This window comes from Mytilus trossulus, chromosome 5, assembly GCF_036588685.1.
Source record: "Mytilus trossulus isolate FHL-02 chromosome 5, PNRI_Mtr1.1.1.hap1, whole genome shotgun sequence".
Classification (NCBI taxonomy): domain Eukaryota; kingdom Metazoa; phylum Mollusca; class Bivalvia; order Mytilida; family Mytilidae; genus Mytilus; species Mytilus trossulus.
In genome coordinates this window covers 74,098,718-74,165,694 of record NC_086377.1, presented here as the reverse complement: position 1 = coordinate 74,165,694, position 66,977 = coordinate 74,098,718, and the positions used below count along the sequence as shown (strand labels likewise).

Here is a 66,977-nt window from a genome sequence, read left to right as displayed (position 1 = left end):
ATGGCATTGCGCGATTACTGTTATTACTCAAGATTAAAATAAAAACGTGTTCAAATTATCAGCCTCCCCCATCCGTAATTTAGTCAATATATACTACACTCAAAATTAAAAGCATTGAATAATACAATGAATAAGGTCGAACCAAGCTGATGTAGAGAAAATTATGTTTCCACTTGTAACCTACGGAAGATGTCAAGTACAAATCGTTAATAATCACACCCTTCATCTTCCTGTTATGATGATTCAGCATTCAACTTATACTTTGACCACGTAGTATTTGTCTTGTTTATACATATTTTCAAGGTCGAACTAAATGAACAACAATAACAGAAATGTACAGTCTGACTTATCACATATATTTCCCGAGTTTGGTCTTTTTATTTGGGAAACTGGTCGTGTTTAATTGGTAAACATTACTTGTATTCGTCTGTGATTTAAAATCTTTTTTTTTTGCTGGTGTCTGATGCATTCTGTTGAACTCTTATTTATACAATTCAGTTAAATACAAAAATTCGCTATCATTACATGATCATGATAATTAGAGGCCAAACCATTTTATTAAGACAGCCACATTTCTACTTGTATCTGAAGATGTCAAGTAAAATGGTTTATATTTACAATCTATATCTTCCTGTTTTGATGAGTCAACATTCAAGTCATACTTGTTATCACGGTGAACATGTAGTACTTATATAAAAATATGTTTTCTAAATTTTAATTTCTAGAGTAAAATGTAGAGTTGGCCGATCGTTTTTAATCAGAATTTCTTATATTCTTCAATGGTTTTTTTTTCTGGTCAGATATATCGCTACATATTACTGCATGTTGATGCACCCTGTTGAGATGTTTAATACGCAACTCGATCAAATTAATAAATTCGATAGTATTGTCCACATTATTATACTTAATTATTTTAAAAAAAGTTAACTTTCAATGATTTATTTTTACGTTTTACTATTTCAAGACTATGCCAGGTTAGATAGATGGTTGATGTCTTTTAACACGATTCACCCTGCCACATTGTTGGTGAGCCCGTCCTTAGTCAGAAGCATGTAGTTCAGTGATTGTTCATGTCTGTTACAATTGCTTTTCGTAAAAATTGTTTTGTTATAGATCTTCTTTGTTTTAGTATTTAGGCTCTCTTCAATGTTATTCACTGAGTGCATATTTAGCACATTTAGAGCAGCAAGGATGATATACCCTTGTGTCACAAAACGCAGGAAGTCCCGACAACTATTTACAGCATCTTTTACCTGCAATACAATAATGGTACATATGAAAATCAAGGAAATGCGATGTATAAGATACAAATCCTGCTTGTCAACTTGGGTCAAAGTTAGAAATGTATATATAATTTTGAGATTAAGAACCGCAATAAAAGTGTTCTGGGCTGTACATGTGCTGATTTTGTATCACGGATGGATTCCCTTGACCTTTATTTCAAGTATACATGTACAAATGTACATGAATTTAAATTCTTAAAAAATTTCATATATCATATTTGTTCTCACAAAAGTTATTTATTTCTGTGCAAAAACAGTATAATTATGTTTGGTGATCCCAACTCTTGTAAAATGTGGCTTCTAACTTCAGAACGATCAAAAGTGAACTCTAGTTTGATACTTTTAATTGTCAAATTTTAAGTTAAAGTGCTTATGACATGTCTGTGATATCGATGTATCGATATAAAAATACTAATGCATACCTCAGACTTAACACCTCTGTCATGTCTGTGTTCAAAAAGGTTTCGTAACTGAAATAATGTTCCCTTTCCTGGTGAGGAAGTTCCTTTAAACAGCTGATTGAATGTGTCCTACAGATAAAAATGTGAACAGTTAGTGGGATAAAAAGTATCTTTGAAAAGATGTATAACAATATAACTTTAATTAAATCAGAATGATGGAGGGTCTGGCATTTTTTTAATTTTTTTTTGTACCATTTATAAATTAATTTTCCAATGTATTAGTCAGGTGATATCAAATGCTATTAAACAAGTTAAACAAAGAAATGTACAAAACTGTACAGGTACTCAGATGGTTAAAGTTTATATGGAGAAAAAAATGTTTATTTATACTTGTTGTCTCTTTGGCAGTCATTTACAACATGGCAATATTTATCTATATATTGAAAAAAAATAGTTTTTTTATTTGAACCATGAAATACTTTGAATTGGATTGTTAAAATAAGTGCAATTTGCTATAAGTTTAAATGCTATTATAAAAATAAAACCTCAATACTAATTCTCACCTGCAATGATATTACATGGGCATGCCAGTCTTCGCTTTTCCAAATAAAACCTTCTAGGCGATCTTCTTGTGAAATCCCATCAGCTCTGGCTCTCTAGCTCCTTCCCCTCTTTCAACCGAGAGTTCATCCCCTCCCATCAAAAGTGGCATCATCTTATCGTGTGCTTTAGGTGTATACTGTTGTAGATGTTCTATAATTTCTATCATTTCCTCTGTTTTATTTTCATCTTTCTCCAAAATGCCAAGTGGTATCTGAAAAATATTATTATCATTGATTTTCAACAATGCACTATAAAAGTACACATAATAACAGCATGTGTTGAACATTTTTTAATGTTTGTCCTGTTTAAAGACATGTGTTTAAATTAAATTTGAATTGATTGTAAACCTGTCTTGAACAGCTAATTCATGGACAAGATTATGCATTTTGTTAAACGCGTCTTCTGTTTTGTGTCTAGCTTTTGCCATCATGTTTAAGTTGTCCATAACGATTTGGAAGGAAGGTATTTCATCTGTTTCTGTCGCCATAACGGTGGTGTAAGGAGACTCTGTAAAGACTTCTGCTGATGTACGATCAGGTGTATCTAGATCTGTTGAAATCAAAATGTAAACAAATACATAACTTTAATTTCATATCTAGTCTCTTGGTTGAAACAATAAAATGAGATGACCTTTCAGTTTTACTTTGTTGTTAAGTTTGATAAATAAAAAAATAATAATTTACCATAATTTATGACAACCAATTCATGCTCTTACCATACATACATGTGCGGGTAAGGAAAAAATATTCATTAAGCATATACATGTACCTATATATCACAAATAACTTATAAATTGTTTGCCAGACACAAAACCATAATAAAATCAACATACAATTAGATGAGTGTGAAGTCCTAGGTGTCTCTGCTAGGGGTGAAACTGGTACTGCTGTATACATGTATGTAGGTGATTCACTTTCAGGAGTTGAACATTCAAATGGTGACTCACAGAATAATTTGACTGGATTGGTACCTAAAAAATAAATATGAACCATATATATATATGTATTTATATGATCTTATATGTACTGCTGTAAAATATATTGAAACATTTAAGTAGAATGAATAGTTTATTACAAAGTATCACAGCTCTCAGTGGAAGGTATCTGTACTGATAATTAATTTCAAAGCTTGCAAATTAATAGCTTAATGTCAATATATAGCACTTTTACACTTTTTTCTGTTTATTCATATTACTGTACATGTGCCACCATGGATTTAGAATTGTCAAGAAATTCTAAACAGCAAAGTACAATAAACATTATATTCAATCTGTTTGTTAACATGTATACATGTACCGGTACATGTATTAATTACTTAGTATTCAATCATGAAATATACATTTAATATATAGTGAAATTACCTGTATGTCCTTTTGTTGGTGTTTCCAACACTGGCAATGTAGTACTACATGAAGTGAGTTCTTCCACTGGTGACAATGCATAGTTATGTTCATCTGCAGAAAATAAAAATAAGTTGTTCATCTTAAGTCTTAAGTATGAATCCATCAACATGCATAATTCAGAAATTCTCAAGATGTTTTTATTATTGTGAAATTTATAAGAGGGTTATTATCACAATAATTCAAAGTTTAAAACCCTCATTTTGGAATTAAATAGGATTTAAATTTTATCAATATCGCTAAATATTATAAATTTACTCAATTGCAATAATAAATGCATGTAATATATTCTGATTTGAAAGTACTAAAAATAAGTTTAAGTTATCATTGAATATTAATATCAGAGTGCTGCTCTGTGCCATGTTGTCTCTAGTGATGAGTTAAAATGTACATCTCATTGGCAATCATAACACATCTACTTTTTTTTTATATACCTAAATGAATTTCTATTAAATATATAGTGCATTTAAACTAATTATATATAGAGGTCAAGAATTTAAAGAAATTTTAATTACCTAAATGTGCAGTTTCTTTCATTTTCTTGGTGTAATGACTGGCTACTCTACTATAGCCCAATTCCGAACAGGCTGGTCAAAGTTTTGGCATATCTGGTCTACATGTCTGATGGATGACTTGTATGAGCTGCTCAAACCTGCACGGTTAAATGTAGTGTAAACCTGAAAAACAAAACATATCACACAGTCATTCAAATTGAAACAATTCAACAATATAACAGTACAAATACTGATTGACAGAAACTCATTTTCCTTAACATATATATAATGTATCTACACGTATCTACATGTATATATACAAGTTTCTCTTGTAAAAAACTTTGAATTTTGAATTTGTTTATTGTTGAATCTCATATGGTAACTTACAATGTATATCATGACATATATAGTTTTTAACTCCTATGTCATTTGGTCTTGTGGAGAAGCTGTCTCATTAGCAACCATACCACATCTTTTTAATTTATCAACATGTTCCTTTTGAAATGATTTTTTTGTTTGACAAACCTCAGCCAGATCTGTAACACAAAACTTTTATTGTTCAACACTTTCTACATATTGCAGATTGTACATTTTTTGTACATGCATGACATATGCTACCATGAAAAGATATATTTACCTTGGTGCGAATGTGACCTCTGAACATCAGAATACTATTAATAGCTTGTAGTGCACCCATCTGTGAGTTTCTGTTGAAAAGCAATATGACTATGCTGGAAACAATTCTTGGTATATGTTTATTCTTATTTCCGGCAATCAACGACATAAACTATGTTACCAATGGACATGTTTGTTTCACTTCATTGTAGGCTTTCTTCCAGGAAAATTTCTCTAGATTCTTTGTTCTTAACACACTCTTCTTTGCTTGACAAATTTGTTGCAGCTCCTGGCTCATCTGTTTTTTTGTTATTTGAAAAATGTCCTTCTTTAAATCCTCAATCTGGAGTAAATGGTTAATTGCTGTTTTGTACTGCTTCAGCACAATGGCTCTGCAAGCCAGTTTACTTGAACCTTTCAGGGTCGTTTGTCTTGAACTTGCTTTAAATCCCAGATGTACCTGTGAAGACAATATATACAATGTACCAACATGAGAACGAGGAATGGAGTAATTTGCATGTACATTTGTACCTGCACAGGGATAAATCCAGAAGCTTGATGAATTTGGGGCACCATGAAGTCAAAATCATGTTTCTGTAAATATATATATATATGCGAGTGTTAGTGCTAATAAATAATAAAACTGAAAAGAGATTCAACATTCAAACATTAATTATTTAAAGTTAAAATAAATATTGTTGATTATGAAAAAAAATAAGTTAAATGAAGACACATAAAAGACAATTTCATAAATTAATACAAACAGTCTTGACCCGTAACAATTTATATATATTAATTATATATTCTTCAAAAACAGATTTAAATGGTTATTATTTTACTGGTCAGAAGATTTAACTTTTTATAATTTTTTAATTTTTAGAAATTTAAAAACAATAAAATATTCATACTATTCCTATTAACGTACATTTGTACATGCAGTTTACATTAAAGGATCAAAGAGACATATAACATACATGTAGGTGTCAATATTTAAACACTTACAGATAAGTTGGCAAAATCACACATAAAGAAGATGGGATTAATTAACAATTTATTTAAGAAGACAATTCCAGCTGTGATTAGTTTCATGTCCAGATGACAAATGGATAAGCTGATTCAGTAGCAATAAAATTATGTTAGAAAGTTGTCTCACTATACAAATCCTTGAGTATACATATATGTCTAAATTACATACATATGCAAAATATTTTGACACTGTATTAAACTTTAAAAGTACACATTTTTAAACACATTAACTTTAATACCATGTAGAATTATTATAAATGACTAACCTTCACTTTTGGACCTGGACTGACAGGAGATTTTCTAGTAGATTTAGGGGTCTGACGTGGAGTTTTGTTGAAATTTAATTTCTTCCTTCTTGCTTTCGGAGTTTGGCATGATGCTGGCAATAGCTTCTTTCCATGAGGTGTGTATCCCGACTTCACTGGAGTCAAGCATTTCCTCGATCTTTTCATGGTCGGAGATCGTTTTTCCTCTGCAAGTGAGCATGAATTGATCCATGGCGTAACTACAGTTGTGTTTTCTGGATTCAGCGATAACAAATTTGTAGATGCTACACTTTTCAAAGAGTCTGTCAAAGTAGAAAGTTTCCTCTGACTCCTATATATATACCCTGTATAGCATTATAGCACTTACTGCAAACAAAACAGTCTTGTTCAAAATCACTAAAATCTTGCAGTTCAAAACCACCGTAAACTGACTTCAAAGTTTCTAATATATTGATTTCACCGTGAATTTTATTAATATTCCACCTACATCCCTTTGATAAATTTTTCAGATCAAACACGTGTGTACAATGAAAACACGTACCTTGCTCCATTGCACATGTTTACAAACAATTTTAACTCCTCCTCTATTTCGCGCCATATGTCAAAATATATTGATCCCATGATGCAGTTCGTTTTTAAATTTCCGGTTGACGCATTTTTTATCGTGGATGCATTCAGGCGTTAATGGAGTGATCGAAGTGATTGTAATATAACGACTGGATTATTCGGGTTAATGGAGTGATCGAAGTGCTCGTAATATAACGACTGGATTATTCGGGTTAGCAATATATTAAGATTAACCGAGATTGTGGTCGTAGCAAGGTGCGTTCGAATTAATTAGGAATGCCAGTTTTCCAACCGAAGGTCTGCAGTTCTCTAGTTCTTCAAGGACTCAGACTTCCTCAATCAATGAACACTGGCAATTATAGAGTGCTGAAAGTGGCGTTTAACATTAAGTAAACCTAGTTTATTTAATTTTCAAAAGAAATTTGCAAGGCCTGCACTACAAATTTAAATGGCCGTCAGTTTATCATTTACCAGTGATATAAATCATTGTTTTTTTTTTATTATTTTTAGAATCACTTAACTCGCAAGTCGACTTTTGTAAAACGCAACTCGACATTTGTAACTCGCAACTCGACTTTCTAAACTCACAACTCGACTTTCAAAACTCACAACTCGACTTTCTAAACTCACAACTCGACTTTCTAAACTCACAATTCGACTTTTGTAACTTAAAACTCGATTTTTTAAACTCGCAACTCGACTTTTTGTGACTTGCAATTGCAACTCGACAAGAAGAAATCGTCACCATTTCGAACTGATTTTTACACTTCGTTTTTATATTGGGCTGTTACACCACTGTCTCAATTTAGGAGAGGGTTTCAAAACGATCACAAACATGTTTAACCCCGTCATATTCTTAAAGTGCCTGTTCCAAGTCAGGAGCCTGAAATTCACTAGTTCGTTGGTAAATTGTTGATCATATCTATTATTTTTCTTTTTTCGTTTATTGTTTTGTCAAAAATCGGGCCGTTCATTATCTCGTTTGAATCGTATCACGTTGTGTTGCATTTTGGTTTTTGTAAGCTGACTTATGTCTATACAGAATGGATTTTGCTCATTATAGAAAGCCTCTACATGAATTTAATGTCGACCATGGTGGATAGTTGTCTTAGTTGTTTAAAAAACGACCCCTGTACACTGTGTGTATCTAGGTCAATAATAACGTGTCAGTATTATGCATAATTGTCATGAGAACATGTAAACTAATTATATCTGAAGATTTAACCATGTGTGCATTTTCATCAAAGACTAAGGAGAAAACATTCGGCTGGTTTAAATGTGTATTATATTAGATCAGAATACAGAAAGATAATATTATTATCAAAAGTATTGATTTAATTAATTCATTAGAATTCAAAGCAATATTTACAAAATAGATACTTAAGAAATAATTCTATCCTGCTCTAACTCTAACTCTATGCTCATGTTAACATAGGTAGGCATTATATTTGTTAATATCTTAATACCGAGCGTTGGCGAGGTATTAAATGTTTATAAATATAATGCCTACCCATGTTAAAATGAGCATAGAGCATGGCGGGATAGAATTATTTCGATTCTAGTAGGAATAATTGAACTTTTTCACTTCGAAGAGGACCTATAGTAGACGCTCGGAATGTCGCCATTTTGATTTCATGAACCAAAAACGTTATAGAAAATCAACAGTTTATCAATAAAAAAGAACAGAAACATTTAAACTTACTTTTAGAATGTTTTTATTTAATTTCCTAGCGAGCAACACCAACAAAAATGTCCATTTTGATATCTGGCGTTGTTCAAAATTCACCTGACGTTGCAATTTCAATTGGGACGTCAATCACGTGCAGCCCATGTTCCATTTGAATTAGAACATGGCTTTGTACCCAAAGCTTAAGAAGAACGTCATATTAGAATGTAAATGTATCTATGTTCCTGTTGAAACTAAATATTAAATTGAAGTCAGAATATTTTCGGAGTTGCAATTAAGAAATAATTATTTATATGACAAGATACTCTGATCTACTCTGCTTTACTATTTTTAAATATTCATTTGTAAATGAAACATGCATATTAATTAACTCTAAATAAATCCTTGCATCATACAAAACAAATGTTGATAAACAATAATAATCATATTTCTATGTTAATTATTTCCTATCGTTTTAGTAAGGTTTGATAAGTAATAGTTTTTTCTTTTGTATTGTAATATATCCATAAAACGGAAAGTAAGATACATTAATTAAATATATAAATTTTAAAGCGTCGTGAATAAAAATACTTATGTGTTTTCAATTTACAAAGATTTTAAATCCCTGCAGCTCACAACAAAACGTAACAATAGTATAATAGTCCCAGTAATAATTTACAATAATCACAATTTAATAAAGTATTAACCCGAATAATGTCAGTCGTTATATTCCGTCGATCTCCGTCTTATCTCCGATTGCTATTATTTTGTACTGTTTAAGTATGGATTTATAAGTATTTACTAATATTTTGTATAGTAATCTGTTCTTATAGTGGAATGGTAGAATTTAAAAATAGAATCATTTGATTAATAAAATGTCCGTCCTTAAATACTTGACGCTTGTGTTTATTGATACTACATGTATATCTATTCAAAATTTTTGGAAAAAAATTACTGTCAAGAATGTATGTTTATTATAAATTTCAACCCTATGTTTGTTTGTTTGTTTTGATAGTATTACCTTATAACATCTACATATATATGTGTACTATGGTACAGTTTTGAAAATTGTATTCACTGTGTTGCCCAACTATCCTCCCCGTCTTGATTCATTCACATTACAGATCGCATTTCAAACGCACACTATCGGTTTGCGTTCTCAAAGAAATAAATTATACTAATTTCACTCGTGAATGCGCATTTTCGTTTTTCTTATCTAAATTTAGGACACGGCTGTAAGAGATTGACATGTGACTTGCATGCATGGTCATAATTACTTACTTAATTTATTAGACAAAAAACAGTCTGTTTATAAGATGTCCCAATCAGTTACATGCCACAGGTTTCATTGCACATGTACATTGGACTTTAGATTTATCTATACAAATAACATATCCATTAGTACAGACGACTTCAATAACGAGGTGAGAACATGAACATGATGAAAGTCCATGCAGGAAATAAAATATAAAGATATGATAAAGTAAATGCATGCCGAATTCCAGATTATAATGCAAACTGAGTGCATAAATTTATATTGCGATTGGTTTGTGCAATTTGCATAAGTCATCCGGTTTGTAGAAATTTGGATTTGCAAAAGGGTTATCAACTGGAAAATTATGTACATTTCCAAGTACTTAATAAAATAGTCTAGCTTTAAAATGTATATTCATATAGTAGATGTAAATATTCACTCTCAACTGACTTCTTCTAATCACAGTCAATTATTTCAATTCAAAAGCAAATAAAAATTCAGCAACAATCTTTTGGTGACCCAGCCGTCAGCGGTATTAGGTTCACGTATTGCTTTTTTTTTTTTTTTATTAAAGAGAACAACTTGTTTTACAAAGTAGCTACACGTACATATGTTTGTGACATGGTGCATTCGCAAATTTATGTGACAGGGTTGAGTTATGTATTTCAGTGACGGAGTACATTTAATTAGTTACATATTTCTGTGACCGGGCAAATTTACAGTTTTTTTTACAGAGTAGCTACCTATGTTTGTGACAAGGTGCATTTACAAAATGATGTCAGTGACAGCGGAAAGTTGCATATTTCTGTGACATGGTAAATTTACAGTTTATCTTACCGTGACAGATGTTATATATGTTTTTGACCATGTGTATTTACAAATTTCTGTGTCAGGGTAAAGTTACATATTTCTGTGTCAGGGTAAAGTTACATATATCTGTGTTAGGGTAAAGTTACATATTTCTGTGTCAGGGTAAAGTTACATATTTCTGTGTCAGGGTAAAGTTACATATTTCTGTGACAGGGTAAAGTTACATATTTCTGTGTCAGGGTAAAGTTACATATTTCTGTGACAGGGTAAAGTTACACATTTCTGTGTCAGGGTAAAGTTACACATTTCTGTGTCAGGGTAAAGTTACATATTTCTGTGTCAGGGTAAAGTTACAAATTTCTGTGTCAGGGTAAAGTTACATATTTCTGTGTCAGGGTAAAGTAACATATTTCTGTGTCAGGGTAAAGTTACATATTTCTGTGACAGGGTAAAGTTACATATTTCTGTGTCAGGGTAAAGTTACATATTTCTGTGACAGGGTAAAGTTACACATTTCTGTGTCAGGGTAAAGTTACATATTTCTATGTCAGGGTAAAGTTACATATTTCTGTGTCAGGGTAAAGTTACATATTTCTGTGTCAGGGTAAAGTTACACATTTCTGTGTCAGCTAGGGTAAAGTTACATATTTTTGTGACATGGACAGTTTTCTAGATTTGTGACATTGTTTTTTTTACTGTTTTTATAGAGACCTTATAATGTACTTGCCCGTGCTGAGACCTGGTCAAGTAACTGTGAAGTTTTTGATTTGTTTATCTGTGTCATTATATGACATGTATGAGGGTGTGGATGGGGAGTCCCGGTTCATTTCTGTATTCTATATTTGTTTTCGCTCGTTATTCTTTATCTTTAACAATAATGGCTATTCTGTAATAACTTGATAACTGTATTCTGACGGATAATTGTTCTTTTCTGTAATCAGTATATTTTTACCCAATTCTTGACATTATAAATTTGATGTTGTTCATTATATTTTAGCTCCCCATTATTCTCTATTCTCTATTTTGCCCATTTTACTCTATTCTTTATACCCCATCCACACCCTCTTGTATACCGTCTGTCTAAATGTTGGGTGATCGTGAGGGTGGACGATCTAGTAAACAGAAAATAACTTAAAATTGTCGACTGTTAACAAAACTTTTACCAGGAGATAAATTCTTAGCAAACAGAGGATTTGACATATCAGAAAGTGTTAAGACTTTTGTGTGCGGAAGTGAAAATTCCTGCATTTCCCAAGGGAACACGTCAATTATTTTTTTCTTAAAATAAAGCCAACAAGAAAATTAAGTGCACGTACATGACTGTTTTCGCATACAAGTTGAACTTGTAGAAAACAAATATACTTTTCTACAAAAAACATTGCTAATTAACTTTCTGAATTTACATGTGTCACTGAGTTGAATCAGTTGTTCTACGACATCCTCCTCCCCCCATTCCAGACCCTCACTGAGGTGACAAAGTCTTAAGAACCTGTGGTATGAGTGCCAATGAGCAATGAGCATACATCAAACTATTGAAATTTTGTCAAATAGTTTAAAAAAAAAATGTTTGACGTTTTTTTACTAAACATTTATATATTTTTATGTGAGTTCGTGGTGTTATGAGGGGGGGGGGGTCCTGATCCCGAAATCCCGGGTTTAAAAACATGAAATCCCGAGGTCCCGAATTTAAATAAATTCAAATCCCGACATCCCGAAATTCGAAAAAAGAATTCCCGGATCCCGGAAGGGTCAATCCCGAAATCCCGAGCTTAAAAACACCCGTTCCCGACGTTCGTAAAAAGGTCCTGCCCCCCCCCCCCCTTCTGTTATGGTTAAGACCGATGGCTACAGTGCTGAAGGTCCCGAGTTCGATTCTCACTAGGGGTGCTAAAAATATCAGTACATCAGAAGGCCCACGGTAATTTTCACCCTCTCACACACATCTCTGGTACCCAGACCGGAGTTTAAACTAGAATGGGTACTTTGGGAGATCAATCTTTGGATATCTCTCTGGTTTGTCTGTTTCCACCGAGTGGCCCGGTGGTTTTCTCCGAGTACTTCGGCTTCGGGTACAAGTCAAATCGGCACCTATAGAAAAAGTCAAATCGGCACCAGGTTAAATCGGCATTTAAAATATTGAAAAAAAGATATTAACATATTCAACATGGGTGCCGAAATGACTACATCGGGTGCCGAATTGACAATACCGGGTGCCGATTTGACCAGGTGCCGATTGAACCAGGTGCCGATTTGATTAGAATTCTTCGGCTTCCTCCAGCATAATAACAGACTTCCCGGTGGCCTAGCACTCACGTTGTGTTGGGTGGGTAAAAATAATTGTCGTATAAATTTACTTTTTAACACATTCCATTATTGAGGGGGGTAGGAGGGTCCTGATCCCGAAATCCCGGACTTAAAAACACGAAATCCCGAAATCCCGGGCTTAAAAATACGAAATCCCGAGGTCCCGAAATTCGAAAAAAGAATTCCCGGATCCCGAAAGGGTCAATCCCGAAATCCCGAGCTTAAAAGCACCCGATCCCGGAGTCCCGATAAAGGTCCTATCCCCCCTCATTATTCCCGATAGAGAGTGTACATAGATGCCACTGTACCCTCGCAGCTTTCGAGGGGTGCTTCGGATAACGGATTCATTTACCAGTACATATACATATAGCGTGAACAATTATTTATTATATAGTTTTGGCGATCAAACAGGGGGGTCGTACGTCCTCTACCCCCTTTCTCCCATTGAATCAACCGTTTTAAATGGGTCCAATCATTGTTTCAACCTGTTCCGATTTGTCTTTCAATCTAATCCGAGTTTCTTTAAAAGTGGTCCGAGTATTCTTGGTCCGACTTGTCCCAATCCCGATATTCACAATCGGAACTACTCGGCCTTTCTGGTTGAACGAAGAAATAACCTCGTATGCATTAGGCGGAGGAATCATTGTCCGGAAAATTTTCCGATTTGATTCAAAATTATATTTTTTCGACTGGACTGGTACATTTTTTTTACCACTACTGATTTACCTTGCTCCTGTCCGGAAAATTTTCCGATCCGATTAAATTTTATATTTTTTCGACTGGAATGGTACAATTTTTTTACCATTACTTATTTACTTTGCTCCTTCTTTCGCGCCAAAATATTTGGCAGAGTTAAAGTTCTTGATTACTGTGATATGTAACCAAATTATAGCGCCACCTGGAGGATAGAACTTCTTTGTGTCGCGGATCACTACAATTCCGGCCAACAATTTAAGAAGTATTTCTCCGTAGTGCATACGAGGTTATTGTACTGCATAGCGAGAATGGCCGAGTAGTTACGATTGCGATATTCAGTGTCTCGTTTTGACAAAACTTCCGCGTTGCTGCTATCGACAAACTGCAAACAATTCTTTTTCACCAAGAAGACGTCATTTCGAGGACTTTTAAGGGTAAGTTTTAAATATTTCTGTTATATTTGACTCATGTGAAGAAATGACATACTATTTTAGCTCATTTTAAAAATATTTTTGACATTTTTGACACGGGTCAGCAGGTCGATGGAAATATTTCCGGGTTTCCATATCTCTTCTTCTTCGCATTAAGACGAAATGTTCTGAACAAGTACAGAAGAAATGTTTAATTAATCATTTAACTAAGTGATTTTATTTTTTTCAAGGTAAAATTGTTTATGGAAACAAATTTGTAAGTTAAAAAGTGCATTTGAAAAGTGTAAGAGTTCTTAGACACCAGGCGGCGCTGATGTTTGTCACATTTTTTTGTTGTTTTTAAAAGTTTTCTTTTTTAAAAAGCTTGCCTGAACCTTCATTTATAATGCGTATAGAATCAAAATTGTGGATACAATATATAATCTTTGTATTTGAAAATAAAAAAAAAGTTAATAACTGATTATTAACATCAAGTTAGGTTCCTCAACCACAGGTATGAGACAATATTAATTAAAGTTGTTACATTATTATATACCACAAAAAGAATACATGTAACTTAAAAAAGTTATTTCAGAAAATAACAGGCATACTGTTATTGGGGTAATTCTTATAGAGTTATCTCCTCCTGTCGTGAATTGTGTTGAAATAACCCTTTATTTTACAAAGAAACAATGTATGTATGTAATAACGCCTTTCAGTCATCACAGTGGGTGTCATTGGGGTCTTACTAAGTTAGGGTGATGCAGGATTGGCCGATTTTTGGTAAACTTGACATGCGAAAGTAAAATTATTTTGCGTAAAAACGGGAAACAAAAGTCGAGCGGGACACATGAAATTACTAAAAAAATAGCAGGGAATCCGGGAAAATCCTAATTGTATTATAAGCATGATATAAAAATTTGTTGTCAAAAATAGTGATGACTTGTTCATGTTGTTTGTATGTGTGACATCCCTTTAGTCCGACAACCATTATTCCGACAGCCCATTACTCTGACAGCCCACTATTCCGACAGCCCATTATTCCGACAGCTCTTGATTCCGACAATGCATCTGTCTTAAGTGTATGGGTAAATTTTCTCTAAAAAGACCAACTCCGTTCTCTATAATATTTGTGGTTGTCTGTTTTGATTCCGATTATTCTTCTCAGGCGGGATATTTGTCTCAGTATATTAGGGTTGGTACTTGTGCTTATTGCAACTGTTAAGTCCTTACCCTCGTCCCTCTTTCGTTTTACAGGTCTTGGTATTTTATCTGACTTTATATTTCGGAGTTTGTGTGACCACTGTTATTCTGTTCTTCTAGGTCGCTGTTTTTTTGTTTTTTGTTCTTGATCTATCTCATTTTCACTAGATCTTCGGTTTCTCCCTTTCCCATATCAGGGGAGTGAGGTTTCATCACTATTTACTACTAGTGTTGGATAATCGGTTGAAATTACCAACCGATTATCTATTACAATGGGTTGGCAGCAACCAACCGACTATCGGTTATAATCGGATCATAACACCTTGCCCTCTTTTTTTAAAGGAAATCATGCATTTAGTCTCATTGTACTTGTCTAATGTGTATATATCCATATCATTGCAGAGTTTTTATATTCATATTTGATCTTTTGTTTCCATTTCATATTCTGGAGTACTTACTACTAAATTATAATTCTGGTACCTTTGATAATTATCTATTTAGCAGTTAAAACAACGAATTAACATGATTAATAAGAATCAAGATTCATATTGAACATAATTTATCTCATAATTACAACATTAATAACCAACAGTGACACTAACATTTCTAAATTTCAATGGTGAAACTAGCAAAAAAAATTCAATAACATAGCTGTAAATGCTGTATGAACATTTGAATGCTTCAAATTAGGAAAAGATATATAAAGTTTTTTAACTTTTAGAAATTTAAAATTAAAAGATAAAAAAGAAAACAATGCATTTGCATTTTACAGTAAACATGGGTATTAAGCCAATGTCAGTTAATTCGTGTAGAACGCTTTTATTACTTTTGTAATCATTATTTTCTTTCGTCTGAACTTATAATTGCAAGAATGTGGAATTTTTACATAGTTGAACCGTATCCGATTCGTGATTCTTATATTTATATAAATGGCGGACAAATTTTGGGAAATTTACAAAAGTAAACGATGTTTGGCAAGCAATCTCGAAAGGAATATGATGTTTTTGATGCTACAAATGGATAACACATTAATAAAAGGCAACTTGCAACATGTTTTAATGAAGCAACGGAATTATTTTGTCTAAAATCAGAATTATTTGTACGTTCTCAAGTAACAAGTACCGGTATTGAAAGAAAGTATTTCATACAAAGTTGTTAATCTTAAATACCATTCCATCAATCTGCAAATGCTTTTTGTCACGTTTATAAAGAAGGAAATTACTTATTTCAATAATTAAAGGATGTTTGACATTGTTACTGTCATCGACTGATATTTTTTGTTAATATTGTTTGACTGCGCATATGAAATGCAAACAGTAAACAGACCGGAAGTTGACAAGCTCAAAGTCCGGAAACTTTAACGACAATCATGTGAACAAAATCCCAATCGATTATCGACATGGCCAGTCCCAACCAACTGATTTCTGACTTATTCCGATCATCGGAACAACACTATTTACTACATTAATAATTATATCAGAGTTGGATAACACTACCCGCCCTCTTTGGTCGCTACACCTTCTACCCCTTGTATCACTCATCTGAGTTTTATTTCAATTAATTTTGTCGCGGAAATTAGCGACTAATGCATGTAATGTAGCGTCAGTCAAAATGAGAAAAACAAAGAGACAAGTACAAACCCAGGTCCTTAAAAATAAGATGACAAATAGGTCGAAATATGTGCTCCAAAAAAATGAGCAATTCCAGATTCTACCAAGACACCAACCATGCCAACCCATGCGATTTTATGAATATCATGTTAGGGAATGTGAATCTACGAAATACAGAGACAGTACACAGCACTTCCAATAACGATCGATCAGACAAAGTCTGAGAGATGACACTTAATATATGTGTAGGGGTACCGATTATATATCCTGAGCTTATTTTAAAATCTAGAAAAACATGCCTCTTTTATAATGGTTGGGGGAGAGGCAGGACTGATGAATTACAACAAAACTATTTACAAAAAACAAATAAGACAGACATGAACCAACGACAACTACTAAACTACCAGCTACTGACTTGGGACAGGCACATTACAAATGTGGCGAGCAGGGTTATAAATTAGTTGAAAAGGGCTTAACTCATCAGATCGATACAAAGCAAACAAACTTTTTGTGATTTAGCTGATATTGACAGCTAGCTCAAAGCCTATAACAACTAATAAAAAATCCTATATCTAAGACATGGTGTGACATTCTTGTCCCGCGTGTGTCTTTGTCAAATGATTTCCCTTCTCCTGGACTCTCTCTTGGTTTGTCTACCATTCATTGGTTAAGGCAGGGTTGCCCACCTTATCCTTACAGTGGTGGGTTGGATTTGGCCATTTTGACAATATCCAATACACAGAATAAACTCTGTATTCACATGTAAATTTGTAGGATACTTATACAAGTGAATTTTATTTACCTACATTTGTATATAGAAGACCTGGATCCTTCATACTTCGTACTTTGGATATAGATGCCTTACAGTACAGACAGAGAGGATGTAATCTCATACTCCCTACACTGTGTAAAAACTTGGTGTCACACCAGGAAACTCCAGCAACACTCTCCAAATCTTGGGAGGAAATTGGGAGAAACTTGGAGTAATTCCTCCCTAAAACTCCTTAATTGTTTATTACCTTGGTGTGGTTTCTCCCAATTCCATGATTTTTATTGCTATGTTTACCTTTGAAGTGTGCCAGTAGTTGATGACTACAGTAAACATTTCTTGTGTTTTCCTGTCATTAAATGACAGTTACAAAAATTATGAAAAGTGTGAGATTTGTTAAATTTAATCAGAGATATATTATAATCTGATTTTATTAAAGAATCCTGCACAACTTTATTTATTAAAATTAATATATTCAGCATTTGTTCTGACAGTGATGGTTTTTTATACATACATTTTTTGTGTGTGTAAGAAACATAATTAAAACAAACAAAACATCACCTGTAAGTGGAGTATAATTAATAGAAAATAAAGACATCTATTTTAATTGAATTTATTCAATCTTTTTTTTTATATAAATTTAAAAAATAAATGAAGATTATATAAATCTTATATGTATGAAATTTATCTACATTATTTTATTTTATTCATTTTTTTTGTATCATTAATATTATTTTTAAACCATGTATATATATACTAATATTTCTATGTTTAAACTGACTATAAATACAACTTATTGTAAATACGAAGTTGCCATTCTTAATTATGAGATTATAAGAATGTAAATCATTTTCCAATCTAAAAATACTTTTTGTATATAATTTAAAAAAATCATTTCATTAACCTTTTTTATAGCTTTCAGAAATAAAACTAAATAGGAAATGATTGAAATAGGAAGAAGTGAGAGAATAGTTGACATGTAATTATGTCACTGTCAGACCATGCAGTCATGCTTTGTTGATTTTTATTACTTTTACCTGCAATCAACAGGTCATAAAACCCTCCCAGATGGGAGTAATTACTTGATGTTTTTTGGGAGGGAAATCTGTGTTTCACAGTGTGACACTGTGTAACACCAGAATCAGTGTTGGGAGTATGAGATTACATCTTCTCTGTGTGTACTGTATGTTATGAAGTTTCTGTCTATCATATATCCATTGTCCTTGACCTCATTTTCATGGTTCAGTGACTACTTGAAAAAAAAATTAAAGATTATTATATTAGTATTCTTAATTTCTCTCTTATTATGAGTAATTGGATAACTATATTTGGTACGTGCGTACCTTGCAGGGTCCTAGTGCCCGTCAGACAGTTTTCTATTCATGGATCAGTGAACATGCAAGGTTAAATTTGTATGGGTCAAGTCCATATGCATGTTTTTAACTTCTCTGTAACCTATGTACTTCATGGTTTTATGAGAATAAACTATCTATCACATCTTAAATACTGTAAGCACTAGGTCTACTATATTTATGCCCTTGTCAGTCTGTGTGTCCGTCTGTCCCTACATATGTCATTGTATGTCCATGCGTCCCAAAGTTGGTATCCGTTCTCTAACTTTAGTTTGCCTCAACCAAATGTTATGAAACTTATACACAATGCTTATTTCCACAAAGGACAGAGCAAGTTTGAATTTTGGTGCTTCACTTAAACTGTTCTAGAGTTATGCCCCTTAACAAATGCTGAATTTTTCGTTTCCGTTCTCTGACTTAAGTTAGCCTCAACCAAATTTTGATAGTGACCTTTACCGTTCTTCAGTTATGTCCCTTTATAACTTTATATGATATGCAAGCGGGGGCAACTTCTGTGTCCCATGGAAACATTCCCAATTTATTTGTATATATGGAATCATTATAAGATGTACATGTCCAACTGGCAGCTGTCACCCGACGTTGACCTCATTTTCATGGTTCAGTCAGTCAAGGATATAACTCTATAGAGTTATTACAGAAAAATAACATTCATTTGTTATCTTGGACTAAATAACTGTGATAACATATATGTATGTTACATGTTTCAAAGGAACAATATACAGTCAGGGGACTTATTGAAATAAGTGATTTTTAAATTTGAAGTTTTGTCACAAATTGTGATTTTGTAGTTTTACCAAAATTTTAAACACATATAATATCTTTTCATTAGTAAAATTGAAAAAAAGAACTTTTTGCTTCTTTTAAATAGCAAGGTTTATGCCTTTGATGTAATCAATTAGCTGCAAATTCTATTTTAGTTGAAAAAATGCTATAATAATGGCTTTACATAATGAACTGATACTTTCTTAAAAGATTTTTCACAGCAGTGGGAGTATTTTTCCTGTAAAATTAAAGGTTTCATCTTACAGATTATGTAATGAAATTCTACTGTTCGCGATAAAAATTTCACTGTTCGGGGTTGTTGAAATTAATGGGGGTTATTAAAATAATGATATTAAAATAAGAAGAGATTTTTTGGAAGGAAATTGAGGTATGATACTTAAACAAGTGATTTTAATGTCATTATCCTAGATTCAGTACAAGTTCATCACCTGACATGACCCGGTCATCCTACCTAGATGTTGGTTCTGATAATTTTAGCAACATAATTAGTCCCTGGATCATTAGTATTCAATATTTAAGGCTACAATACAATTAAATCACTTAGTCTAGTGATTAATTTGTACTACTTAAATAAGTGATTATTAAAGAAAGACAACTCTTACTTTCAACCTTTATGGACATAATGTTACTTGAATCAGTGATTTTCTAATCACTCATTTAACATGTGTTTAAGTAAGTCCCTTGACTGATATACATCATTAGTTTTGTTAAAATGTATACAAGTTCTATTGATATTACTATTGTCTTTATGTATACTCAACTATAGAAAGATATAACAGTTCATAGTTTCCAATCATGCATAGATAGTACACCTATGTTATTACAGAAAAAGTACATGTATGTCTGTAATAACTAAAGGGTGTTATTACAGCTTCTCTTCATCACTCCAAAGCATTTGCTCAGAAATATACATGCTTAATTACAATGTATTTTAATTTATTGTAAGAAATATGATCAGAGCATGTAATGAGGTTCTGCGCAAGCTTCCCAGTAATTCCCAAGTTTCTCATATATATAGTAAGTTACATGCCTTAAATAACTAAGCCTTGTTATAACATCTAAGTTTATCCCTTAAAAGCCTCGTCTCATTGATTTACCATGGTTAATAAAAAATTATTAATTTAATTAAAAAAATAGTTTTTTTATTATTAATTTAATTCAAAAATTAGTTATCATGGCTATGCATTTAGTTTCTGCGCACAGTTTCAAGAGTTCCTTCCCTAGAGGCCACTAAAAATTAAAATATTGATGATTAATTTTACAAATAACAAACATATTTGCCTTTACATTATACTTTGCTGAACTAGTAATCATTATTGTTTAGCCTTTAGGGGCCAGATCAAGTGTGCCTCTGGGTGCGGAATTTTCTCGCTGTGTTGATGACCCATTCCTTGTTTCCATTCTCTATTCTGTTTAATCTGTTTACATGTTTTAAATTTTAAAACTTTTTTTCAGATTCTGATTGACTGGTTGTAGAAGGGGTATGAATATAAAGTGGCATTAAGGCCTTGCAGACAGACTTAACAATAACATGCTGAAGTTGCAATAACAGTTTGACGAAGACCCACATATAATCCCATATTGACGGTTGTAGAAATCGTACCAACAGATTTTACTTTGGGTATTTAATTGTATTGTAATAAGTAAGGGACTTTACTTTAACACGTTTCTTTAAAATTACATAATCTTCAGTTTGCATGCTCAGATTGAAAAAGTATTGCTTACGAGCTTCACTGTTCGACTTTCTTTCTTGCCTTGTAAAAGTAGTTAAACAGGTTTTTTTCCATTGTTATGCATTGTACCTGTGCAATAATTTCACTACTTGAAACCGTGAAATTTCGTATGAAATGATTACTGTCAAGTATGAAAATTTTGTAATCTCTTTAAAACATATATAATGTCATTCCAAAAACATTTCTGCCTCGAAAAACACAAAAACTGGCACAGAAACACTTCTATATGTACTGGATGTGTAAACTTTTTATCAGGATCTGAACATCATAATATTCAGTATGCTAAAAATAAGTGTTATTAAAGCTCGGACGGTAAATAGCTTAACATATTTTGTATAGTTTCATCACTCGATGCATTAAATTGAGAATGGAAATTCATTTGAAATTGGGAATGTGTCAAAGAGACAACAACCCGACTATAGAACAGACAACAGCAGAGTCCGTCATAGGTATTTTTATCGTTCGGCTGCTGTCCTGTGCAATATATCCGATTATATAAATCCTCTGGATCATAGTGGGTGCAATATTACCTATTAACATGATTAAGTTAGAAATACGACTATGATGTATGAGTGCCAATTGAGATATCTTTCCATTCAATACACAATCTAGTAAAGTAAGCAATCATAGGTTCGTTGCTGAAAAGTAAGCTATAAAATGACCAAAAATTATTTGTGTAAAATAACATAAAAAAACGGCCTTATTTTATATACAAAAATAGAAATTTTGATATCCAATGCATAAAAGAAATATAGTAGGTTTAGGTGTAACGGTGCAATTTTCACAAAACATATCAAATTTCCCACGTTGTCGAACATAAACATGGATAACATTATTAATGATTTTATTAAGATTGACAAATGTTTGAGTCCGAGTCCGTTAAAAATTTAAAAAAAATCTAATATCTCCATTTGAAAAAAAATCTTAGCAAAGATGAAAACCATATGAAACAACAGTTGTTTTCCACTACCGTCAGAGCAAAGGGAACAGTTTGAAAGTGGCAAATACTGAAATATGTCAAAAATCAATACTTTTGAGCTCCCCTGGCCCAAAGGGCCAAGTGAGCTTTTCTCATCACTTTGCGTCCGGCGTCTGTCGTCGTCCGTCGTCGTCGTCCGTCGTCGTCCTGCGTTAACTTTTACAAAAATCTTCTCCTCTGAAACTACTAGGCCAAATTAAACCAAACTTGGCCACAATCATCATTGGGGTATCTAGTTTAAAAATTGTGTCCGGTGACCCGGTCAACCAACCAAGATGGCCGCCATGGCTAAAAATAGAACATAGGGGTAAAATGCAGTTTTTGGCTTATAACTCAAAAACCAAAGCATTTAGAGCAATTCTGACATGGGGTAAAATTGTTTATCAGGTCAAGATCTATCTGCCCCGAATTTCAGATGAATCGAACAACCTGTTGTTGGGTTGCTACCCCTAAATTGGTAATTTTAAGAAAATTTTGCTGTTTTTGGTTATTATCTTGAAAAATATTATAGATAGAGATAAACTGTAAACAGCAATAATGTTCGGCAAAATAAGATTTACAAATAAGTCAAATGATCGAAAGCATTAAGAGCAAAACTTGCATGGGTTAAATTGTTTATCAGGTCAAGATCTATCTGCCCTGAAAATTTCAGACGAATCGATAGTCAATTTTTAACAATTTTCAAAAAATTTGTAAATTTTTACTAACACTTTCAACTGAAACTACTGGGCCAATCATTATAGATGGGGATATATGTACGCAGCAAGAATGTTCAGTAAAGTTAGATCTACAAACATATCACATCACCAAAACACAATTTTGTCACGAATCCATCTGTGTCCTTTGTTGAATATTCACATATTCAAATGTACCAAGGTGAGCGACACAGGCTCTTTAGAGCCTCTAGTTTGTAAACACTGTCATGTATGTTAATACTTTATAATGGAAACCCGAACTTCTGAGGGATGTTTATATACAAAAATAAGGAAATGGGGTATGATTGCCAAATGGGACAACTATCCACTTAAGCACAAATAAAGTGGATATAAGTAATGATAGGCAACTGTAACGCCTTCAACAATGAGAAAACCCCATACCGTATAGTCGGCTATAAATGGCCACGATTGATAATTATATGCTATTGTCTCTTAAAGACAAATATATAAACACATTTTGTCCTCGATTTAAATTACTTTTTAAACATAAAAGTAGGTGCAATATATATTTTTAAACTCAAAAAGTTTAGTGACCCCATCAGCGTGATCAGATACTTGACAAACTCTTAGTCTTCGTCTTTTGTATGAACACAAAATTCATGGATCACACATTTCTCTTTAACTATCTATACGAAAGTTTCTGCACTCATGAATATTAGCATCGGCTGTAATCGACGGCTAACTTTACACTTGTATGTTTGTCTGATATGTAATTGTGTTTTTCACTGTTGTTTCGTTGCTGTCTGGTGGACAAATACATGAATTCTGCATGTCATCATCAAACACATGAATAGCTATATATCTGGTAAATCAAACACTTTTTCTTCGCATAGAAAGAACTCTTCATTAATCTGAGCATGGACCGAATACTTTATATCACGAACTATAAATGTGGATACAAAAAATGAAAAACTAAGCGAAATTGTTAATCCACATTGCACGACAAAATGTGTTGTATTTAAGTAAGTAGCACATGTTCTTGGTTGATTGTAAACACTGTACATTGATTGGTTAAATATTTCTCAGTGTGTTTGAATTTGTTTGTTAGCCTTTTGGTCATGAATGTTTGTCTCTAATATGTAATTAACTGTGCATTTGTATTCAGATATCGCAGATCAAATTTATTCGTTCATTGTGTAATCATACGTTTTTTGATTGAGTTAAGTCTGCCAATTGATATTTTATCGTATGTTTTTATATGTTGTGATGTTATGCTATTGTTTCAGGAAAAAGGGAGAAGGTTTGGGCCCATTAAAACGTTTAATCCCGCTGCAAATGTTTGCACCTGTCCTAAGTCAGGAATCTGATGTACAGTAGTTGTCGTTTGTTTATGTAATATATACATGTTTCTCGTTTCTCGTTTTGTTTATATAGATTAGACCGTTGGTTTTCCCGTTTGAATGGTTTTACACTAGTAATGTTGGGGCCCTTTATAGCTTGTTGTTCGGTGTGAGCCAAGGCTCCGTGTTGAAGGCCGTACTTTAACCTATAATGGTTTACTTTTTAAATTGTTATTTGGATGGAGAGTTGTCTCATTGGCACTCACACCACATCAATCAGAATCCAAATTCAGAGCTGTTTTAAGCTTAAATGTTGTGTCCATACTTGTTCAACCGTTCAGGGTTCGACCTATGCAGGAAAATCCAGTTTGCTGTCACTTGACAGCCTCTTGTTCTTATTGTTGAAGGCCGTACCGTTGCCTATAATTGCTTACATCCACTTCATTTGAACTTAAGTTCATAGTTGTCTCATTGGTAATCATATCTCCTTATTTTTATAAATATACAATGATTTCATTTTCTTTTACAGGATATAATGGCTAGTTGGGATGAGGTAAGTTTTTCTTCTTAAAAGTCATTGTCATGTGACCTATGTCATGTGTCCCATGTTGTCTATAAACTGTACATAAAGATACAGGCGTGCAGTATTCTCAGTCAGTCAGTGTCATGTGACCTATAAAATGTGACTTATGTTGTCTATAAAATGTACATAAAGATACAGGTGTGTAATATTCTCAGAGTCAGTCAGTGTCATGTGACCTATGTCATGTGACCTATGTTATAAAGATACAGGCGTGCAGTATTCTCAGGGGGAGAACAGGAGAAATCAAAATGACTACAGTGAACAGAATATCAATATACAAAATTCCAGGAGACAAAAAAAAAAGAAACGTAAGATATTGTAGGTCATTCACAAATCTTTAAGTCGAAGAAAATCTGACAACGCCATGGAACAAAATGAAAAACAATCAAAATTCAACAGTCTACATTAGTCATTTCAGTGCCATTTATCAGTCAGAGCTCAGACATAAACAAGTCGATTTTTGTTTTTGACTAAAAAATAAGTCGAAACATGTATTTATTATAAAAATGTAGTTCAATTTTAGACTTATCTAAGTGAGAAAACGACAGACTTGTTAAGGTCTATTTATGTTGGTGAAAAAACTTAATGTTACTTTGTGGCCAAACTACACCACCTATGACAGCAAAAACCTGTATGAGAGTTCACAACGACTTGAGTTATCTATATTAAATTATCTAATTGACCATCCTTACTAAACACAGATGTTTTACCTCATTAAGTGTGATTCCAGGTGGTTGCATTGTAAGGTTAATTAACATTATCTCTGATTTTTTAGACTCGCATTCATATTTTTCTTAAGAAGACAAAGCATTGTCTTTCAATGTTGTCTTTATTTGATTTAGATGCATGACCTTTTTATAAATATGCGTGGGTCTTGAAGTTAACCAATTTTGATAACTTATCGACTTGTAGGAGTCGATATTTGGAACTTTTTGATTCTGGTCAATTATTTCTTGCTTAACAATATTTGACTTATTCAAGTCATATTTTGTCTTACATTAAGGGAGACAAATCATAAAACTTACAAATTTAGACCTCTATGAGTCAAAAGCAGATTCAGACTTATTTATGTCTGAGCTCTGACTGTTTATAGCTGACTATGCCATATGGGCTTTGATCATTGTTGAAGGCTGTACAGTGACCTATAGTTGTTATTTTCTGTGTCATTTTTTCTATTTTGTAGAATTGTCTCATTGGCAATCATACCACGTCTTCTTTTTATATTCAAAACATTACATAGAAAACTAAGGACAGAGCAACACAAACCTCAACAAAAACTTAGGCTGATCTCAAAACTGATGCATAATACAATTGTCTACAGACTTTTCTAAAAAAACAACTCTGAAATTATAGACAACAATTTCACTCCTTCTTGGTAATCACTGTTTTTGGTATAAACTGTTGAAACTGTAAAAATGTAGCTTGTTAAATTCAATTATTACATTTATAATACATTTGTATGTTCTAGAGGAAAATGTAAAAGCTTTGTTTTGCTTACAGAAACTTCTTACAGCTGCAGCGGAGGGGAATATAAAAGAGGTAGAATTATGTGTAAAGAACAGAGCTAACTTGGAATGTAGAGATTCTGTAAGTAAAGTAAAATGTTTAACACATTTACAGATATTTATTATATATAGTACACATAATGTGGATCAGTTAAACACTGCCCTTGTTAGTGTTAGTGATTCAGTGTACAATCTATTTATTGCAAATACTCTTGTCTTCAAAATATTAAGAAACAAAGTATTATGATACACTGTATATTGTGATTAACTTTATTACACTGATGAATATCACTCCAGTTTGTATGTCAAAGAGTTGATGTCTGATACTTCTTAACTGAATACAATTGAAATATTGATTATCTTTATTACACGTAACATAGTATTCTACACAAAAAACATTACTTTGGTTCCAAAAAAATATTGCATGACCATGACTTGAGATATGACACCTGACCATACAACTTTCATTGACCACTCCTGTTCTAAACATGACATGTTACCCCTGATTGTACAACATTCATTAACCACTTCTGTACTGAACATAACATGTGACACCTGATCATAAAACCTGCATTTACCACGCTTGAACTGAACATGACATGTGACCCCTGATCAAACCACATGCATTTACCTCTCCTGTACTGAATATGGCATGTGACACCTGATCATACAACCTGCATTTACCACTCCTGTACTAAACATGGCATGTGCCACCTGATTATACAACTTTCATTTACCACTCTTGTACTGAACATGACATGTGACACCTGATCATACAACATTCATTTACCACTATTGTACTGAACATGACATGTAACACCTGATTATGCAACATTCATTTACCACTCCTGTACTGAACATGACATGTGACACCTGATCATACAACATGTATTTACCACTCCAAAACTGAACATGACATGTGACACCCGATCATACAACATGCATTTAGCACTATTGTACTGAACATGGAAATTAGTATGGCGTTCATTATCACTGAACTAGTATATATTTGTTTAGGGGCCAGCTGAAGGACGCCTCCGGGTGCGGGAATTTCTTGCTACATTGAAGACCTGTTGGTGACCTTCTGCTGTTGTGTTTTTTTTATTTTGGTCGGGTTGTTGTCTCTTTGACACATTCCCCATTTCCATTCTCAATTTTATGACATGTGACACCTGATTATACAACATACATTTACCACTCCAGTACTGAACATGACATGTGACACCTCATTATACAACATGCATTTACCACTCCTGTACAGAATATGACATGTGACACCCGATCATACAACATACATTTACCTCTCCTTTACTAAACATGACATGTGACACCTGATTATACAACATGCATTTACCACTCTTGTACTGAACATGACATGTTGCACCTACATAATGTCACTCTTAAACTCAACACCAACATGTGACATAGCAATGACACTCTTATACTCAACACCAACATGTCACTTAGCAATGACACTCTTATAGTCAAAACTAACATGTGACATCGCAATGACACTCTTATAGACAACACCAACATGTGACATAGCAATGACACTCTTAACCTCAACACCAACATGTGACATGGCAATGACCCTCTTATAGTCAACACCAACATGTGACATAGCAATGACACTCTTTACCTCAACACCAACATGCGACATAGCAATGACACTCTTATACTCAACACGAACATGTGACGTAGCAGTGACACTCTTATACTCAACACCAACATGTGACATAGCAATGATTCTCTTATAGTCAACACCAACATGTGACAAAGCAATGACACTCTTATAGTCAACACCAACATGTGACATAGCAATGACACTCTTTACCTCAACACCAACTTGTGACATATCAATGACACTCTTTACCTCAACACCAACATGTGACATAGCAATGACACTCTTATAGTCAACACCAACATTTGACATAGCAATGACACTCTTATAGTCAATACCAACATGTGACATAGCAATGACATTCATATGATCAACACCAACATGTGACATAGCAATGATACTCTTATAGTCCACACCAACATGTCACTTAGCAAGACACTCTTATAGTCAACACTAACATGTGACATAGCAATGACACTCATATGCTCAACACCAACATGTGACTTAGCAGTGACACTCTTATACTCAACACCAACATGTGACATAGCAATGACACTCTTATAGTCAACACCAACATGTGACATAGCAATGTCACTCTTATAGTCAACACCAACATGTGACATAGCAATGACACTCTTATAGTCAACACTAACATGTGACATAGCAATGACACTCATATACACAACACCAACATGTGACATAGCAATGACATTCATATACACAACACCAACATGTGACATATCAATGACACTTTTATAGTCAACACCAACATGTCATTCTTATAGTAAACACTGACATGTGACATAGCAATGACACTATTATAATCAACACCAACATGTGACATAGCAATGACACTCTTATACTCAACACTAACATGTGACATAGCAATGACACTCATATACACAACACCAACATGTGACATAGCAATGACACTATTATACTCAACACCAACATGTCACTCTTATAGTAAACAATGACATGTGACATAGCAATGACACTCTTATGATCAACACCAACATGTGACATAGCAATGACACTCTTATACTCAACACCAACATGTGACATAGCAATGACACTATTATAGTGAACACCAACATGTGACATAGCAATGACACTCTTATAGTGAACACCAACATGTGACATAGCAATGACACTATACCTCAACACCGACATGTGATATAGCAATGACACTCTTATAGTCAACACCAACATGTGACATAGCAATGACACTCTTATAATCAACACCAACATGTGACATAGCAATGACACTCTTATACTCAACACTAACATGTGACATAGCAATGAAACTCATATACACAACACCAACATGTGACATAGCAATGACACTTTTATAGTCAACACCAACATGTGACATAACAATGATACTATACCTCAACACCGACATGTGACATATCAATGACACTCTTATAGTCAACACCAACATGTGACATAGCAATGACACTCTTATACTCAACAACAACATGTGACATAGCAGCGACACTATTATACTCAACACCAACATGTCACTTTGCAATGACACTCGTATAATCAACACCAACATGACACTCTTATAATCAACACCAACATGTGACATAGCAATCACACTCTTATACTCAAAACCAACATGTGACATAGCAATGACACTCTTATAGTGAACACCAACATGTGCCATAGCAATGACACGTATTGTCAACACCAACATGTGACATAGCAATGACACTATACCTCAACACCGACATGTGACATAGCAATGACACTCTTTTAGTCAACACCAACATGTGACATATCAATGACAGTCTTATAATCAACACCAACATGTCACTTAGCAATGACACTCTTATAATCAACACCAACATGTCTATTAGCAATGACACTCTTAAAGTCAACACCAATATGTGACATAGCAATGACACTCTTATGCTCAACACCAACATCTGACATAGCAAGACACTCATATAGTCAACACTAACATGTGACATAGCAATGACACTCATATGCTCAACACCAACATGTGACATATAGCAGTGACACTCTTATACTCAACACTAACATGTGACATAACAATGACACTCATATGCTCAACACCAACATGTGACATAGCAGTTACACTCTTATACTCAACACCAACATGTGACATAGCAATGACAATCTTATAGTCAACACCAACATATGACATAGCAATGACACTCTTATAGTCAACACCAACATGTGACATAGCAATGACATTCTTATAGTCAACACCAACATGTGACATAGCAGTGACACTCTTATACTCAACACCAACATGTGACGTAGCAGTGACACTCTTATACTCAACACTAACATGTGACAGCAGTGACACTCTTAAACTCAAAACCAACATGTGACATAGCAATGACATTATTACACTCATCACAAACAAGTTACAGATCACACTTATAAGCAATGCAAACTTGAAAAAAACAAACATGGCTTATTGCAGTTCTTTACTTATACTCACCACAAACATACACCATTGCTATATTACCCTTATACTCACCACAAACATACACCATTGCTATATTACCCTTATACTCACCACAAACATACACCATTGCTATATTACCCTTATACTCACCACAAACATACACCATTGCTATATCACCCTTATACTCACCACAAACATACACCATTGCTATATTACCCTTATACTCACCACTAACATACACCATGGCTATATCACCCTTATACTCACTACAAACATTCATCATTGCTATATCACCCTTATACTCACCACACACATACACCATTGCTATATTACCCTTATACTCACCACACACATACACCATTGCTATATTACCCTTATACTCACCACAAACATACACCATTGCTATATTACCCTTATACTCACCACAAACATACACCATTGCTATATTACCCTTATACTCACCACACACATACACCATTGTTATATTACCCTTATACTCACCACACACATACACCATTGCTATATTACCCTTATACTCACCACAAACATACACCATTGCTATATTACCCTTATACTCACCACAAACATACACCATTGCTATATTACCCTTATACTCACCACACACATACACCATTGTTATATTACCCTTATACTCACCACAAACATACACCATTGCTATATTACCCTTATACTCACCACTAACATACACCATTGCTTTATTACCCTTATACTCACCACTAACATACACCATTGCTATATTACCCTTATACACAACAGTTCATATAATATGAAGCAGCTGGTAGACACCCAACATTTTACACGGAAATACCACTAAATATTTTCTAAGCTTTGATCATTATTTTGAAAAGACACAAAATACTGTTAATCAGACAGGGTTAATGGACAACAACTATTTGTTAGAATTATATGAAGTGGGGTCTCATTTTATTCATAACACAGAACTGAATCAGATAGTTAAGGTTTTATTTTGTTTCCTGATGAAAAATTATTTTGTAAACATTTGATTTTAATGAGAAGTTGATGAGAACAAGTTGTGTTAACTTCTTTAGTCAGATAATGTTAATTCTACAGATCTTATGTAAAACATCTTTTAAAAATAAGAAATACTTGACAGAATTATATAAAGTGGGGTCTTATTTTTCTTGTCTCTTCGTACTGAATCAGAAAATATTACTCGTTTTAATGTTTCTTGAATTTTTTTTTTTTTTTTTAAAACTGTTGATCATTCTACGTAATCATTGTTAATCAGACAGATTTAATGGACAACAAATACTTGATAAAATTATATGAAGTGGAGTCTCATTTTAATTGTCTTGTCCAGCTGAGTCCATTGATATGAATATTGTTTATGTTTCTAGAAAAAAGTTTTTTTTAACCCGACAGTTCTAATGGAAGTTCTGACATCTCACAATAAAACATGTTGTTTATTTGTTGTTTATGTAGAATATAAATAAAAGTGTGACTGGTCATTTTATTCAGTTTTGACCACTGATTCATGTGATATATATTTTGTTTATATTTATTACACAACATTGTCCAGTTTATGACACAAGTTTTGATGTCTGTTATATGTTGATATTAAAGGATGGATGGACACCATTAATGTTGGCCGCTGATAAAGGACACCTGGAGGTGGTGACTTACCTGGTCACTCACGGCAGTCAGTTAGAGGCCACATACGGGGTAATGATAGATATAATCACCTTACTCTGACTAAACATCACTTTATACAGAATCTACACCAAATCATGTTGTTAATCAGACAAGTTTAATGGACAACAAATATTTGTTAGAATTATATAAAGTGGGGTCTCATTTTATTCGTAACACAGAGCTGAATCAGATAGTTAAGGTTTTATTTTGTTTCCTGACGAAATTTTTTTTTTTTTAACATTTGATTTTAATGAGAAGTTGATGAGAACAAGTTGTGTTAACATCTTTAGTCAGATAATGTTAATTCTACAGATTTTATGTAAAACATCTTTTAAAAATAACAAATACTTGACAGAATTATATAAAGTGGGGTCTTATTTTTCTTGTCTCTTCACACTGAATCAGAAAATATAACTCGTTTTAATGTTTCTTGAAAAAAAGTTTTTTTTTAACTTTTGTCATTCTTCTTAATCATTGTTAATCAGACAGATTTAATGGACAACAAATATTTGATAGAATTATATAAAGTGGGGTCTCATTTTAATTGTCTTGTCCAGCTGAGTCCATTGATATAAATATTGTTTATGTTTCTAGAAAAAAAAATTTTTTTAACCTGACATTTCTGATGGAAGTTTTGACATCTCACAATAAAACATGTTGTTTATTTGTTGCTTATGTAAAATATAAATAAAAGTGTGACTGGTCATTTTATTCACTTTTGACCACTGATTCATGTGATATATATTTTGTTTATATTTATTACACAACATTGTCCAGTTTATGACACAAGTTTTGATGTCTGTTATATGTTGATATTACAGGATGGATGGACACCATTAATGTGGGCGGCTTGGAGAGGACACCTGGAGGTGGTGACTTACCTGGTCACTCACGGCAGTCAGTTAGACGCTACAGACCTCGTGGTAATGATAGATATAATCATCTTACTCTGACCAAACATCACTTTATACAGAATCTACACAAAATCATGTTGTTAATCAGACATGTTTAATGGACAACAAATATTTGTTAGAATTATATAAAGTGGGGTCTCATTTTATTCGTAACACAGAACTGAATCAGATAGTTGAGGTTTTATTTTGTTTCCTGACGAAAAATTATTTTGTAAACATCTGATTTTAATAAGAAGTTGATGAGAACAAGTTGTGTTAACATCTTCAGTTAGATAATGTTAATTCTACAGATCTAATGTAAAACATCTTTTAAAAATAACAAATACTTGACAGAATTATATAAAGTGGGGTCTTATTTTTCTTGTCTCTTCGCACTGAATCAGAATATATAACTCGTTTTAATGTTTCTTGAAAAAAAGTTTTTTTTTCTCACTTTTGTCATTTTACGTAATCATTGTTTATCAGACAGATTTAATGGACAACAAATATTTGATAGAATTATATAAAGTTTGGTCTCATTTTAATTGTTTTGTCCAGCTGAGTCCATTGATATAAATATTGTTTGTGTTTCTAGAAAAAAGTTTTTTTTTAACCTGACAGTTCTGATGGAAGTTCTGACATCTCACAATAAAACATGTTGTTTATTTGTTGTTTATGTAGAATATAAATAAAAGTGTGACTGGTCATTTTATTCAGTTTTGACCACTGATTCATGTGATATGTATTTTGTTTATATTTATTACACAACATTGTCCAGTTTATGACACAAGTTTTGATGTCTGTTATATGTTGATATTACAGTATGGACGGACACCATTAATGTTGGCGGCTCTGAGAGGACACCTGGAGGTGGTGACTTACCTGGTCACTCACGGTAGTCAGTTAGACGCTACAGACCTGGTAATGATAGATATAATCACCTTACTCTGACCAAACACAACTTTATACAGAATCTACACAAAATCATGTTGTTAATCAGACAGGTTTAATGGACAACAAATGTTTGTTAGAATTATATAAAGTTGGGTCTCATTTTATTCGTAACACAGAACTGAATCAGATAGTTAAGGTTTTATTTTGTTTCCTGACGAAAAATTATTTTGTTAACATCTGATTTTAATGAGAAGTTGATGAGAACGAGTTGAGTTAACATCTTTAGTCAGATAATGTTAATTCTACAGATTTAATGTAAAACATCTTTTAAAAATAACAAATACTTGACAGAATTATATAAAGTGGGGTCTTATTTTTCTTGTCTCTTCGTACTGAATCAGAAAATATCACTCGTTTTAATGTTTCTTGAAAAAAAGTTTTTTTTAACTTTGATCATTCTACTGAATCAACATAAAATCATGTTGTTGATCATACATGTTAAATGGTCAACAAATACTTGTTTGACTTATATTAAGTGAGGGTTGCTATTATTTGACTTGTTACACTTATATAATTAAGAGTTTATTATTTTTTTACCTGTTTTGTTTCACTGAATTTGAAAATATGCATTGAATTTATATATCTTAATCTACCATTTAATAGTTTATACACTAATATAATTGTATATTTTCTTACCCGATGTTATATTTCTTACATTTGGTAAATTGTTTGACTCCTCTCATGATTTTGTTATCACACACCATTAACATGTTTATATTTTTATATTGTTATAGTTGGGACAAACAGCTTTACATCTTGCTGCTCAGTTTGGACAGATTGATGTAACAAAATGTTTAATAGATCAAGGATGCAGTCCTTGGGTGAAATCAAAACAGGTAACATTTAGTTTTATTCTTATTAGATAGATATATATTTTATTCTCTAAAAACTTAATACAAGTCAACAGAGAAAGTACAATTACAGTATAAATACAAATACATGTACAATAGTTGAGGGTAAACAGCTGCAGATAATACATAATAAAGTACAACTTGATGAAATACCTGTATAATAAACAGGTTAAACTAAATATGAAGAAATCAGTCTGTGCTTAACGTTTACATGGAGGGACTAACCTTTTTATTAATACACTTAAAACTGATTGTTTTTTAGCTCACCTGGCTTAAAGGGCCAAGTGAGCTTTTCTCATCACTTGTCGTCCGTAGTCCGTCCTCGTTAACTTTTACAAAAATCTTCTCCTCTGAAACTACTTGGCCAAATTAAACCAAACTTGGCTACAATCATCATTGGGGTATCTAGTTTAAAAAATGTGTGGCGTGACCCGCCAAACCAACCAAGATGGCTGCCATGGCTAAAAATAGAACATAGGGGTAAAATGCAGTTTTTGGCTTATAACTCAAAAACCAAAGCATTTAGAGCAAATCTGACATGGGGTAAAATTGTTAATCAGGTTAAGATCTATCTGCCCTGAAATTTTCAGATAAATCGGACAACCCGTTGTTGGGTTGCTGCCCCTGAATTGGTAATTTTATGGAAATTTTGCTGTTTTTGGTTATTATCTTGAATATTTTTAAAGATAGAGATAAACTGTAAACAGCAATAATTTTCAACAAAGTAAGATTTACAAATAAGTCAACATGACCAAAATGGTCAGTTGACCCCTTTAGGAGTTATTACCCTTTAAAGTCAATTTTTAACCATTTTTCGTAAATTTTATATATCTTTTACAAAAATCTTCTTCTCTGAAACTGCTGGGCCAAATTAATCCAAACTTGGCCACAATCATCTTTAGGGTATCTAGTTTAAAAAATGTGTGGCGTGACCCGCCAAACTAACCAAGATGGCCACCATGGCTAAAAATAGAACATAGGGGTAAAATGCAGTTTTTGGCTTATAACTCAAAAACCAAAGCATTTAGAGCAAATCTGATGTGGGTAAATTTGTTAATCAGGTCAAGATCTATCTGCCCTGAAATTTTCAGATGAATCAGATAACATGTTGTTGGGTTGCTGCCCCTGAATTGGTGATTTTAGGGAAATTTTGCTGTTTTTGGTTATTATCTTGAATATTAATATAGATAGAGATAAACTGTAAACAGCAATAATGTTCAGCAAAGTAAGATTTACAAATAAGTCAACATGACCAAAATGGTCAGTTGACCCCTTTAGGATTTATTGCCCTTTAAAGTCAATGTTTAACCATTTTTCGTAAATTTTAAATATCTTTTACAAAAATCTTCTCCTCTGAAACTGCTGGGCCAAATTAATCCAAACTTGTCCACAATCATCTCTAGGGTATCTAGTTTAAAAAATGTGTGGCGTGACCGCCAAACCAACCAAGATGGCCGCAAAGGCTAAAAATAGAACATAGGGGTGAAATACAGCTTTTGGCTTATAACTCAAAAACCAAAGCATTTAGAGCAAATCTGACACGGGTTAATTTGTTTATCAGGTCAAGATCTATCTGCCCTGAAATTTTCAGATGAATCAGAGAACCGGGTGTTGGGTTGCTGTCCCTGAATTAGTAATTTTAAGGAAATTTTGCTGTTTTTGGTTATTATCTTGAATATTATTATAAATAGAGATAAACTGTAAATACCAATAATGTACATCAAAGTAAGATTTACAAATAAGTCAACATGACCAAAATGGTCAATGGACCCCCTAAGGAGTTATTGTCCTTTATAGTCAATTTTAAACAATTTTCATAAAATTTGTAAATTTTTACTACTGGTAACATTTTCCACAGAAACTACTGGACCAAGTTCATTATAGATAGTGATAATTGTAAGCAGCAATAATGTTCAGTAAAGTTAGATGTACAAACATATCACCATCACCAAAACACAATTTTGTCATGAATCCATCTGCTTCCTTTGTTTAATATTCACATAGACCAAGGTGAGCGACACAGGCTCTTTAGTGCCTCTAGTTTTATTAGGGGACAGCCTAGGCTACTATACTTATATGTCAATAAATGGATACAGTGCTGTAGATTATGATAGTCTCCTGTCCTCAGTGAAATACTTTAAAACTGATGATTTTACTTACTTGTCAGATCATGTACAGATTCAGTTAACTTTAAATTGTAATATAAAACAAATTTTTGACCTTAAAAGTCATATAGAAAAAAAAATGGAAAGATTTGAAAACATATAAATGGACTGAAAATTCACAAAATTTGCTTCTTAAAGCTCTTACATCAGAGCATATTAAACACGATATATTATATTTTGAATTCAATGAGTATGAGGGAAATTAGAAAGGGGTTGATGGTGCAACTGAAAATTTAACTAATATTTTTGAAAATATCTCTAAGATTACTTGTAAAATATCAAAAAAAATTAAAAGTAAGAGAAAAAAATATAAACAGGTATGGTCAGACAATTGTGTCTATGAGACAAAAAAAGAAATAAACTTGGTTGGAAATAAACGTAAAAAATGTCCAAATAATCAACTTAAACAGAAATATTTTGAATTGTTAAAAAGTTCTAAAAAAATGGTAAAATTTTAATAAGCACAATACAGAGAGAAGATATTTAACTAGTTGACAGAAAGTTTTGATAAGCAACCTAAAGATTATTGGGAAATAGTTAAAGGAATGAAAAACAAAAACAATGTTGGTAATGAAGTACCAAAAATTTTAAAAGACGAAGAAAAAAATATGAAGCATATTCAGGACCAAGGAAAACCCACATTTGTAAATATAAAATAGAAAGAGGAAATAGAAAAAACAACTTGTTAATAATGAAAAGAACTTACATTTAATAAAGAAACAGATGCTCCAATAAAATACTCAGAAATAAAAAAACGTCATTAGTAGGCTTAAAAAAAAGACAATCATAGACTACCGACCAACCTCCCACCAATCATATACTACAAACATACCTTCCACCAATCATACACTGCCAACATACCTTCCACCAATAATGCACTACCAACCTACCTTCTACCAAGCATACACTACCAACCTACCTTTCACCAAGCATACACCACCAACATACCTTCAACCAATTATACACCACCAACATACCTTCAACCAATTATACACCACCAACATACCTTCCACCAATCATACACCACCAACATACCTTCCACCAATCATACACTACCAACAAACCTTCCAACAATCATGCACTACCAACATACCTTCCACCAATCATACACCACCAACATACCTTCCACCAATCATACACTACCAACATACCTTTCACCAATCATACACCACCAACATACCTTCCACCAATCATACACTACCAACATACCTTCTACCAATCATACACTACCAAGCAACATACCTTCCCCCAATCATCAACTAACATACCTTCCACCAATCATACACCACCAACATACCTTCCACCAATCATACACCACCAACATACCTTCCACCAATCATACACCACCAACATACCTTCCACCAATCATGCACTACCAACTTACCTTCCAACAATCATACACCACCAACATACCTTCCCCCAATCATACTCTACCAACATACGTTCCACCAACCATACACTACCAACCAACATACCTTTCACCAATCATACACCACCAACATACCTTCCACCAATCATACAACTTCAACATACCTTCTACCAATCATACACTACCAACCTACCTTCCACCAATCATACACTACCAACATACCTTCCACCAATCATACACTGCCAACATACCTTCCACCAATCATACACCACCAACCTACCTTCCACCAATCATACACTACCAACATACCTTCCACCAATCATACACTGCCAACATACCTTCCACCAATCATACACCACCAACATACCTTCCACCAATTATACACCACCAACATACCTTCCACCAATCATGCACTACCAACATACCTTCCACCAATCATACACCACCAACATACCTTCCACCAATCATACACTACCAACATACCTTCCACCTATCATACACTGCAAACATACCTTTCACGAATCATACACTACCAACATACCTTCCACCAATCATACTCTACAAACATACCTACTGCCATTCATAATCTTTCAACAGACTTTCTACCAATCATATACTTCTTACATACTTTCCACCAAGCATACACTACCAACCTACTTTCTACCAATCATACGCTGCCACCATACTATCAACCAATCATACACTACCAACCTACCATTTACCAATCATACACTACTAACATACCTTCTACCAAATTTACAAACATGCCTTCCATCAATCATATACTACTTACACACCTTCAACCAATTATACACAACCAACATACCTTCCACAAATCATACACCACCAACATACCTTCCACCAACACACCCTACACCAATCATACACTACTGACACAACTACCATCTCATCATACATCACCAACACACCTAACACCAATCCTACATTACTGACACAACAAACATCTCATCATACTCTACCAACACACCTAACACCAATCATACACTTCTGTCACAACTACCATCTCATCATACTCCACCAACACACCCTACACCAATCCTACACTACTGACACAACTACCCTCTCATCATACTCTACCAACACACCCTACACCAATCATACACTACTGACACAACTACCATCTCATCATACATCACCAACACATCTAACACCAATCCTACACTACTGACACAACTACCATCTCATACTCCGCCAACACACCCTACACCAATCCTACACTACTGACACAACTACCATCTCATCATACTCCACCAACACACCTAACACCAATCCTACATTACTGACACAACTACCATCTCATCATACTCTACCAACACACCTAACACCAATCCTACACTACTGACACATTTACCATCTCATCAAACTCTACCAACACACTTAACACCAATCCTACACTACTGACACAACAAACATCTCATCATACTCCACCAACACACTTAACACCAATCCTACATTACTGACACAACTACCATCTCATCATACTCTGCCAACACACTTAACACCAATCGTACATTACTGACACAACTACCTTCTTATAATCTACCAACACAACTAACACCAATCATACACTACTGACACAACTACCATCTCATCATACTCCACCAACACACCCTACACCAATCATACACTATTAACACTAATACCATCTCATCATACTCCGCCAACACACCTAACACCAATCCTACACTACTGACACAACAACCATCTCATCATACTCCACCAACACACCCACACCAATCCTACACTACTGACACAACTACCATCTCATCATACTCTACCAACACACCCTACACCAATCATACACTACTGACACAACAACCATCTCATTATAATCACCAACACACCTAACACCAATCCTACATTACTGACACAACTCCAATCTCATTATACTCTACCAACACACCTAACACCAATCCTACATTACTGACACAACTCCAATCTCATTATACTCTACCAACACACCTAACACCAATCCTACACTACTTACACAACTACCATCTCATCATACTCCACCAACACACCTAACACCAATCCTACACTACTGGCACAACTACCATCTCATCATACTCTACCAACACACCCTACACCAATCATACACTACTGACACAACAACCATCTCATTATAATCACCAACACACCTAACACCAATCCTACACTACTGACACAACTACCATCTCATCATACTCCACCAACACACCTAACACCAATCATACACTACTGACACAACTACCATCTCAATCCTACACTACTGGCACAACTACCATCTCGTCATACTCCACCAACACACCTATCACCAATCCTACACTACTGACAAAACTCCAATCTCATTATACTCAACCAACACAGCTAACACCAATCGAACACTACTGACACAACTACCATCTCATCACATTCCATCAACAGATCTTACACCAATCATACACTATTAATAAAACAACCATCTAATTATACTCCAGCAACACATCTTACTACCATCTAATCACATTCCACTAACCCACCTCCCACCAATCATACACTACCAACATACATGCAATTAATCATACACCACCAACATACCTCCTACCAATCATACACTACCAACATACCTGCAACCAATCATACACTACCAACATACTTTCAACCAATCAATGACATTTCACCAATACACCTTACACCAATCATACACTACCATCATAACTACCATCTAATCACATTCCACCAATACACCATACACCAATCATACACTACTGACACAACTACCCTCTCATCATACTCTACCAACACACCCTACACCAATCCTACACTACTGACACAACTACCATCTCATCATACATCACCAACACACCTAACACCAATCCTACACTACTGACACAACTACCATCTCATACTCCGCCAACACACCCTACACCAATCCTACACTACTGACACAACTACCATCTCATCATACTCCACCAACACACCTAACACCAATCCTACATTACTGACACAACTACCATCTCATCATACTCTACCAACACACCTAACACCAATCCTACACTACTGACACATTTACCATCTCATCAAACTCTACCAACACACTTAACACCAATCCTACACTACTGACACAACAAACATCTCATCATACTCCACCAACACACTTAACACCAATCCTACATTACTGACACAACTACCATCTCATCATACTCTGCCAACACACTTAACACCAATTGTACATTACTGACACAACTACCTTCTTATAATCTACCAACACAACTAACACCAATCATACACTACTGACACAACTACCATCTCATCATACTCCACCAACACACCCTACACCAATCATACACTATTAACACTAATACCATCTCATCATACTCCGCCAACACACCTAACACCAATCCTACACTACTGACACAACAACCATCTCATCATACTCCACCAACACACCCACACCAATCCTACACTACTGGCACAACTACCATCTCATCATACTCTACCAACACACCCTACACCAATCATACACTACTGACACAACAACCATCTCATTATAATCACCAACACACCTAACACCAATCCTACATTACTGACACAACTCCAATCTCATTATACTCAACCAACACAGCTAACACCAATCAAACACTACTGGCACAACTACCTTTTCATCATACTCTACCAACACACCCTACACCAATCATACACTACTGACACAACAACCATCTCATTATAATCACCAACACACCTAACACCAATCCTACACTACTGACACAACTACCATCTCATCATACTCCACCAACACACCTAACACCAATCCTACACTACTGGCTCAACTACCATCTCATCATACTCTACCAACACACCCTACACCAATCATACACTACTGACACAACAACCATCTCATTATAATCACCAACATACCTAACACCAATCCTACACTACTGACACAACTACCATCTCATCATACTCCACCAACACACCTAACACCAATCATACACTACTGACACAACTACCATCTCAATCCTACACTACTGGCACAACTACCATCTCGTCATACTCCACCAACACACCTATCACCAATCCTACACTACTGACAAAACTCCAATCTCATTATACTCAACCAACACAGCTAACACCAATCGAACACTACTGACACAACTACCATCTCATCACATTCCATCAACAGATCTTACACCAATCATACACTACTAATAAAACAACCATCTAATTATACTCCAGCAACACATCTTACTACCATCTAATCACATTCCACTAACCCACCTCCCACCAATCATACACTACCAACATACATGCAATTAATCATACACCACCAACATACCTCCCACCAATCATACACTACCAACATACCTGCAACCAATCATACACTACCAACATACTTTCAACCAATCAATGACATTTCACCAATACACCTTACACCAATCATACACTACCATCATAACTACCATCTAATCACATTCCACCAATACACCATACACCAATCATACACTACTAACAAAACTACCATCTAATTATACTCCAGCAACACATCTTACTACCATCTAATCACATTTAACTAACCACCTTACACCTATCATAAACTATTAACAAAACTATCATTTAATGACATTCCACCAATACACCTTACACCAATCATACATTATTAACAAAACTACCATCTAATCATACTCCACAAATACACCCTACACCAATCAAACACTATTAACAAAACTACCATCTAATCACATTCCACCAACACATCTTACATCAATCATACACTATTAACCTAACTACCATTCAATTATACTCCAGCAACACATCTTACTACCATATAATCACATTCCACCAACACATCTTCATACACTATTAACACAACTACCATTTAATTATACTCCAGCAACACATCTTACACTACCATCACAACTACCATCTTATCACATTTCACCAACACACCCTACACCAATCATTCAATAATTTTTTTAACAGCAAAATCTCAAATAGTATTCATTGAGCTCTTTATAATGGCATTTCATATTTGTTTTTGGTTTAGGTTCACTGGTTTTTATTTCAAGTATATATAAATAAGACAACATTCTGCATTGTATAGGTAAAAGTAATGCAACAGTTACCTATTATTTAACGTTTTACAGTTTTTGAAATAAAAGATATATATGTGTATAATTAATGAAAGATTATTTGATTGTATTTCAGGGTAAGACTCCTTATGATCTGGTAAAAATAGGATACTATGATGATGAAGAGGAAAAAAAGAAGAAGGAAGAAGTGATGGACTTCCTTAAGGTAAATAGTCTTGTCTTACTTTAAAAGCTATTCACAGATTATGAGAACCAAAACAGACTTGGAACAAAGAAATTACAATTAAACAGTTGCCTGTAGTTTTCAATGTCATTGTAGTAATTTTTGTAAGTTGACAATTCCAAGCTTGTTGCCTAATACATGAATATACATGTTGGCATATGTGAAAGACTAATGTTTAAAATCTGTGTTCTCATCTGTTGGATGTCTCTTTTTTTTAGCTCACATGGCCCATAGGGCCAAGTGAGCTTTTCCCATCACTTGGCGTCCGGCGTCGTCCGTCGTCGTTAACTTTTACAAAAATCTTCTCCTCTGAAACTAATGGGCCAAATTTAACCAAACTTGGCCACAATCATCATTGGGGTATCTAGTTTAAAAATTGTGTCCGGTAACCCGCCAAACCAACCAAGATGACCGCAATAGCTAAAAATAGAACATAGGGGCAAAATGCAGTTTTTGGCTTATAACTCAAAAAACCAAAGCATTTAGAGCAAATCTGACATGGGGTAAAATTGTTTATCAGGTTAAGATCTATCTGCGCTGAAATTTTCAAATGAATCGGACAACCCGTTGTTGGGTTGCTGCCCCTAAATTGGTAATTTTAAGGAAATCTAACTGTTTTTGGTTGTTATCTTGAATATTATTATAGATAGAGATAAACTGTAAACTGCAATAATGTTCAGCAGAGTAAGATTTACAAATAAGTCAACATGACCAAAATGGTCAGTTGACCCCTTTAGGAGTTATTGCCCTTTATAGTCAATTTTTAACCATTTTTCGTAAATTTTAGTATTCTTTTACAAAAATCTTCTCCTCTGAAACTACTAGGCCAAATTAAACCAAACTTGGCCACAATCATCATTGGGGTATTTTGTTTAAAAATTGTGTCCGGTGACCCGCCAAACCAACCAAGATTACCGCAATGGCTAAAAATAGAACATAGGGGCAAAATGCAGTTTTTGGCTTATGACTCAAAAACCTAAGCATTTAGAGCAAATCTGACATGGGGGTAAAATTGTTTATCAGGTTAAGTTCTATCTGCGCTGAAATTTTCAGATGAATGGGACAACCCGTTGTTGGGTTGCTGCCCCTAAATTGGTAATTTTAAGGAAATTTAACTGTTTTTGGTTGTTATCTTGAATATTATTATAGAAAGAGATAAACTGTAAACTGCAATAATGTTCAGCAGAGTAAGATTTACAAATAAGTCAACATGACCAAAATGGTCAGTTGACCCCTTTAGGAGTTATTGCCCTTTATAGTCAATTTTTAACCATTTTTCTGAAATTTTAGTATTCTTTTACAAAAATCTTCTCCTCTGAAACTATTAGGCTAAATTTAACCAAACTTGGCCACAATCATCATTGGGGTATCCAGTTTAAAAATTGTGTCCCAAACCTACCAAGATGGCCGCCATGGCTAAAAATAGAACAATGGGGTAAAATGCAGTTTTAGGCTTATTACTAAAAAAACCAAAGCATTTAGAGCAAATCTGCTAGGGGTTAAATTGTTTATCAGGTCAAGATCTATCTGCCCTGAAATTTTCAGATGAATCGGACAATCCGTTGTTTGGTTGCTGCCCCTAAACTGATAATTTTAAGGACATTTTACTGTTTTTGGTTTTTATCTTGAATATTATTATAGATAGAGATAAACTGTAAACAGCAATAATGTTCAGCAGAGTAAGATTTACAAATAAGTCAAACGACCGATATGATCAATTGACCCCTTTAGGAGTTATTGCCCTTTATAGTATATTTTTAACCATTTTTCGTAAATCTTAGTAATCTTTTACAAAAATCTTCTCCTCTGAAACTACTGGGCCAAATTAATCCAAACTTAGCCACAATCATCTTTGGGGTATTTAGTTAAAAAAAATGTGTGGCGTGACCCTGCCAACCAACCAAGATGGCCGCCAGGGCTAAAAATAGAACATAGGGGTAAAATGTAGATTTTGGGTTATAACTCTTAAAACCAAAGCATTTACAGCAAATCTGACATGGGGGTAAAATAATCTATTAGGTCTAGATCTATTTGCCCTGAAATCTTCAGACAAATCGGACAACCTGTTGTTGGGTTGCAGCCCCTGAATTAGTAGTTTTAAGGACATTTTGCAGTTTTTGCTTATTTTCTTAAATATTATTATAGATATAGATCATGATAGATAAACTGTAAACAGCAATAATGTTCAGCAAAGTAAGATCTACAAATAGATCAACATGACCAAAATTGTCAGTTAACCAATTAAGGAGTTATTGCCCTTTATAGTCAATTTTTAACCAATTTTTCTAAAATTTTAGTATTCTTATAAAAAATCTTCTCCTCTGAAACTTCTTGGCCAAATTTAACCAAGCTTAGCCACATTCATCATTTGGCTATCTAGTTTTAAAAATGGTTGGTGTGACCCTGCCAAACCAAGATGGCCGCCATGGCTAAAAATAGAACATAGGGGTAAAATGTAGATTTTGGCTTATTACTCTAAAACCAAAGCATTTAGAGCAAATCTGACATGGGGTAAAATAATCTATTAGGTCAAGATCTATCTGCCCTGAAATTTTCAGACAAAACAGACAACCTGTTGTTGGGTTGCTGCCCCAGAATTAGTGATTTTAAGGACATTCTTGCAGTTTTTAACCGGATTTTTGTGACAAAAATGTCGGTAATTGATTTGGGGATGTACGGCGGGCGGGCGGGCGGTTGGATAATCGGGTGGGAGGGAAAAATGGAGTTTCCAGTCGTGTCCGTGCATTTACGCATGAATTGTTCTTCCAAAGCTTCCCAAATTTTAATATATTGTTACTGATGACAAAATGGAGGTCAAGTTCAATAATGATGATTTTGACTTTTACCGTTCAGGAGTAATGGTTCTTGAAAGATAAAAAAATGGAGTTTCCAGTCGTGTCCGTACATTTACGCATGAACTGTTCTACCAAAGCTTCCCAAATTTTAATATGTTGTTACTGACGACAAAATGGAGGTCAAGTTCAATAATGACGATTTTGACTTTTACAGTTCAGGAGTTATGGTTCTTGAAAGATTAAAAATGGAGTTACTAGTTGTGTCCGTGCATTTAAATATGAACTGTTCTACCAAATCTTCCCAAATTTTAATATGTTGTTACTGATGACAAAAATGAGGTCAAGTTAATAATGACGATTTTGACTTTTACTGTTCAGGAGTAATGATTCTTGAAAGATCGTAAAATGGCGTTTCCATTCACGTTGTTGAATTTACTCATGAACCATTCAATCTAAACTTTTCAAATTTTAATATGTTGATACTGATGACAAAATAGAGGTCAAATTTGATATTGACGATTTTCACTTTCACCATTTATCAGTAATGGTTCTTGTGATTTTGCCAGGACACAAATAAATGTTAATAAATCCGGTTTGCTGTCGTTGTGACAGCCTCTTGTTGGTTATTATCTTGAATATTATAATAGATAGAGATAAACTGTAAACAGCAATAATGTTCAGCAAAGTAAGATCTACAAATAAGTCAACATGACCAAAATTTCAGTTTACCCCTTAAGGAGTTATTGCCCTTTATAGTCATTGTTATGCCCCATCTACGATAGTAGTAGGGGCATTATGTTTTCTGGTCTGTGCGTTCGTTCGTCCGTCCGTCTGTCCCATGTCAGGTTAAAGTTTTTGGTCGAGGTAGTTTTTGATGAAGTTGAAGTCCAATCGACTTCAAACTTTGTACACATGTTCCCTATGATATGATCTTTCAAATTTTAATGCCAAACTAGAGTGTTTACCCCAATTTCACGGTCCATTGAACATAGAAAATGATAGTGCGAGTAGGGCATTCGTGTACTGTGGACACATTCTTGTTTAACAAATTTTCATAAATTTTTGTAAATTTTTATACGACCGCAAATTTTGAAAAAAATTTCGTCGTATATTGCTATCACGTTGGCGTCGTCGTCGTCGTCGTCGTCGTCGTCGTCCGAATACTTTTAGTTTTCGCACTCTAACTTTAGTAAAAGTGAATAGAAATCTATGAAATTTTAACACAAGGTTTATGACCATAAAAGAAAGGCTGGTATTGATTTTGGGAGTTTTGGTCCCAACATTTTAGGAATTAGCGGCCAAAAAGTGTCCAAATAAGCATATTCTTGGTTTTCGCACTATAACCCTAGTTTAAGTTAATAGAAATCTATGAAATTTTGACAAAAGGTTTATGACCTCAAAAGAAAGGTTGGGATTGATTTTGGGAGTTTTGGTTTCAACAGTTAAGGAATTAGGGGCCAAAAAAGGGCCCAAATAAGCATTATTCTTGGTTTTCGCACAATAACTTAAGTTAAAGTAAATAGAAATCAATGAAATTTAAACACAATGTTTATGACTACAAAAGGAAGGTTGGTATTGATTTTGGGAGTTTCGGTCCCAACAGTTTAGGAATAAGGGGCAAAAAAGGGACCCAAATAAGCATTTTTCTTGGTTTTCGCACCATAGCGTTAGTATAAGTAAATAGAAATCTATGAAATTTAAACACAAGGTTTATGACTATAAAAGGAAGGTTGGTATTGATTTTGGGAGTTTTGGTCCCAACAGTTAAGGAAAAAGGGGCCCAAAGGGTCCAAAATTAAACTTTGTTTGATTTCATCAAAATTGAATAATTGGGGTTCTTTAATATGCCGAATCTAACTGTGTATGTAGATTCTTAATTTTTGGTCCCGTTTTTAAATTGGTCTACATTAAGGTCCAAAGGGTCCAAAATTAAACTAAGTTTGATTTTAACAAAAATTGAAACCTTGGGGTTCTTTGATATGCTGAATCTAAAAATGTACTTAGATTTTTTATTATTGGCCCAGTTTTCAAGTTGGCCCAAATCGAGGTCCAAAATTAAACATTGTTTGATTTCATCAAAAATTTAATAATTGGGGTTCTTTGATATGCCAAATCTAACTGTGTATGTAGATTCTTAATTTTTGGTCCAGTTTTAAAATTGGTCTAAATTAAAGTGCAAAGGGTCCAAAATTAAACTAAGTTTGATTTTAACAAAAATTTAATTCTTGATTTTTGATTATGGGCCCAGTTTTCAAGTTGGTCCTAATCCGGATCTAAAATTATTATATTAAGTATTGTGCAATAGCAAGTCTTTTCAATTGCACAGTATTGTGCAATGGCAAGAAATATCTAATTTCACAATATTGTGAAATAGCTAATTTTTTTTTAATTAAGAGTTATCTTTCTTTGTCCAGTATAGTAAGCAAGAAATATCTGCAAGAATTTTTTTTAATTGGAGTTATCTTTCTTTGTCTAGAATCAACTTAAATCTTTGTTATATACAATGTATATTCACTGTTTACTACCAACTGATAAATTTAATTAATCTTTACCATTCATTGATAACAAGCAGTTTTTTTACATCTTAATATTTTATTATGTATTTAAATGAGTAGTAATTGTTGCAAACTCCATTAGAATATTTTAATTGAAGTTAGTTTTGGAATAAGGGAAAGGGGGATGTGATTAAAAACTTGGGTTCAATTTTTCTCATTTGAAATTTCATAAATAAAAAGAAAATTTCTTCAAACATTTTTTTGAGAGGATTAATATTCAACAGCATAGTGAATTGCTCTAAGAGAAAACAAAAATTTTAAGTTCATTTGAATACATTCATTCTGTGTCAGAAACCTATGCTGTGTCAACTATTTAATCACAATCCAAATTTAGAGCTGAATCCAGCTTGAATGTTGTGTCCATACTTGCCCCAACCGTTCAGGGTTCAACCTCTGCGGTCGTATAAAGCTACGCCCTGCGGAGCATCTGGTTAGAATATGTTTTCCACTGTAATTACTGGGCCAAGTTCATTATAGATAGAGATAATTGTAGCAAGAAGAATGTCCAGTAAAGTTAGATCTACAAACACATCATGATCACCAAAACACAATTTTGTCATGAATTTATCTGTGTCCATTGTGTAATATGCACATAGACCAAGGTGAGCGACACAAGCTCTCGAGGGCCTCTAGTTTTATACACCAGTCAAAATTTTGACGGGACATATTATGGTATACAAATGTCCGGTGTCTGTCTGTCTGTCCGGCATAAACATGTCGCACCATAACTTGAGAACGCCTTATTTAAATTTCGTGAAACTTAATATAGTTGTTTCTTATGATGGTCAAATGTTTTGTATACTTTTTGGTAAAAATAAGATTTAAACTTTTATGAGTTACGGCACTTTGTAACTAAAACAGTGGTGTGATTCTTTTTCACATGTCGCACCGTATCTCAAAAACGATTCTTGATTATTGCTTGAGTATTGCTTAAAACTTTACACACTTCTTAGTTACATTATAATCTGTTTATCACTTTTTGGTGATGATTATAAATTTCATTTTTGAGTTATTGAGTATTTTGTAAAAAAGGGGGAGTTTTTTTTTACATGTTGCGCCGTATCTCAAAAATCATTTATGATTATTACTTAAAACTTTACACACCTCTTTGTTATATTAATCTAAAGATCTGTATACTTTTTGGTGATGACTCAAAATTTTATTTTGAGTTATTGAGTATTTTGTAAAAAGGATCTGTTGTAAATAGATATAGGAAGATGTGGTGTGAGTGCCAATGAGACAACTCTCCATCCAAATAACAATTTAAAAATTAAACCATTATAGGTAAAAGTACGGCCCTCAACACGGAGCCTTGGCTCACACCGAACAACAAGCTATAAAGGGCCCCAAAATTACTAGTGTAAAACCATTCAAACGGGAAAAAATAGACTATTTTCATATTACTGGCTTTTGACTCCGGATATATGTTCCATTTTTGTCTCGCCTGTGACGAAAGTCACAGAGTGAGACATAGGTATTACTATCTGGCGGCGGCGTTAACTATTTGTATAAAACTTTATATTTCAGAAGGTAGAAGACCTGGATGCTTCATACTTTGTATACAGATACCTTATGTTAGGAAGTTTCCGTCTGTCATATTTCCATTGTCCTTGACCTCATTTTCATGGTTCAGTGACTGCTTGAAAAAAAATTGGATTTTTTGTTATGTGAATTTCTCACTTATGAGTAAAAGGATAACTATATTTGGTATATGGGTTCCTTGCAATGTCTACATGTCCGTCAGGGTTCACCTGACCTCCACCTCATTTCATGGATCAGTGATCAAGGTTAAAGTTATGTGATTAGGTCCGTTTCTCGGATACTCTAAGGAGTAGTACAGCTATGTATGGTGTATAGAATGATTGTAAGGGGTACATATCAGTCTGGCAGGTTTCATCTGACCTTGACCTCATTTTCACAGTTCATTGGTTAATGTTAAGTTTTTGTGTTTTGGTCTGTTTTTCTAATACTATAAGCAATAGGTCAACAATATTTGGTGTATGGATTAATGATTGTAAGGTGTACATGTCTGTCTGGCAGGTATCATTTGTCCTTGACCTCATTTTCATGGTTCATTGGTCAATGTTAAGTTTTTGTGTTATGGTCTGTTTTTCTAATACTATAAGCAATAAATCAACTATATCTTGTGTATGGAATGATTGCAAGGTCTACATGTCTGTCTGGCAGGTGTCATTACTTGACCTCATTTTCATGGTTCATTGGTCAATGTTAAGTTTTCATGGTTTGGTCTTTTTCTTGTGTACTATAAGCAATAGGTCAACTATGTTTGGTGTATGGAATGATTGAAAGGTGTATATGTCTGTCTGGCAGGGTTCATCTGACCTTGACCTCATTTTCATGGTTCGTTGGTCAGTGTTTAGTTTTCCTGTTTAAGTCTGCTTCTTAGATACTATAAGCAATAAGGTCAACTTTATTTGATGCATGGAATGATTGTAAGGTGTACATGTCTGTCTGACTTGGTTTATATGACCTTGACCTCATTTTCATGGATTATTAATAATTTTAAGTTTATGTGATACTTGTAGTGAAACTTTATCTTTAGGACTATCAACATAAAACCAATCATGGTTAGTAAAGCAGGCGAGACATTTCAGCGGGTGCACTCTTGTCCGAAATATTCCGTGTTACTTTTCTAAAAACCATATATACTTATATTGGGTGAATGCCCCCCAGACTAGGCAAGTTAGTCGGGGGTCAAGAGACCTTTTGTCTATAATTTTGAAAATCATTATAAAGAGAAAATCTGACAAGTGCTAAAATATTCATGATGTTGAGCTCTGCCAATTGTCTATACTTGTCAAAACCATCAGATGACTTCTTGTAGGATTTATTGCCCCCAAATGACAAATTTTACCATTTTTTTAATTTTTGCCTACTATCTTGAAAGGTATAATAGATACAGCGGTGAAGATGATGAACAAGACAAATTCTACAGATAGGTGAACATGGTCAAAATTGTCTATAGACTCCTTATTAGAGTTATTGCCCTTCGCTGATGATTTTGACCAATCTTTCCGTTTTTTGCCTTCTATCTTAAAACTATATTAGACAGATAGAAAATTAGCTGGACAAAAATGATCAGCGAAACAAAATCTACAATGAAGACAATATGGAGGAAATGGTTAGACGACTCCTTTTTGGAGTTATTGCCCTTAAAGACGATTTTCACTTATTTTTGTGTTTTGTCATAAATGATAGAAAATTATAATAGATAAATATACACTTTAAATCACAAAATGATCAGCAAGTCAAGATCTACTAACAATTCAAATTTTGACGATATAGTTAAGTAGAATGACTCTTTATAGGAGTGATTGCCCTTAAATGAGGATTTTGTTTATCTTCTTTTGTGTTTTGAGCAAAAACTAAAGAAGTTAGATAGAAACTAAACAGGCTAAATGATAAGCAATACGAGATCATCTAAACTGATTTTTGTCGTGAATTCTATTCTTGTCTACAATGTTGGAGAGTGTCTGTTGTTGAATATGCACATAGACCAAGGTGAGCGACACAGGCTCTTTAGAGACTCTAGTTAAAAGTTATCTAGTAAATACAATCTAGTTAATCCTGCAGCCATATTAATTTTTATGCAAGGAGAAGTATTTAGATATATATTGAAATTCTCAAAACAGAAAGAGTTGTTCAACATGTTCAACAAGAAAGAAAAGATATATATATATATATCTGTCATTTGTGGATAGATGTCTTATTGGCAGTCTTACCCCAGATGTCTATAGTTGTATACCATATTCATTATACATGTATTAGAATATTATTATTAGTATATTAGTAAAACTTTATAAAACAAATTCTCTTAATAATACAATAAATATGTCTCCTGTCTTACACACTTGATAATATATAAATTAATGCATAAATATGTTGTCTAATTTTTTCTTCACTGTGAAAAGTTAAGAAGACACTTAAAATATCACTATTTTGAACTAAATGTGCATACACACTTATTCAAAATGGTGGAAATTCTAATGCAATGTACTTTTTTAGGGTATTGTGACAGTGTGATCCCTTTTAACATTTGCCCCTAATCATGCTAATAATAACTATTAATTACCAAAATCTTGAATATTTGATATATCTTATAATAAAAAAAATACTGTTTGTTTTTTTATTTTTATGTTATGAGTTAAAGTAAATACCTGTAGAAAAATGTATAAAAACATCTGCTTCCCTTAATTTTGCCTCAAACTCTGTGTACATTTACAATAAAATTTCCTGTCTTCTTGTACTTTACACATGTACACAGAGATAAATTGAAAACAGATGGGGCACATAACATTTATATCACCAGCTCATATTTCTAATTGCTCAACTTTTGCTCAACTACATGAAAAGTTAAACCAAAGATCAATTGCTCAACTTTTCTTCAACTACAAAAAAAAAATCAAAGTCTAAATGCTCAACTTTTGCTCAACTATATGAAAACCAAAGATCAATTGCTCAACTCTTCCTCAACTTAATGGCCAGGTTCAGTTGAGGGCCAGTTGAGCAACATCTATCAAACATACAGTGCTTGGCAAGGTTTGAGTTGAGCTATAAAATTGAGAATGGAAATGGGGAATGTGTCAAAGAGACAACAACCCAACCATAGAGCAGACAACAGCAGAAGGTCACCAACAGGTCTTCAATGCAACGAGAAATTCACGCACCCGGATGCGTCCTTCAGCTGGCCCCTAAACAAATATATACTAGTTCAGTGATAATGAACACCATACTAAACTCCAAATTGTACACAAGAAACTAAAAGTTAAAATGATACAAGACTAACAAAGGCCAGAGGCTCCTGACTCGGGACAGGGGCAAAAATGCGGCGGGGTTAAACATGTTTGTGAGATCTCAACCCTCCCCCTATACCTCTAGTCAATGCAGAAAGGTAAACGCATAACAATACGCATTAAAATTCAGTTCAAGAGAAGTTCGAGTCTGATGTCAGAAGATGTAACCAAAGAAAGCTGCTCAACACCTAGCCCTCAACTATTTTGCTTAAAACAGCTAGCCCTCAACTGTCCTCCACATAGCCCTCAACTAGCCCTCAACTTTTTTTTCTGTAGGAGTATTAAACTATTTGACAACTTTTCACATGGGTTATGATAGTTTATAGCTTATTTTTCTTTTGTAGACTGTCATGTCAAAGACATCCCCCGAAGTGACTCCTGACACCTATTTACAGGAACCTGCAGCACCAGTAGTTGAAGGTAATTATCTAATGTAAATTATTCAGATACCGACTGAAATGATTAATAATTACTTGTTTCTAATATACGGATATTTGTTGTCCTAAGTACATCCATACTTTTCTGAGAGTATTGCCACAGTGGGATATAGCTGATCTGCTTAAGACAAGTACATGGATGTCTCTCCCAGTTATTTGAAATAAACATGTAGTTTGTGATCTCATCAACTTGAAACTTAGTTAATATATATAACTCAAGCAATTACATATTTGATTAAAATTGAGAATAGAAATGGGGAATGCATTAAAGAGACTTTAACCAGATCAAAAAGCATAAAACAGCCCAAGGCCACCCATTAGTCTCTAACACACCGAGAAAATTCAACACCTAGAGGCTGCTTCAGCTGGCCCCTAAACTTCAATGTATACAAGTTCAGCGAAAATGGACGTCTTACTAAAATAAACTATCAGTATTCACAAAGTGTGGAATAATCAAAGAAATTAAGTAAATGGACAGGATATCACGCAATTATGTATTGAAGGGTTTCAAATACAAACTGATGGACGGCACTGGTGGATCAATAATTGTTCTCATGGACGTTTGTTGAGATTTGTGCTCTATCTGCAATTTTATGTTTAATATTTTTAAGGGACTTGTGTCTGTCTTTTCATGTTGACTCTAATGCTAATAAGGGGAAGTTGAAATGCTGAAAACCAGCCATCAGCTCAACTGGATTATACAGAATAAGAAGTTTTTTGGAATATTGATACATTGACACATAGACGGATAGACACATTGACCAGTTGACCTATTAAAAAATTGACATATTAATTAATTGACATATTAAAACATTGACAGATCATCATTTCAAAATTGAGGTATTAAAAGAGGATCACATTTAAACATTGACACAAAGACATATGGACACATTGACCGGTTGACAAATTATCACATTGACATATTTATACATTGACAGTTCTAAAGCTTTTTACACATCAACGCCTTGAGAGATCTACACATTGACATATTGACACATTGACAGATCAACACTTAAACAGACTCATATACTGACACATTGATGTATCCACACTTAGACAGATCAACACAATAACAGACACATATATGCATCGACACATCAGGCCTCTACCATGTCTACAATAACTTTTTTTCAACTTGTCCAGTAGGACAAGTACATACCAAAACTTACTTGTCCGAATGAAATTGTTACTTGTCCAATTTTTGTTTAACCCAAAATAACCTTTTTACATTTTAAGTTGATTAAAGGAACAAAACGAATTTAAATAATAGAATTGAATTTGATGAATTTCTTTTGAAATACTTTTCAAAAATATGAGTCAAGTACAACTGAATCTAGTCATGTCACAGGACTTAGGTTCTAGTTTTCACCAATGCCAGTCTCATCAGAATCTATTCAAATGCAATCAATAAAAAGAAGATGAGGTCTGATTGCCAATGAGAAAACTCATATGGTATTTATTAAAAAGAACATAATAAGGTAAGAAAATGAGATACTGATTTGTCTTGGTCCCAAATTGTCTCCTGTCTTGCCAAACTGTCTATCAATCATGTCTACTAAATATGTGTCCTACGGTGCCAGACTGTCTTAAACTTCGAGCTAAACCTGTCCAGGTGACGTACTGTACTATAAAGTTACCTTATCTATAAAGCGCAGCATTGATTCGGATCAGTAAGACTGGTTTCCGAGAATAGTATACTTTTGACCTGTTAAAAAGTACCTGACAAAGAACCAGTTTAAATTATCGATTGCAAGTCGAAGAAAAAGGTTTTGCATTTGAATAGACAGAATACAGAAACCACGTGACAGAAACATGTCAAATTAATATTTGTTTTGTTTGTTTGTTGTTTATAATTATACTCTGTTCATTAAAGTTGGATGAAGTTTATTTTCTGCAGAATAATTGTACTTGTCCCAACGGACAAGCTTGATACAGCTTTTACTTGTCCGACCTTTTTTCCCTCTGGTACCGGACAATTGGACAAGCGTTATTGTCGAGGTCTGCACATTGCTATAGTGACACACTGACAGATTAATACTTGTACAGATTCATACATCTGCACATTGACATATCGACAAACTGACAGATCAACACGAAACAGACTCATCAATTGGCATATTGCTACACTGACAAATCAACACATAAACATATTCATACATCAACACATTGTCATATTGATACACTGACAAATCAACACTTAAACAGATTCATACATCAACACATTACCATATTGACACACTGACAGATTAGAAAAAATAACAGACTCATATATTGACTCATTGTTATATTGAAACACTGACAGATCAACACATCAACTGACTCATACATCAACATTTGATATATCAACACATTGACAGATCAACACATTAACAGACTCACACATCAACATATCAACACATTAACATACTAAAACATCTACACATTGATACATCGACACACTGACAAATCAACCCATAAACACTCATACATCAAAACACTGACAGATCTACATATAACAAGACTTATACATCAACACAATGCAATATTGATACCTTGAGAGACCTAAAAATCAATGCATTACCATATAAACACACTGACAGATTAACACATTAACAGATTCAAACATGAAACATTAATACACTGATATATCAATACATTAACACTTACGTCGACACATAAACATATTGACACACTGACAGATCAACACATTAACTGACTCATACATCAACATTTGATATATCAACACATTGACAGAACAACACATTAACAGACTCACACATCAACACATAGACATATTGACAAACTAACAGATTTAACACATCAACACATTGACATATTGATACACTGACAGATCAACATATTAATAGACTGGTACATCAACACATTGACATTTTGACACACTGACAAATCAACATATAAACACACTCAAACATTAACAAGTTGACATATTGACACACTGACAAATCAAAAAATAAACAGACCCATACATCAGCACATATACATATTGACACATTGACAAACTTAACACATTAAAAGATTCACACTGATAGATCAACATATTAAAAGACTCGTACATCAACACAATGACATATTGAACAGACACATTGACATATTGATACACTGACAGATCAACATATTACCAGTCTCCCACTTCAACAATTTGACATATCCACACACTGACAAATCAACACTTTAACACACATTTGTCATCACGCTGATAGATCAACACATTGACAGGCTCATACATCAACACATTGGCATATTGACACACTTACATATCAACATATAACCAGATTCATACATCAACACATTGACATATTGACACACTTACATATCAACATATAACCAGATTCATACATCAACACATTGACATATTGACACACTTACATAACAACATATAACCAGATTCATACATCAACACATTGACATATTGACACACTTACATATCAACATATAACCAGATTCATACATCAACACATTGACATATTGAAACTTTGACAGATCAACACTTAAGCACACATACATCATCACGCTAATAGATCAACACATTGATAGACTCATGCATCAGCACATTGGATATTGACACACGGACATATCAACATATTACCAGACTCAAACATCAACACATTGACATATTGACACACTGACATATCAACACATTCCCTGACTCAAACATCAACACATTGACATATTGACACACTGACATATCAACACATTCCCTGACTCAAACATCAGCACATTGACATAATGACACACTGACATATTAACTAAAATTTCAGACTCATACATACACCTTGACATATTGGCACACTAACAGATCAACAAATTAACAGACTTGTACATCAACATGTAGACATATCAACACACTTATGAATTAACACATTAACAGATAAATTCATCCACACAGAGATATCGACAAACTGATATTTTAACACATTATCATGCAGACTCATACATCGACACAGACAAATTGACACACTGAAATTTTAACACATTAAAATATTTATATATCAACACATTAACATATTAAAACACTAACAAACTAACACATTAACAGACTTCTACATCATTACACCAATAATTCAATACATAAACAGGCTAATACATAAAAACATAGACATAAAGACATTGTGACATATTTAACGCATTGACATATCGATCAGATGACATATCGACATATTAACCAACAAATGAGGAGAAATTATCTATGAGTGTTTGTATGGATACATTTTTTTTTTCACAACATGAACAAATCAAAACTTTCCAATTTTTTTTTAATTTTTTTTAGATTCCATCGGAAAAAGGCAACAGTCTGCCATGTTAAATCGTTTATTAGGGAAGGGCAGCTATGAATCTTTTGATATGAGATGCATGGTAACTGGCCAATTTTCTGTTGGGAAGTCGACTCTTGTTAAGCTGTTAGCTGGAGAAATTATACCTGATGGTCGACACCCGACAGATGGGATTTCTCTGGTAGAAGGTCGCTGTGGCCTAGATATTCTTACAAAAGAGTGGATTGTTGTTGATCAAGGTGAGAAAGGGCATCAGTACAAACATCTGACCACATTTAAAAAACTCTATTGCATGGACTGCGCTATCAGCAGACGTTATAGTACTGATTTAAATAGTTTCACATTGTAGCCATTTTTTGTGCCTTCTATTCACGCACCATATTAATTCAATATCAAATCTTATTTGTGTATGAAATCTTAACATCATTACTAATCTCATTAGAAGGATGTTAAGGTTTTTATATTTTGAAATTGAATTTAAATGTTAAAATTATGCAATGAATTAACATTTTTTTTCCATAATCAATAATGTCATTAATCAATCAGTTAAAATATGACTCTTTAAAATGTGTTAATAGCATTATGTAAATGTTACACCTGATAGATATGATTCTTATCTTAATTACTGATTTTTCTTACATTCTTCACTTGGTTTTGATAGCCTGCAGCTGTTTTGGATTTGATTTGCCTGATGTATTAAATATAATTTCAGACTCTTACAATGCCCTGGATGTTGTGTACCATAAGGTTTTAATGACCTCTCTGGAAGAAGAGGAGGAGAGTGAACTTACCAACAAAGCTTCAGATACAAGCCCAACTGTTATGCCAAAGCTGCACTTTCCTCTTTGCCCTCAGAACAGTCTGCAGCAGCACAATCTCTACCATCTACGAAATCCTCCAATGTGCCTCACACGGTAAAACAGATGGAAAAGAAAATGAGAACAAGAATGACTAAAGAAGAAATAAGAAAGAAAATGGAAAAGGTCCTCAAAAGTGGGAAGTATAAGATGAAAGTTGGACGTCTTATCTTCTGGGATTTTGGTGGACAATATGTTTATCTAACAACACATCAGACCTTCATGACATTCCGGGCATTGTTTCTTGTAGTATGTGATGGGAGCAAAGATTTGCATGAACAGGTCCCTGAAGTGATGTGTTTTCCAGGGCAGCACATGACGCCAACTCCAGCAGGTAATATGCATGTTATTTACACTCCGATAATGAAAACAGGATACATTTCTATAACAGCAAGGTGATAATTAAAAAAAAATTAAATTTGTCTTTTTTAAATATTAAAGCCAACCTAAATGTTTACGTAACTTGTTTACATTTCCACTATGAGCTTGTCACAAACTACCATATTAACCTCAATATGTCTCGCATTTTGAAAAATTGATATGAGGTAAGACAATAATATTTATTAAAGATACCAGGTTTAAATTTTTGTACGTCCGAAAGTGTTTTGTATACACAAAAATCATCATTTATTGTGATAAAGTGCTTTCCTGAAAATTTCTTTAGATTTTGAATGAGTGAATTCTCACAAAAAAGGAACTGATGATTTTTTTGTTGCATTTATTGACAGGCAACATCATATTTTTAAACGACTGCAAAAAGTTTTTGAGGTCGTATATTGTTATGACGTTGGTGGTGTTGTTGTCGTCCGAAGACACATTGGTTTTCGCACAATAACTTAAGTTTAACATGTTTAAGTAAATGAATCTTTATGAAATTTTACGATCAATACAACAAAAGAAAGGTGGGGATAGATTTTGGTACTAACAGTCAAGGAATTAGAGGCCAAAAATAAGCATTTTTGTAACTTCCAGACAATAACTTCATTGAACTTGTTTGTTAGTGTATGGATCTCTCTGGCATTGTACCACAAGGTTTTTTTGAAAAGTTTTTAGAATAGATTTTTAAGGTCTTTTACCACATTCATTTTGTGTCAGAAACTTATATAATTTCAAAAATTTGATCACAATCGAAATTCAGACAGCATCAAGCTTAAATACTGTGTCCAAATTTACCCAGATTCCATATCACAAAGGGAATGCTGGGATTTATTCTGGGGGTAATTGCCTCAAAACTTTAGGAATTAAGGATCATAAAAGAAGCAAAAAAAACCCAAGCATTTTTCTAGTTTCATGACAATAACTTATTTGTAAGCACTGCATGAAATGATTAGTTTAAGGAATCATTAAACTACTTGAAAACTAGTTGTAAGTTCCGAGTTTATTATTTTTCTGGTAGTTTATTGGTCAAGTAAACGCAATATTTAATAGTAGTTTACAAATAGTTTACTGGGTGCAGTAAGTTCTCGAATCGACACCTGATTTACTGTCCAGTATTTTTCAAATTTATTGAAGTTTAATAGACATACAACTTCAAATTTAATGTAGAGGATACCTGTATAACATGATTTACTACACATTAAAGTCAAAGATATTCCAAACAGAAAGCTGTTTACTGTGGTTTTAATTCTGATTAAACATCGAGTTGTAAATTTAATACGACAATAAACTTTCATTTAATGCAAATTGAAATCAGATTCAACTCCATCTTTAAAGATTTAATGTGTGATATAACTAGATTTACTTCAAATTGAAACTCATTTTGACTCCATATGCTATAAACAAATGTGTGTATTATTCGTGTTTGTTGCACTAAATATATGCCAATTGATCTGCAAATGCACTACAGAAAACAGTTTTCATCAATATATCACCAATAACAGTTCTTACAAACTCTATCATAATGCATGACATATTTGTTTATGCAAAAATTCGCCAGTATTACAAATGAAGCCATAATTGTGCACCCTAAGTTGCCTCAATCAATAATTCGAATCAAAGACTCATGACTGCCTCAAAATATGAGATAATTACAATGAGAGAAACAAGCTGTCTGTAATGGAGAATTTGCCTGACTAAAGCGAAAACCTGAATAAAAAAAACAATTGTATAACGTATTAACTAACTTTATTCTTTATTTTCAATTTACAAATACATGACATATGAAAGAACTAACATTCCTTTCTATAATAATTTGAAAACAAGAACAATATCTGCATACATATTGAATTATACAACTCTAATTTTGAGCATTTTTTGATTTTTTTTTTGTTATACTGAGCTGTTTTAAGGAACAATAAAACATACATAAAACATAACCTTTAAATATAATAAATATTACGATATTTGAAGAATCCTATTGTTGTGGTCTGGGAACAGTATATGTAACATATATATTTTCCTGTTGTTATGGATTCCATTTTATGACCTAATTGATCCTAATTTTAAACTAACAATTGTTTTAATAGAAAGAGTTAGTTCCCTTTGAATACAAAAGTTTGAGCTGAATAATGAAATCCAACGTAATTTGGAGGGTTTAAAAAGCACCCAATTATATGCAACCGGTTACCCCGTTCTTATAAAAATAATCATTATACGAAAATTATCATACTGAATTTTTTTATAAGAATCTTAATAATTATGAACGTATTTATAAAACTTTAAGTTAAAACAAAACTTTCTAAATATCCCGCTGATGTACCGTTTTTATATTTAATTTCATTACAACACCCGATATCCAAAAGTGAATGTTGTTTATTCTCTTCTTTTGATTTATTTTGATTTTTTGTAATTGCTAATTATTTCACTCTTAATCTTTACATATATATATTCAAAATATCCATCTTATCACTTTTCAACTTAACTTGTAAACTAATAAGTGTAAATCATTCGTTTAAATATGAGTTTGTAACGTTTAAATAAGTTTACAATTAAAGCAAAATTCTGTTTATCTATGTCTGCACTTTAAACATACCTTCATTTTCCTTCGTATTAAACTTTAAAAAAAATCTTCATTTTTTTAAAGATACGAAAAATGTTCTTATTCTAACAAGAGTTGTTTCCCTTTCATTGTTCAATTGGTATAACGAATCCCATAATATTATAAGTCCCTAGTTACGTACGTGTGTATGTGTTTAAAATATTATATTTGATTATGCTTGCTTGGACACCAATGAGCAAAATACACAATGAAGAGTTTCACAAAGACAAGGATTTTTAATGTAAAACCAGCTGTTGTCTACATGCATTGTATAATTGCTTACATCAGGATAGCAGATTCACTTTTATTACTACTACATGGCTATTTCATATATTGTATAATCACACACAAAAGAAACATTAAAACATATTGAAATTTAATTTATCCGAAGTTTCTCACTATTTCGAAGAATTTCCATTTTGTCTTAAACAATTTACTACTGTGTGTGTGCAAATAAAATAAACTACTTGTTTACGCAGGAGCACATCATATATTGAACAAAAACAACGGAGAAAATTCAATAAAATAATCATTGTTTACATATATTTTCCGTGATGTTAGGTTTCAAATCAAAAAGGTTATAATTTTGTTTTGCCAATGACATGTTATTTATAATTTTGCCTATTACTACAGTATTGTTGTTTCAAGAAGCACTTTTAATTAACTATTTGTATCAAAACATCCTCCTACGATCCGCTTGTTGTTGTTGAAGACGGTATGCTGACATGAGGGTGTATTTTTTGTATAATTGTTCGCATCCATTTCATTTCGTGAAGACTGAAATATGTTAACATAATAATTGAAAATTACCAGCGATTTTCTTTGTTTTTGTAGCTTTGGACATTTAATTATGTAAAAATTAATAACAATTACATGTAGCAATTACTGCATACCTAAACAATATACAGTTTAATCAATGATTTTTACTATCTAAACACCCATTCATGTCCTGGCACGACTTCTGGTTTTTTCCTTAAAGAAACTGCCCCAACCTTTCGAATATTATTCTGTCGTCTGCTTCTCTTGCTCAGTTTATTTTCGTGTTTCTGGTCTAGGTTTTTTGACTAATTTGTCAAAGTCGTCAGACCTCCAAGGCAGAAGTGTGACGATAATCGACCCTTCGTCTCAGTTCTGAATCGGTTTGTTCAGAAGACATATACTGTATCTCCATACTTTGCATACTAGTAACTGTTTCTTTTTGTTCTTTTGGCATGCTGGATTTTTCTTTTAATGCCTTTTTTCTGTTGTTTAATTTCTAAAAAACGAATTAAGCTCTAATCAAAATTCCTTTAATTTCATTTTGAATACATACAACTTGAATAGATTCTATATATGCCTCAATAACTCTCCTTCAATAAAGACATTATTATTTTCGTTATTTCTATAAACAATAACGTCCAGCAAAAAGCAATCTATTTTTTTTTGTATGTAATAACACCTAATATAAGAAAGCCAGATTTTGATTGGTTGGTAGCCAGTGTATTTTTCGCATATTCTAATATTTTTCCTCATTTCAAACGAATTCGCCTGTTTTTCATCACTGCCGGTGAATTTGCCTGAAATACCATGGTATTTGTCATTTTGGATATTCCTTTTTCACCCTCTCGAGCATCCTCCCTCAAAAAAACTTAGATATGACGTTACATAAAAAAGCGAGCTAACGCGTATTAGTACATGTATAATTACCACAGTTTTATGATAATTTCCTCTTAGCCTCAAAATTGTGCATAAAAATGTTAATGAATCGTAGCTTTCAAGTTAAAAAAAATCAAAGAGTTTCATTCCAAACTATACGGTGTAATTAAACAGATATATCATGTTATGAAGGGGTATTTGTGAAAAATACCAGTCTTGGGACAGATTTTTTTCGCCTAGCGACTCGGGAAATTTCACAGTCCCTTGACTGGTATTTTCTGCAAATACCCCTCCATAACATGATATATCTGTCCAAAAGCACCTGCAAAATGATGCAACTTCTAGTATGCGATCCTATATCTGACGCCATAAGAAATAGTCGACATTGTATTGTAGCGTTACGGCCTCACCCCCTATGTATTTTACTAACCCTCTATGGATCCGTAGGGGATCAGTACTTATAATAGAAAATGAATTAAGTTAAAAGGGGTCCCTAATCATTGTTAATTTAGAGTGATATAAGTATATAATAACAAATGAAGCTCCACTCTAAATCCGTTGACTGTTATAATAGACTGTATATGCAGTTTGCTGAAAATTGAAATTGATGTATCAGAAATCTATATACCACTGCTTTTTTTTTTTGGAACTAATACAGATTAAAGTAATCCAAGAATCAGGGTTTTTTCCAAATTGTTTACCATATTAAAAAAACAGTTCTTACTCTTTTCAATCTGCTGTACACAGCCATTTTCTTGTTATGTTCTTCTTGTTTACCAGTCTCTTCTCTTCGTTTCTTTGCTTTGAACGATTCAAAATTTGTCTTTATTTCTTCTACAAAACAAAACATCTACTTAATGCAATTCAAAATAATAATTAAACGAACGATTGCTTTTCTCGAATTGAGCCTAAACCGTGTCAATTGGTAGTCCATTGCAGATTGTTTTGATGTGATATGATCGAAATGAAAATAAATCTACTAAAGTTACATGATATTATGCATTTGCTAGTAAGTGATTCAATAACACTAAAACTTATTTATGGTATGGAAACTATATAGCGTTTAAAAATATTATTGAAAGTTATCAGTACCGCAGAACTGCAATTTCGCCAATATTTTAATTATTTATTTTTTTTGTACTACAAACCTCTTACAACCCCCTCCACTTCGTCAGGATATTGACCTTTTACGAATTCAATGATGAAATCGGACATCTCCTTATTCTCTGCAGAATTATATCTGAAAAAAAATCATTTGAAAATTAATCTTACTGAACATTACAGCTGAACAAAGGAGATCATTTCTTTAGCAAGCGTGTAACAAATGTCGGTAAAATAATCAATGTGTGCTGAAAAGTAGTTTGAATCTGAATTGAAGTATGATAATTAAATAAAATTAATATATCTTGCAAACTTTTCATTTAACAGTCAGGGGCATTACTTAAACAAATAACTTTTTAAATTACCTATATAAGTAATGTTGAAAACGAGGCTATTTTACAAATTACTTATATAAGTAACTTTTCTAAATATTATTTTTATAGGTGACCAATTATACAAATTTTACTAGTTTTAACAAATTTTTACAGTCATCTGGTTATTTTTCCCATGAAATATAAAATATAATCTTTCTGAAACACTAATTGCTTTTCTGACGCACTTATCTTTGATATCGACGCTTCTTGGTCAAAGGTTGGTCTCTTGGGACTATTAAAATATCGTTTTCCTTCAAAATCTTAAAAGTAGACAGATATAAATAGATAGAAACTTATGAATTAATTAAGACTTGAAGTAATATAATTTGTAACCCAAAACAATTACATATGTTCCTTAAATAAGTGTTATTACTAATTCTTTCAAAGATGTACAAAATAACTTATTCAAGTAACATTTTTGTCATTATTTTTAAAGTAACCCTTTATGTCTATTCTCCTCTCAAATCTTACAAATTTTTAAATTTATGATATAAAATGAAAGATGTAAAAAAATCATGAAAACCACATTTAGTCCCTGCTTCTATTGAAATTAAAAATAACTCTATTGAGTAATTTTATATTTTTTTTAAAATCAAAAACTACCTATATAAGTAACTAAAAAAAGTTACTTGTTTAAGTAATGCCCCTGACTGTTTAGAATGACTTAAAAGTTCAGATTTATACTCGAATTAGAGTTATGATAAAAGATTGAAAGTAATTAACTTTATGATCATGTTTTGGTCCAGTTTTTTATTCAAAAATTTTATTTCAATGTCGTTAATCACAGATAATTGACCATAATCACTTCCGAAAACCGAATTGTTTACTGATAAATGTTGACACATACATAACTGATTAATTGCATGTAGATAAACCATGCGGTTTTTTTTAATTTCCAACGGAATTTTAAAATCATTTAATTATAAACATACTTAAGGATATTGCCAGCTTCGTTCTTTGTTTTCCATATGAAATCCCTTTCAGTCATACCTTGCTGGAAACCACACCATATTTATTGCTGAAAGGGAGAAGATACGCTCTTTTGCATTTGAATGCATTTAATTGCATGCATACAATAAAAACAACTGAGAACTGAACAAATGTATATGTGTAGAAAGTTTCAAATTATACAAAAAGTAAAATATATATACATAGAATTTCACGACTTCATTAATATTACGTTATAATAAACACAACAACATGTTTTCAAAGTTAGTAAAATGTCCCAGTTTTTGTACAATTAATACACAAATTGTAAGCGTGCAATATTCATGCGAATCTTTTGCCGACAACAATCATGCTTAGCTTTGTAATCCGTTGAAAAATAAAAATAAATGACAATTTGCTAAAAGTATTGAATTTTCATTTCGCAAACATAGTGCATTGTAACAGTTATGTTGCACTACATAAAAATAAAGATTGTATATAAGCTACATGTATCCCTTCCCACATGCACAATAAATAATTACTTACTGCAATTTGTACAGGGACGTTAATCTTTTGGCTTCTTTTTTTTATGCATCTGTTTTTGAGTGTAGCATTTGAATAAAAATATCCACTTTCTTTT

At 33.3% G+C, this 66,977-nt stretch overlaps 2 protein-coding genes across 2 annotated transcripts; one reads left to right on the top strand and one right to left on the bottom strand.

The window, feature by feature from the left end:
• The first annotated feature begins 24,776 nt into the window (after window positions 1-24,776).
• LOC134718294 (kinase D-interacting substrate of 220 kDa B-like) lies at window positions 24,777-59,553 on the top strand. Its single transcript, XM_063580788.1, has 10 exons — window positions 24,777-24,794; window positions 26,325-26,411; window positions 32,002-32,100; window positions 32,892-32,993; window positions 33,786-33,884; window positions 34,652-34,753; window positions 43,487-43,576; window positions 54,103-54,178; window positions 58,463-58,705; window positions 59,179-59,553. Exons 1-10 carry the CDS (start codon window positions 24,777-24,779, stop codon window positions 59,382-59,384), a joined length of 1,122 nt encoding a protein of 373 aa, XP_063436858.1. The 3' UTR covers window positions 59,385-59,553.
• A 2,804-nt stretch (window positions 59,554-62,357) lies between these two features.
• LOC134717464 (uncharacterized) lies at window positions 62,358-66,527 on the bottom strand. The gene is made up of 4 exons (XM_063579994.1): window positions 66,343-66,527; window positions 65,084-65,175; window positions 64,660-64,769; window positions 62,358-63,555 (listed from the first exon to the last, which is right to left on the bottom strand). Exons 1-4 carry the CDS (start codon window positions 66,396-66,398, stop codon window positions 63,382-63,384), a joined length of 432 nt encoding a protein of 143 aa, XP_063436064.1. The 5' UTR covers window positions 66,399-66,527; the 3' UTR covers window positions 62,358-63,381.
• Between the last annotated feature and the right edge of the window lie 450 nt (window positions 66,528-66,977).

Coding starts and splice junctions, on each gene's coding strand:
- LOC134718294 (XM_063580788.1), top strand. Junction 32,101..32,891: donor AGTTAGAGGCCACATACGGG/GTAATGATAGAT, acceptor TTGATATTACAG/GATGGATGGACACCATTAAT. Junction 34,754..43,486: donor CTTGGGTGAAATCAAAACAG/GTAACATTTAGT, acceptor ATTGTATTTCAG/GGTAAGACTCCTTATGATCT.
- LOC134717464 (XM_063579994.1), bottom strand. CDS start 66,398: ATGACTGAAAGGGATTTCATATGGAAAACAAAGAACGAAGCTGGCAAT. Junction 64,770..65,083: donor AGTGGAGGGGGTTGTAAGAG/GTTTGTAGTACA, acceptor TTTGTTTTGTAG/AAGAAATAAAGACAAATTTT. Junction 63,556..64,659: donor TGTACAGCAGATTGAAAAGA/GTAAGAACTGTT, acceptor TTCGTTTTTTAG/AAATTAAACAACAGAAAAAA.